The 55,704-nt window shown below is 39.2% G+C and overlaps 1 protein-coding gene across 2 annotated transcripts; it reads right to left on the bottom strand.

Moving 5' to 3' along the window:
- Positions 1 to 23,912: 23,912 nt before the first annotated feature.
- SELENOT (selenoprotein T) lies at positions 23,913 to 53,900 on the bottom strand. Of its 2 annotated transcripts, XM_086390321.1 has the most exons (7): positions 53,650 to 53,900; positions 34,828 to 34,926; positions 32,008 to 32,118; positions 31,257 to 31,383; positions 28,990 to 29,077; positions 26,659 to 26,812; positions 23,913 to 26,110 (listed from the first exon to the last, which is right to left on the bottom strand). In XM_086390321.1, exons 3-6 carry the CDS (start codon positions 32,079 to 32,081, stop codon positions 26,688 to 26,690), a joined length of 414 nt encoding a protein of 137 aa, XP_086246447.1. In that variant the 5' UTR covers positions 32,082 to 32,118; positions 34,828 to 34,926; positions 53,650 to 53,900; the 3' UTR covers positions 23,913 to 26,110; positions 26,659 to 26,687. The 2 variants fall into 2 exon arrangements, with proteins under 2 accessions (XP_086246447.1, XP_086246437.1); XM_086390311.1 differs by lacking the exon at positions 34,828 to 34,926.
- Between the last annotated feature and the right edge of the window lie 1,804 nt (positions 53,901 to 55,704).

Genomic DNA, 55,704 nt, shown 5'->3' with positions numbered 1-55,704 from the left:
CTTTCTTTCACTTTTACAAAGAACTATAGTCAATATCTTATAATAACCTATAATGGAAAATAATTTTTAAAAAGAATATACATAAATGCATAGATTATATATAACCAAATCACTTTGTATCTGAAAATAATAAAATATTACAAATCAATTAGTTTGACATAAGAAAAAAATTAAACTCTTCTAGCCATAAAGTTGTCATATGGTAATGCTGCATAAATTGAGGGAGAAGAAAACACTTTAAATCTGTAGGTCTGCCCATTTGTAAATTTCAAAGAAATTATTAATATACTTAAAGCTTACAGTAGTACTACAAATCCTTGTATTTTTATTCCTGATCTCAGGATTATCATTTTATTTTGCTTATGCATATTTTAAATTTTATGTGTACAATTTTGAACAGAAAAAATTATCATCTTTGAGAAGATACACATATGCACATCAGTGTAACAGATGAGGAAAGAAATGAAAACTTTTGGACTTCCCTGGCAGTGCAGTGGATAAGAATCTGTCTGCCAGTGCAGGGGACATGAGTTCTATCCCACATGCCCAGAAGTAACTAAACCCATGTGCCACAACTACTGAGCCTGTGCTCTAGAGCCAGAGACCCACAACTGCTGAAGCTCCAGCATGCTAGAACCTGTGCTCTGCAACAGGGGAAGCCACCACAGTGAGAAGTGGATGCACCATAACTCCTGCTCACAGCAGCTAGAGAAAGCCGGCCTGCAACAGCGAAGACCTAGCCCAGCCAAAAGTAAATAATAAAATAAATAAAAATTATTTTTTTAAAAAAAGAAGAAGAAATGAAAACTTTTTGCTTCAGGTAAAGCTGGCAGCAACATCAGCAAAGCCCTAGGGGATTGAAACATAAGAGACATGTCCAGTGTATTGGCATCTATGCAGCTCTAATAGTGAGTGAGCAGTATGTTCCAGAGTGCATTTCCTTGCTAGGTTTTCCTGCTAATGAAAGTCATACCAGGGAATTTCGTAGCAGTCCAGTGGTTGGGAATCTGCACTTTCACTGTGGAGAGCGTGGATTCCGTACATCAGAAAACTTAAGATTCCATAAGCCACAAGGGGCGGGCAAAAAAAACAAAAAGTCATATCAACTCACTGTAGAAATGATGCAAGATTACAGGAAAAAAAATATAGCTGACCCCTGAACAGCTGGACTAAGGGGCACCAACCCTCCACATACTGGGGGGAAAAAAAAAAAAGGAGAGAGGGAGAGTATTATTTTTAGTCACCCCTCCCTACCTTCTGGAGAAGGCAATGGCAGCCCACTCCAGTACTCTCGCCTGGAAAATCCCATGGATGGAGGAGCCTGGTAGGCTGCAGTCCATGGGATCACTAAGAGTTGGACACGACTGGGTGATTTACTTTCACTTTTCACTTTCATGCATTGGAGAAGGAAATGGCAACCCACTCCAGGGTTCTTGCCTGGAGAATCCCAGGGACGGGGGAGCCTGGTGGGCTGCTGTCTATGGGGTTGCACAGAGTCGGACACGACTGAAGTGACTTAGCAGTAGCAGCCCTACCTTCAGTTTCTCTGCATCCAGCGTGCCTCAGGCGCCACAGTTCCTCTAGATCGGCAGTTCTGCATCTGTGGATTCGACACACTTGAGAACAGAGGAGTTTGTGGTGGTACTACTGAAAAAATTCCCCACACAAGTGGACCTGAGTAGTTTGAACACCTGTTGTTCAAGGGTCAACCGTATAAAGATTTTATGTGTTTTATTGACATATATTTGCCCTGCAATACTATGTTAGTTCCAGGAGCACAGCGTAGTGATTGGATGTTTCTGTACATTACAAAGTGATTACCACTAAAGCATAAAGATTTTGAAAGCAGTCTCACTAGATGGAGATATCCATCTCTAATGTTGTGCTTTCTTTCCAGTCCTTTTCCTGTATTTGTGTATGGGTGTGTTTTTGGAAAATGAAAACAGAAGCCTCTCAAACAAGGGAATTTAGTCATTCCCAATAAGAATTTTGAAAGAGGAAGAAAACTGGATTTCTACTCCCCAAGAAAAGCTGTAGAAAGTTAAACTCTATTAAATAGAGAGCCACAAAATAAGTCAAAAAACTAAATGCACACTATTTCTTAGTGAACTGGAAACAAATATCTCATGAAACTTTAGTATTTCCATTTTCACTGGTAAACGTACTACCACTTTATGAAAAATGCTGCTACTGCTAAGTCGCTTCAGTCATGTCCGACTCTGTGCGACCCCATAGAGGGCAGCCCATCTGGCTTCCCGTCCCTGGGATTCTCCAGGCAAGAACACTGGAGTGGGTTGCCATTTCCTTCTCCAATGCAGGAAAGTGAAAAGTGAAAGTGAAGTCGCTCAGTCGTGTCCGACTCTTAGTGATCCCATGGACTTCAGCCTACCAGGCTCCTCCATCCATGGGATTTTCCAGGCAAGAGTACTGGAGTAGGGTGCCATTGCCTTCGTGAATGAATAAAGCAAAAGCTTTCAGAGTTTAACTTGTTTCAATAGATGTATCTAAATAAAATTGGTAAAATTTTGGATGCCAATGTTATATTTTGAAGAAGCAAATATTATACTTTAATGATGCTATGCTATGCTAAGCCACTTCAGTCGTGTCCGACTCTGTGTGACCCCATAGACGGCAGCCCACCAGGCTTCCCCATCCCTGGGATTCTCCAGGCAAGAACACTGGAGTGGGTTGCCATTTCCTTCTCCAATGCATGAAAGTGAAAAGAGAAAGTGAAGTCGCTCAGTCATGTCCGACTCTTAGCGACCCCAAGGACTGCAGCCTACCAGGCTCCTCTGTCCATGGGATTTTCCAGGCAAGAATACTGGAGTGGGGTGCCATTGCCTTCTCCGACTTTAATGATAATTTTTTATAAACATAGAAACCGCACAGTCCTTTTTTAAAGCTATGTTAGAAAATACCGAAAGGGTAATTAAGACTTTACTTAATCCAAGTAATTTATCAGGATCATTCTCTCATTTTCCTGTGAGACAACAAAGATCATGTATGTATATTTTGTTTATACTCTACCTTATTCCAGAAACAATATAAGAAATATTTTCAGAATATAGTCAATATAGAAAAACAATTTTTAAATAGGTGAATATAATTCAGGTAATAAGAAAATAGTATGAGGAGTAAAGTTATTTCCAAAATGCATCCCTTTGGGACTTCTTGGTGGTCCAGTGGCTAAGACTCTGTGCTCCCAATGCAGGGGGCCCAGGTTCAATCCCTAATCAGGGAACTAGATCCCATATGCTGCAACTAAGACACAGGACAGCCAAATACATAAATACATAATAATTTATTTTAAATGCATCTCTTTGACAAAGCCTAAGTTAAAGGCTGGCCCAAGACTTTGTTAAAGTTGGCTCAAGACAACCTATAATGCAAAGATAGCCAGTGAGCTAGTGCTGCTGCTGCTGCTGCTAAGTCGCGTCAGTCGTGTCCAGCTCTTCGAAACCCCATGGACTGTAGCCCACCAGGCTCCTCCGTCCATGGGATTTTCCAGGCAAATGAGCTAGTGGGAACTCCTCAAATTATATGCTTCCTTGGAGGGAGTGTCTGTGTCAGTTTTTCCCCCATGACACACAGTAAAATCTAAGAATTAGGAAAACCTTGATTTGAGCCAAACTGGGAAATCAAACTCAGGTGATAAAAAGACTTACTTGTGTCCACAGCTAGGAAGAGAATCACGTACATTTCTCTGTCACACCTGTAGTGACCCAGCATTGACCAATGCATAGAGGAGTCAGTCCTGTGGGGGGCGGGGGGATGACTCTACTATCTGCATCCACTTTTTACATCCTTGTCTTGGAAGATGAAAATGACTATGTAACATCCATCCAGACTCCTCAGAGATGATGCCCCATTGAGTCATTTTCCAAATAACACAGGCTTTTTGTGGGGAAACTAGTAAGCAAAGTGACAACACACTAGGGGAAAAAATTAGCCACTTTCTCTCTTGTTTATGTGAAAACATATTTACACCTGATGAATGAATAAAGTCTCTACCTGGGATGGACATGGCCAGGGAGCAAAATTCTGGGTGTCTCTTCACTGCTCTATTTGTGCTTAATGGTGGAGTTTGAGAATACACTAAAATTGACTCTGCCCCAAGTGTAGTTCAATCTACCAGTCTGTGGAAAATCTGGTTTTCTCAAGAGTGAATAGCCACTGATTACAAATTTCTACCAGAAACATCTGGAACACACACTGTCTCTCTTCAGAGTCAATGTGCTAATAAACCAGGTTTTCATTCCAGATTTAGAGGTTATACCACGCATTCATTTCTTCACCTGTTTAATAAGCATTTATTACATGCCTACTTTGTGACATCCACTAGTGATACAAAGCTAAAAATCACATTTCTCTATCCTCAGGGGAAAAGAGCCCAGGACAAAACAATGAGTAAGTGCAGAGGTAGAATTATAGGGAGCACCGAAAACAGATCACCTGTCCCAGCCCAGGAACTAAATGTCATGTAGGGTTGAAGAGGGAGGCACAAAGGTGAGCGGGTCAGCTGACCAGTCTCAGAATAATCACAGAATTTCCCCCGCCTAAGGCAACTAGTAATCCTTAAGTAGGGTGACTGCAGAAATCACAGGTAATTCAAATGATGCCCATAGAGTCACTGTGTCCAGAAGATGAGTAAGTGAAATGTGCTCAGCGGCCTTTGAGGTATTTTCCACTCCATCAGGTTGGCAGGAAATGGCCAGAGATGACTTGAGCAAACCCTACCCTTGACCAAGCACTTACAGAAGCCACAATGATTTGCGGAAACATGCAGAGATGGGTGGAGGGTCACAGGTTTTACTCCAGGCATTGAGGGTAGAGGGGCTTCAATCCAAAGAGAAAAGTAGTCTGTAAGCTGGAAAAGGGCTCTCACCAAAGTGTGACCGTGCAGGAACCCTGATCTCACATTTCCAGTCTCCAGAGCTGTGAGAAATAAAATTGTGTTTGTAAGCTATCCAGTCTGTGGCACTTAGTTAAGCAACCTGAACTGACATATTCCATATAATGGAATTCCATACAGCAGTGAAATGAATGAACTAGACCTACCTAAATCAATATGAACAACCCTCAAAAACTCTTCACTTTGAATGAAAAGATCAAGAGGGCAGATGGATATGTTTGCTGCTGCTGCTGCTAAGTCGCTTCAGTCGTGTTGGACTCTGTGCAACCCCAGAGAAGGCAGCCCACTAAGCTCCCCCGTCCCTGGGATTCTCCAGGCAAGAACACTGGAGTGGGTTGCCATTTCCTTCTCCAATGCATGAAAGTGAAAAGTGAAAGTGAAGTCGCTCAGTTGTGTCTGACTTTTAGCGACCCCATGGACTGCAGCCTACCAGGCTTCTCTGTCCATGGGATTTTCCAGGCAAGAGTACTGGAGTGGGGTGCCATTGCCTTCTCTGTGGATATGTTTAGTATTGTTCTATTTATATAAAGTTTTAAAGCATGCAAAAGCAACCATTTATATCATTTAGCTAGACATATCCATGCAGGTAAAGTATAAAGAAAGGCATGGGAATTACAGATGTCAAATTTCAGGCTGGTGCTTGCCACTGGAGGTTTATATATGGGGAGAGGACTGCAGGGCCTTTAACTATTGCTTAAGCAAGGCGGTAAGTTTATGGACCCTCGTTAATTATTCTTTATGTTTTTAATATCTGAAATTGTTCTTAAAAAAAAAAAAAGACTAGCCAGAAGCAGGCAAACAAACATAGAAAAGACAGTTGAAGCAGTTATTGGGGAGAAACAACAATTCTATGAGTCAGCAAAAGCTTTAACTGAATTCTTGAAAGTAGAGTGGGGAACCAGGCTGGAACCTAGAAATTTCTTTTCTCCTTAAGGAACAAGTGATATTCCTTTAATACACACTGTATTCTTGTTTTGTAACTCTGCTGCTGCTGCTGCTAAGTCGCTTCAGTCGTGTCCAACTCTGTGCAACCCCATAGATGGCAGCCCACCAGGCTCCACCATCCCTGGGATTCTCCAGGCAAGAACACTGGAGTGGGTTGCCATTTCCTTCTCCAATGCATGAAAGTGAAAAGCGAAAGTGAAGTCGCTCAGTTGTGTCCGACTCTTGGCGACCCCATGGACTGCAGCCTACCAGGCTCCTGGATTTTCCAGGCAAGAGTACCCTTACATAATTCTAGAGACCAGATTCAGAGCTCAACATGAACAGCGTAGATGTTCTCTACCCAAGTTCATTCAATTCATGGATCATCTGTACAAAACGTTAAACAGAAACCTCAGTGGAATAAAACTGGGAGACCAGAAGGGGCAGCTCTCACGTCCTACAAGGTAGCGGAGCCCAACTAGAAGATTTGTTTCCTGGCAAAGACCCACTGAAAAGCCATGGACTCTTTTATTTCCTATACCCTCCCAGGATTCTTTCCCCATCTGTAAAACAGTTCTCTTTACCTTTTATTGGGTGGAAACCTGCACATGGCCCAACATGGCTGCAGACTCTATAATTCTTTGCTGTGATCCAAAATAAACCATTTTAGTTAGAGAAATATCTGGCAGTCTATTTATTTTAGATCAACATCTAGAATGCACACAGGTAATATTTATCTTAAAAAGATGTGCAAATATTTTCCTAATATCCATCCACTACCTGGGTTCTTTTCCCAATGCCAAAATCAGGGAGGAATACTCCACACTTCTACACACTTCCAAGCTTTGACAATACAAACACTGTAGGATTTAACAGAGGCAGGAAAACATAACCCAGTCCCCAATCCCAGAAAACTGAATGATGTTTTATGAACACTGTGACCAAAAGGTGATATGATGGTTTCCCATTAATTCTACAACAAAGTAAGAGCTAGGAGACAGTACGAAATAATGCTTCTACATACTCCTGTATTGCTTGCAGTTTAAATCTCATATAATCCTGCAAAGTTCCAATGAGAGTAAGACAGGAAGATGGTGACTTCTTATGATGTCACAACTAGTCAGGAAGTTGAGCCCAGGTCTGGAAAGTGAGTCCAGGTCTTCAGATTCCATCCAGTGTTCTTCCCTCTGTTCCTCACCTGAGTGCTCTTCTTTGCTCTTAGAGCCCAGAGGGCAGTATGCTGAAGTGGAAGTCATCCGATAGACCATCCCAGGGATACATCCTAGCTCTCCACCAACTAGCTGTGTGCCTTTGGGCTACTTACCTCCGTCAGCCTCAGTTCTCTCAGATGTAAACTGAAAAAGACAGAATCAACTTGCCATGGCTGCGGTGGCCATTAGAGAGGATAAACGTACAGGGCATAGCCTGGAGTAGGTTGTGCTCAGTTATGGGAACCCTCATCTGTTACAGGAACCTTGCAAAGCTTGTGCAGAGCCCCACATTCCCACAGTCCCTCTGACCAAACCAAAGAATGAACCCACCTTTCTTCTGAGAATTCATAGAAATAGTAATAAAGTTAGGTTAGGTAAATTGGACTAAAAATTGACAGGAAATGAAGGCTGATGTCAGAATGGAATGATTTCATTATTCCTATGAAATAAACTGTATTGATAAGTATTAATGACAGCAAAAGTAACTTGGTACTACACAGACATATTTGTTTCTCCTTTAAGGACACGGAATGGATAGAAAGTGAATATACAAAACACACCCACACAATTTCCCTAAACATACTTTTTTTTTTTTTTGCGGTGTTTATTAGTTATCAGTCCTAAAACAGGTGAAGGTGTAAAGTATGAATCAATTTCTGCTTCATTAACTATGAAGACAAAGTTTAAAATAAAAATACCTTGTAGCGAGTGGTCCTTGGCCCTCCAGAAGGAAACAGGAATCTAGACCAGTGATTTTCACTTTTCCCTTCTTGAGCCCTTAAAAAAATTTTTTTTAATGCACGGTCTCCCTTCTACATTTTTCAGTTGACATCTATAATGATTCATCATAAGTTTAAGCAGTTGTGAAGGACCTAATTTCCAATATACTATGAATCTTGACATTTTGAAATAAAACATTACTTTCGGAAATGAATCCAACTGAACCTAAAGGCCACAGCAATATGACCTGTCATTTTCCATTAAAAAATATATGAACTCACTCTTAACAACATTCTTTTTTTCCTTTTTGAACTTACACTGTTTTTTAAAAATTTGTTTGATTAGAGGGTAATTGCTTTATATTGTAGTTTTCTGCCATACATCAACATGAATCGACCATAGGTATACGTATGTCCCCTCCCTCTTGAACCTCCCTCCCACCTCCCACCTTGAACTTACACTTTCAGCCCTACTTCTTTCAAAGATGTTTATTGGACTGTGATACATTTTTATGCTTAAAGATCTATTACTGATCATCTCCTCATATTTCTTGACTAGCAAAGTATATATTTACTTTAAAAATGTTTAAACTTAACTTCCTATGATCTTAAGGCTCTAAGTGTTCAAAATAACATTTGACTGAGTTAACATTACAATTACTAGTAGCACATGGTTGATTAAAATGACAAATATTGATAATTGAAAGTAAAATTTTAGTGGACATTTATGACTTACCCTTTCAAAATTTTATTGAAAGCAAAGAACTGCAAACCCCTTGACATGATCTTCAAACTGGCAGTTGTCAATTAACACCCAGGCCCCAACCACTAGGACGTAAGGCAACGGGAAAATTTTTTCTCCCAACAGTGTTTATATGTGTGTGTATTTGTGTGTGTGTAACAGTATCTGTTTCATGACCAAGACTCACCTCAATTTTGCACCTCATATGATAGGGAAACTGGACAAAGTATACTTGGGATGTCAACTCTACCCTGGATATTCAGCTAAAGCTGATTCCCTGGAGAAGTCTTCCACCCCCAGGGGTCTTCATACACCCAGTTTAAAGATCACTGTTCTCACCACTTCAGAATATATTTTTAAATTTTCAAATAATAGTGAAAAAAACACAACATGCATATATACATACATATACAATACACATAGTTTACATTTATATATATACACATGCACACATACATATATATTTACACACATACACACACACACTGACAAGCAGGAGACGTGGGTTTGGTCCCTGGGTCGGGAAGATCCCCTGGAGAAGGAAATGGCAACCCACCCCAGTATTCTTGCCTGGAGGATCCCATGGACAGAGGAGCCTGGTGGGCTATGGTCCACGGGGTCACAAAGAGTTGGACATGACTTGGCGACTAAACAGCAACAGCAGCAGGCTAGAAATGGGCTTCAGTGGTTTTCTAAAAACTCCCCAGCTGATTCTAAAGCACAGTTGAGGTTGATAATGACTGGATTAAGGCTAAAAGGAAGGAGGAAAAAAATTCCATAAAAGCGTCATAATCAGTGCAGATTCCTGCTTACACTGGGACCACAGCGCACTATGCTTTGCTTCGTTTTTTTCCTTTTTTGCTGGAAGGAAAAACCATCACCTCTACCATGAACTCTGGGACATGGTATTATCTGAGAATTTGGGGACGGGGAAAGTGTACTGTCTCATGCAAAGGTCAAACGTAGTATTTAGACTCAAAGGAAACATGCTTTTTTTTTAAAAAAACAAATTTTTTAAAAGAAATTCAATGCAGCCATTTTAAGTGTAGTACCCTTAGGTTCTGTATTAGTAGGTGTTCTTCCTCTATAAGCAAGCAAGTCTTCCGCTGAAAGCAAGCAAGTCTTGTTTTCCTCTGGCTGCTTTTTCAGCAGATAGAAAAACAACAGAAAAAAAAAAAAAATCAATAAACCAGAAGTTGTTTCCTTGAGAAAATCAACAAAATTGGCAAGTCTTTAGCCGGACAGGCCAAGGGAAAGAAAAGAGACTCAAATTATCTAAAAAAGAAACAAAAGAGACATTTACAAAACTTAAAGAAATGAAAAGGTTTATAAGGGAATACTATGAACAACTGTATGCTAACAAAACAGATAAATGAAATGGACAGATTACCAGGCAACACAAAATACTAAACTGATAGACAAAGAAATGGAAAATATAAGCAAAGAGATCATCAGCAATAGAAGATGAGAACAAGCTGGCATAAGGCTAAACAGAATAGAATTGAAAATCCAGGGAATTCCCTAGCTGTCTGGTGGTTAGCACTTGGCACTTTCACTGCTGGAGTGTGGGTTTGATCCGTGGTTAGGGAACTAAGATACCACAAGCCGTGTGACATGGCAAAAAAAACAAAAATGAGAATACAGATATAAGCCCTTACACTTATCGTCAGTAGACCTTTGACAAGGTGACAACACAATTCAGTGAGGGAAAAAACAGTCTTTTTAACAGTGTTGAGGCAACTGAACTCCACATGCAAAAAATGAACTTGGAAGCCTCCTTAAGCCATTTACAAGAATTAATGCAAAATGGATCAAAGACCCAATTGTAAGAACTATAAAACTCTTATAAGAAAACATAGGCATAAATCTTGATGACCCTGAATCAGGCAATGTCTTTTCAGATATGATACCAATAGGAAAAGTAACAACAACAAAAAATAAAAATTGGATTTCACCAATAGTAAAAAAAAAATTTCTGCTTTGAAGCACATTATTAAGAGTCAAAGCAACCTTGAGGGAAAAAAATGAAGCTGGAGGAATCAGGGTCCCTGACTACAGTCTATACTACAAAGATTCAGTAATCAAAACAGTATGATACTGACACAAAAACAGAAATATAGATCAATGAAGCTGGATACAAAGTCCAGAGATAAATCTAAACACCCATCTATGACACCTAATCTATGTCAAAGGAGGCAAGAATATAAAATGGAGAAAATACCATCTCTTCAATAAGCGGTGCTGGGAAAACTGGACAGCTACATGTAAAAGAACACTTTTACATGAACACTTACAAGCACACTTCTCACACTACACACAGAAATAAACTCAAAATGGATTAAAGATCTAAATGTAAGGTCAGATACTATAAAACTCCTGGAGGAAAACACGGCAGAACACTCTGATATAAATTGCAGCACAATCTTTTTTGATCCACCCCCGAGAGTAATGAAAATAAAAACAAAAATAAACAAACGGAACCTAATTAAACTTAAAAGATAATGAACAGCAAAGGAAACCATAAACACAACAAAAAGACAACCCCAAAGAATGGGAGAAAACTTTTGCAAATGAAGTGGCCAACCAGGGATTCTCCAAAATAAACAAACAGCTCATTTAGCTCAATATGAAAAAAAAAAAAAAAAACAAACACACAATTCAAAATGAATAGACATTTCTCCAAAGACATCTGTTCATTTCAGTTGCTCAGTCATCTCCGACTCTTTGCGACCCCATGAATTGCAGCACGCCAGGCCTCCCTATCCATCACCAACTCCCGGAGTTCACTCAGACTCATGTCCGAGTCAGTGATGCCATCCAGCCATCTCATCCTCTGTCGTCCCCTTCTCCTCCTGCCCCCAATCCCTCCCAGCATCAGAGTCTTTTCCAATGAGTCAACTCTTCCCATGAGGTGGCCAAAGTATCGGAGTTTCAGCTTTGGCATCATTCCTTCCAAAGAACACCCAGGACTGATCTCCTTTAGGATGGACTGGTTGGATCTCCTTGCAGTCCAAGGGACTCTCAAGAGTCTTCTCCAACACCTCAGTTCAAAAGCATTGATTCTTCAGCGCTCAGCTTTCTTCACAGTCCAACTCTCACATCCATACATGACCACAGGAAAAACCATAGCCTTGACTAGATAGACCTTTGTTGGCAAAGTAATGTCTCTGCTTTTGAATATGCTCTCTAGGTTGGTCATAACTTTCCTTCCAAGAAGGAAGCATCTTTTAATTTCATGGCTGCAGTCACCATCTGCAGTGATTTTGGAGCCCAAAAAAATAAAATCTGACACTGTTTCCACTGTTTCCCCATCTATTTCCCATGAAGTGATGGGACCAGATGCCATGATCTTCATTTTCTGAATGTTGACCTTTAAGCCAACTTTTTCACTCTCCTCTTTCACTTTCACCAAGAGGCTTTTGAGTTCCTCTTCACTTTCTGCCATAAGGGTGGTGTCATCTGCATATCTGAGGTTATTAATATTTCTCCTGGCAATCTTGATTCCAGCTTGTGCTTCTTCCAGCCCAGCGTTTCTCATGATGTACTCTGCATATAAGTTAAATAAGCAGGGTCACAATATACAGCCTTCACGTACTCCTTTTGATCAAAAAAGCACATGAAAAGGTTATCAACATCACTGATTATTAGAGAAGTGCAAACCAAAACTACAATGAGGTATCACCTCACAGTGGTCAGAGTGGCCACCATCAAAAAAACCTACAAACAAGGAATTCTCTGGCAGCCAGTGGTTAGGACTCTACGCTTTAAATGCTGAGGGTTCGGGTTCGATCCCTGGTCAGGGAATTAAGATCCCACAAGCTGCCTAGTGCAGCCAACAACAACAAAAAGTCTACAAGCAATAAGTGCTGGAGAGGGTGTGGAGAAAAGGGAACCCTCCTCACTTGCTAGTGGAAATGTAAATTGGCACAGCCACTATGAAGAACAGTATGGAGGTTCCTTAAAAAACTAAACATAGAGTTAAAATATGATACAGCACTTTCATTCCTAGGCATATATCCAGAAAAAGTGTAATTTGAAATGCTATATGCATCCCAATGTTCATTGCAGTGCTATTTATAACAGTCAGGACATGGAAGCAACCTAAACGTCCACTGACGGAGAAATGGGTAAAGAGGATGTGGCACATACATACAATGGAATATTAAGATATAAAAAGAATGAAATAATGCCATTTGCAGCAACATGGATGGGCCTAGAGATTGTCATACTGATTGAAGTAAGCTAGAGAGAGATAAAATATCATGATATCACTTATACATGGAATCTAAAACCTAGTACAAAAAAACTTATTTACAAGACAGAAACAGACTCACAGATATAGAAAATAAATTTGTTTACTAAAGGAGAAGCAGGGATGGACAACTATGGAGATTGAGATTGACATATACACATTACTATATACAAAACAGAAAACTAATAAGGATCTACAGTGTAGCACAGGGAACTCTTCTCAATACCCTGAAATGACCTATATCGGAAAAGAATCTAAAAAAGAGTTGATATATGTAATATGTAAATGATTCACTTTGCTATACACCTGCAATGTAATATATAAATAATTCACTTTGCTGTACACTTGAAACTAACACAACATTGTAAATCAACTATACTCCAATAAAATTTTAAGTTGCCTAAAAAAAGAAAAAAGAATGTAAAAAGATAACCCACAAAATGAGACATTTGCAAATCATATATCTGATAAAATTTAATATGCAGGATATATGAAGACATATATATAAGACATATATATATATGTCTTATAACTTATAGACATTTCTTCAAAGAAGATATACAAATGGCAAATAAGCACATGACAATATGCTCAGTACCATTAGCTATCAAAATTTCAGATAAAACCACCATGAAATACCACTTCACAAACCACTAGGATGGCTATAATCAAAAAGTCAAATAATAGGTGTTGGTGAAGATGTTGACAAGCTGGAGCAATGTTGTTGAGAATGCAAAATGGTGTAGCCACTTTGGATTTTTCTTTCTTTCGTTTCTTTTGCAATGTCCTTAAGTTCATAGATCTTTTAATCAGTGTCCAATCTTTTAAGCCCCTCCAGTGAACTATTCATCTAAGATATTGTATTGTTTCACTGCTACAATTTCCATTTGGTTCTTTGTTTGTTATCTCCAAATCCTCTCATCACCATATGCATGTTTTTCCTTAAGTATTTGAATAGATGGATAAAAACTATTTAAAAATCTTTGCTAATCCTATTGTCAGTCATTTCTGATTGCTGTCTATTTATCAGTGTTTCTGCTATGATTCATATTTTCCTAATTCCTTCAATGAGTAGTAAGTTTTTTAATGGATTGACATTGCAAACTCTACATTGTGAAGGATTTAATTTTGTTAGTTCCTTCAGGGTGTAAGACTGTTCAATGTGACAGGTTACTTCTGGATCGTGCTGCTTTCAAGGCTTGTTATTAAGCTTATGGGTGGGAGTTTAAGGTAATCTTTACTCTGGGCTAGTTTAGCTCTCCTGCCAAGATGCGACCCGTCTGCGGTGTCTACTGAATGCCCTAAATTTCTCTCTCCATTCTGGCAGCTCAGAACATGAATGTTTCCCAGCCCTTTTGCGCTCTGGTAACTGTTCAGCTTGCAACTCCCCATTCTTTGCCCAGCATTAAAAGGTTTCAGCAGTACACTCAAGAAAATACCTGTGGAGACTTTTGTGGCTGTTCCTTTGCATAAGTCTTTCTTCAATTTTCTGCCCTACAAATTCTAGCCCCCTCCATGAACTCCCACCTCAACTTAGGACTGTGCTTTGACTGGGACTCCCCCCTTCTCTGCATCTTAGCACAGAAAGTGCCCATTATGAACTGTGTTCCCCCAAATTCATATGTTGAAGCCCTAACCCTCAATGTGACTATATATCAGAGACAGGGCCTTTACCAAGATAAAGCTAAATAAGGTCATAATGGTACAGCTCTAATCCTATAAGGTTGGTGTCCTTTAAAGAAGAGATACCAAAGATCTCTCTCCCCCTCCACATGGGCACAGAAGAAATGTCACGTGAGGACATAGTAAGAAGACAGTCGTCTACAAGCCAGGAAGAGAGGCCTCCCCAGAAACCAACCCTGATAGCACCTTGATTACTTTAGTCTCCAGAATTGTGAGAACCTAAATTCCTGTTGCTCAAGCCACCCAGTCTGAGGGTTTTTGTCAGGGCAGCCTGAGCTGACTAAGATACACTCCCAGGATAAAGTCTGAATGTGGTGGTTAATTGCTATGTTCTTTCTCTTGGGGATCAGTCCTGTACTGCCTGTTGTCCAGTTTCTCAAAGTAGTTGTTTCACAAATTTCATCTACTTTTAATTATCTATTCAGGAAGTTTAGTTAGGTCTGTTACTCCATCATGGCCAGAAGCATGAATTCCCTTGTAACATGGTTTTTTGTCTTCTAACCAAATGATCTTCAGAAATTTCTGGGATAGTAAGAGATGGAGAGGTACAACCCCATCGTGAGGGACCACTGAGAAGCCTTTAGTCACTGCCCATTATTCTCCTGAGAAAAGCAAGTGTATTATGCCACCTTGACTGCTATGGAAGAGGGGAATCTATACGTCAATATATCTGGCAGCTTAGTATAGGCTAATCAAGATTTCAGGAGGACAAGGCTTTTAGGTCCTACTCATACTTCACTTTCACGCACTGGAGAAGGAAATGGCAACCCACTCCAGTGTTCTTGCCTGGAGAATCCCAGGACGGTGGAGCCTGGTGGGCTGCCGTCTATGGGGTCACACAGAGTTGGACACGACTGAAGCGATTTAGCAGCAGCAGCAGCAGCATACTTGTACTGAGTTCTCTTGTACTGAGTTCTCGTTCAGTCCAAGAGAGTAATCAGTTTAATATCCATCATATGATTTTCCTTAGAGTTAAGAAAAATTAATTCCCTACACAAGTATCTAGCTGTATCATTCCTGAAATCAAAATTCATAAGATACAGAGTATTGTCCCTAGAGACCAAAGTCACGATTATGTCCTTAACTGGGTCACAAAGGGCAAGGATGGATTCTTAAAAACAGAAAACAAGAGGGACTTACTTCCCTGGCAGTCCAGTGGTTGGGACTCCACCATTCCACTGCAAAAGGAATGGTTTTGATCCCTGATTGCGGAACTCAGATCTAGCAAGCTGCATGGTGCAGCTAAAAAACCCCACAAGAATAATTACTCTAAAACTCCAGACACTTTTAATTACAATGAATTTCATGCACTCTGGGCAAGGCAGGCAGGCTCCTTAGCCAATGAGCATAAAATAGATACAAAAAGAAACTTAAATGATACCAAAGGGTTAAAAATTACGTTGTAAACATGAGACTTTCTATTTAAGGAGGATAATTCTAAGGGAATGTAAATTTTAGCATGACTCTAAACCCTGAAGTAAAAGAAAACTCCAGAATATAAAGGGACTATGCCCACAGAAACTGACAATGAGTTGTAACTGCATAAATCACTGTGTGTTTGTCTCTGAGGTCAAAAATATCTGAAAAGATGCTATGAGGATACCAGAATATTTTTGTTAGAACCTCTGCCTCCCCTCTGCTCCAGCCCCCCACACCCTCGCCTAGAGCCAAATCACCTCAAAACCAGATCTGATCCTACTACTCACCTGTACAAAACCCCTCCTTGGCTATTAATCCATAGAATGCAGACCAATTATTCCTCAGCTCTCAATGCCCTCTACCATCTTCCCCCCAACCTAGCGTTCCAGCCCATTTCCCATCACATCACTCACCCCTCATCCTCCCACCCTCTCCCAGACACCTCCCCTCAATGATCCTTCCCTGCAGGAATTATCAGAGATTCTATTCCTCTGCACTTTCCCATCTCCAAAATCCTTGTTCCTCTTGCCTCCCCAATCTCCCTCCCCCATTTACCAAAAATTCTATATTCAAGGGTTTAGAGCCAATGCCCCACCCTCTACTTCTGTAGCCCCCTTTGTTAGGCTTCTTTCACCAGGACTTACTATTTTGTGCTGTGTTTAACTTGAACTATAAGCTCCCTGAATGCAGGAACTGCACTATACATCTTCACAATTGTTAGCCTCCACATTTCCTGACACAAAGAAACCTCAAAACATGCTTTAAGAAGCTAAACAGAAACACTGTTCTGCAGTTGGAATATTAAAAGAACACAGTTGCCTTTCAAGTGTGGATTTGCTTGTTCTTCCTACAGACTCCAGAGCTATTCCCCACCACACTCTCAGTCAGCCTAAGAAAAGGTGGAAACCTGGAGGATTTAAACACAAGTTATTTTAATTGTTAGACGTTTCTGGACTCTTATTAATCTGAAATATTAATCATCTTTTACCATCCAACTCATAAATACAAATCTCTCCAGAGGAAAAAATATTCCTGCCGGGAGCCAGCGAGAGGCACTCCACTCATGACAAAGGTCATGAGGAAGGAGGCTTGGCATACGCAAAGGCGGGATCGAGCCTCAGGAGTCCCCCTGGATATTCTCGAGCATCTACCCCCAAAAAACCAGAGTCTGCCTGCTTTATTGCTTTGTGCTCTCACCTCTGACTTGGGGGCTGTCCCCCACCACCATCTCGCTCTCTCTGACAAAGAGTTAACTTACAGCTCCAATTAATAAAGTTCCTGGGCATTAGGAGTGTTTAAATCCAAACCACTCAGATCGCTCTCTAACTCGCCTGACAAGTTTACCCGGACTCCTACAGCTATGCAAACGATTGTTTACAGTCTCCCAGCCTCAAGAGGCACCGGAAGCTTAAGATATTCAAATAGCTTAGAGCCTCTCAGAGTTAGAAACTGTCAGAATAAAACTAGTAAAAGATTTCATTGATGAGCCAATGCTTGCTGCCAAGTTTCCACATCCCCTGTATTGTATCCTTGAATGTGTATTAATTAATATAGTTGGTATGTAGAAAAAATAAGTAGTGGCCTCGGTGTTAGCAACTTTAGACCCTTAAGGTAATAAACTCTTTCCTTTGTTGTAAACCCACTGCACCTCTGCCCTATAGGAATGCAACTTTATCTAATGCCTTCGGAGGATGGCGCCAAACCTTAAAATAATTACTCTTAGAGAAAATAAGTCTTACGGTTGACAAACCTTTGTCAAGAGTCATAAAATGTTAATAGGCCTTCTGGCCAGAAGATGATGTAAATCACCTAAACCATTTTTTTGTATAAGATAAATTTGCAGGAAAGAAACCCTGGTTTTGATAAGGATCAAAGACTGCTGACTTTGCATGATTTCACATCCCCTATTATCCTTTATGTGCAACTTAGGGTATAAAAGCCCCTGTTGAAAATAAAGCTACGGGCCTTGTTCACCAAAGCTTGGTCTCCCCATGTCATTTTTTTCCTCAATTTCCAGCTGAGTCTCCATCTGGAGCACGGAGGTCCTCTGTGACCATTTATTTGCCTGGGCTTCTAAGACCCACTCGAGGTGTCTAAGGTGGGGCACCTTCCGTTATTCGAGAGGGCGCCTGTGGCCTCTGTGGTCAGAGCTAACCTGGTGTCACAGGTTATATTGATTTTCCGCGTAAACCAAGCTACTCAGCCTCTTTTCTCTACTGAATTTTCCTACTGAGCTATCCTCATTCTATTACTCTTTATATCTTTGATGAATATTTAAATAAGTCGCCGACGCCGTCTCCCCTTCGAATACCCTGGATCAGCCAGGGCTCAACCCCGGCATATTCCTACACCAATGCTAGGCTATTTTTAAACTTATTTACCTCAAAGCTGCTTCTGATCATGGTTCACTTGCTCACACAAGTTCCAAGGAAATAGGGACTTCCCCAGGAAACAATGTGAAGCCTCTTTCTGTGTCCCCTTCCGTGCTCTGCAGTGGCCCACTACCAACCTCAAGCCCTCAAAGTCCTTCTCCTCTGTTCCTAATCAAAACCAGACATTATTTACTAACAGCCATTTCTCTTTGTTGGCTTGACAGTCTTTTCCCACAAAAATGTTTGTCACCTTCAATTTAGCTCTTTATTTTTGGAATGAAAGTCTTCCTCTGTCGAAGCAATTTTAAATACGCAAAAACTACAGGGAAGCAAAGGAGACTCTTGAAACTATACCAGGCCTCCTTAATAGGAAATCCTTTCAGTCTTGGCTAGAAAATAACTGCCCTCCTCACTCTACCCCACCACCAACCCCAGGTCCCAGGTAAAGGATATGGTTCCCAGGATCCATTCCAGTATCCTCTAAGCAAGCATATGCTGGTCCACTGGTCTCTGTCTCTCAATCTTTTTCTTCGCCTTTCCCAGCACCCTCCTCCAACACTCCTAACAGCTGCCCTACTAACATTTTGATCCAAGATTATTCTTTGTTGTGGGAATGTGTCTTGGCCACTGTAGGATGTTTCATAACATTTCTGGCTCTACCAGCTATAGACCATGAGTTACACACCGCACCCTCCCAAGAGTGACAATCAAAAATGTCTCATCACCAGTGTCTCCTGGACAAAACCTCCAGCTGAGAACCACTGCCTTAACCAAATCCATTCCTCCATCCAGCCATTCATTCACAGGCAACATTTATAAAACCAGCATTTTAGCCTTCCTCAAGACTTTCAGAGGCTTAGGTTTCCAGCATGTTTGTCATTACTTTACTCTGGACAGTATTTAATTGGTTTCTTGGCACTGTAACTCTCTCTAACATTTTCAAACTCACAGCTACACTTCTCACATTATCTTTCACATGCCTCTTCTGGATGCAAATTTCCTGGAACACATCCTCTTCAGTTACTGTAATAATCTTTAAGTATAATGCTATAGTGCAGATTATGCATAAACTTTATGTACATTTAAAGCAAATGACTCTATGTTTCCTAAGATAATGGGTACAAACAGGTGCACACACACACCCCACCCCAAGAAAAATAAGCAGTGCAGCAGGGGTTACATACATGTCTCAGGAGAAATGGCTTCCTAGAATGCAAATTTTAAGACTTAGGGAGTTATTAAAAACAATAAAAAGTTTTGTTAAAAGCAACATGAACAATTTGGAGTGCATTTCTTGCACGGATTTTGAAATAGGTCTTTGGCAAAATTGTTTTGCAAAGTCACATCAAGCCAATCCCAGGCAGACATGTGCTTCAGCACAAAGGTTGAGAGGCCCTACTTTAATGGGTTGGAGGACCTTCTTTGAATTAAAATTACAAGAACTTCAAGAAAACCTATGATCCAAACTCCAGTTCAGACACAGGTGCAGTATTTTCAAATCCATCTTACAGATGAGCTTTGCCTTCCCTAGGACTGGTACCCTCCTTCTTTCGCAATTCTCATCATGTAAAGCAAGGAGGGAAAGTGGTCAAGAAAACTATGATTCCTAAATCCCTTCTGGGGGAAGGGTCCTTCCAGGTCTGAGTCCATCTGTAGCCTGACTTCAGTTATGTCAGGACAAGAAAACTGTCATGTAAACTTGCCTTCTCTTCTGGTGTATCCTGCCTTTTCAGTTTAGTTGAAAAATTCCACATCATAGCTAAAGCAAATAAACAGTTGTGAAGTGAAACAGATTAAAATTTTAAGTTGGCTTTGTTAGTGGTCTCTTCTCTTCCCACAAGCGGTAATTCCTTATTTGCTCTCTTTACTTTTCTCCTCCTTCCTCAAGCCTCACCAAGCGTATACGATTTTGTTTTCCTTTCGGTTTGGCATTCCCACAAGCTAAACAATCAGGGCAAGATTCTTAACTCTTAGTCTTTTCTCCAGAATTCTGAAGCAAATCTCAAAATCTTTCATATCACCAAATTTCCACATATGTTTATTATAAATTTTATTGGCACAATCACACTAATAATCAACCTATTATTTCAGTTCAGATTCAGTCGCTCAGTCATGTCCAACTCTTTGTGACCCCATGAACAGCAGCACACCAGGCCTCCCTATCCATCACCAACTCCCAGGGTTTACCCAAACTCATGTCCATTGAGTCAGTGATGCCATCCAACCATCTCATCCTCTGTTGTCCCCTTCTCCTCCTGCCTTCAATCTTTCCCAACATCAGGGTCTTTTAAATTAGTCAGCTCTTCTCATGAGGTGGCCAAAATATTGGAGTTTCAACTTCAACATCAGTCCTTCCAATGAACACCCAGGACTGATCTCCTCTAGGATGGACTGGTTGGATCTCCTTGCAGTCCAAGGGACTCTCAAGAGTCTTCTCCAACACCACAGTTTAAAAGCATCAATTCTTCGGTGCTCAGCCTTCCTTATAGTCCAACTCTCACATCCATACATGACTACTTGAAAAACCATAGCCTTGACTAGATGGACCTTTGTTGACAAAGTAATGTCTCTGCTTTTTAATATGCTGTCTAGGTTGGTCATAACTTTCCTGCCAAGGAGTAAGCATCTTTTAATTTCATGGCTGCAATCACCATCTGCAGTGATTTTGGAGCCCAAAAATATAAAGTCAGCCACAGTTTTCCCATCTACTTGCCATAGAAGTGATGGGACTGGATGCCATGATCTTCGTTTTCTGAGTGTTGAGCTTTAAGCCAACTTTTTCACTCTCCTCTTTCACTTTCAAGAGGCTCTTCAGTTCTTCTTCACTTTCTGCCATAAGGGTGGTGTCATCTGCTATCTGAGGTTATTGATATTTCTCCTGGCAATTTTGCTTCCAGCTTTTGCTTCCTCCAGCCCAACGTTTCTCATGATGTACTCTGCATATAAGTTAAATAAGCAGGGTGACAATATACAGCCTTGACATACTCCTTTTCCTATTTGGAACCAGTCTGATTTTCCATATCCTGTTCTAACTGTTGCTTCCTTACCTGCATACAGGTTTCTCAAGAGGCAGGTCAAGTGGTCTGGTATTCCCATCTCTTTCAGAATTTTCCAGTTTATTGTGATCCACACAGTCAAAGGCTTTGGCATAGTCAATAAAGCAGAAATAGATGTTTTTCTGGAACTCTTACTTTTTTGATGATCCAGCAAATACTGGCAATTTGATCTGGTTCCTCTGCCTTATCTAAAACCAGCTTGAACATCTGGAAGTTCATGGTTCATGTATTATTTAAATACACTATATGTATTAATACCTTAAAAACAGTGTCTGATTTCTAGATCATTTGGACTATTAAGAGATGAAATGCAGTAGCATTTTCTAATACATTAAAAAAGTATTTAGGTGGAAATGTCATCAGCATACTTCCCTGCAAACAGACCTGTTCTTAGCAACTCAAGAATAGGCATAAACAAGAGTGGTAATTGTTTTTTTCTCTAGTAAGAGTTGCTAGTACACAAAGTAAATGAGTATAGCCAGTGGCCCCAGGGAATACTGGCAGCAACCTGCCAGCCAGGTTCTAACACTTTACTAGCCAAGCCAAGCGATCCAACACTGGCTCCATATATTCCAGATAATTCCCAGGCACCTAAGCACTTGATCTCAGCAGCTTATAACCACAAAGCCATAAACCTGTCTTACACAGTTATGATCCTGAATAGGAAGAAGGTTGTGTGCAGGGAATAAAGTCAATAACTAGAGAAAAGTAGACTTAACATGTCAGAATTATTAGAGTGGATATTATTTGAGAAAAAGAATCCAAAGAATGTAACTCAAGTTTCAACGAAGTGATTTGAGACTTTATCAACATTTCATATTCCTTTCCCATTCTCCCCAGGCCCCCACAAAATCTCCCAAATTACGGTGGAGGCGCATAGAAAATGAGACTAACTTTACGTTGGATTTTTCTATTACATGAAAATTAATCTTTTCCTTTTGGGAGGCTTAAGTTTAGAGTGGGTTTCCCTAGTGATTTAAGAACTCTACTGTGGTTACTACAATAAAACTAAAAGTATACATTTTGCCTACTCAGAATGGTAAAAATTTAAATACTCTGCCTTGAGAAAATCTGACAATTCAAATGTGTTATTTTATACTCAAAGATTTAACATTTCATTTTAAAATACCCACCCCCAAAAGTCTTATTAACCCCAAGGATAACAAATATACTGTATTGATAAAACAGATTAATTGGGACAATTAAACCCTCAATTTATTTCCTTTAAAACAATCTCATCTCGTTCCATTTCTTCTTCAAGGTTCTCATTTTACTGACTGTCTTGTTCTTAGTAAGTCATTCTACAAATGTGAAGTGAATGTGGAAAATCTGTTCCACAAGCTACATCTGTCCTGAGCTCTCCGCACTCTGACCTCTGGTACCTCTGCGACTGTGCTCTTCAGTGTGGACCTCAAACTGAGGGCATTAGCATTATCTGGAAGCTGGGCTAAAGTACAAATTACTGGAACCTCTCTCAGACCAAATGAATCAGAATCTCTAGGGACAGGATCCAGGAATTTGCCTTAATTGTTCTCTCAAGTTGTAAAACCACTGCTGTTACACGTTTGCCTAGATATCATGTTTCCTTTTATTTTGCTCATGCTTAACAAAGGCAACAAAAGACATTCCACAAGCCTCGACAGAGAATGGGTGATTTAACACTCTTCCCACTGTTCCTGAGACCAACTTCTATTTTTCTCAACTTCTATTTTTCTTCAGTTCAGATCTGTATCTGCTTCTATTTGTTTTTAAGCCTAGAGGAAAGGAGCCAGGGACTTTGAAGGAAAAGGCTCAGCTGGATTTAAGGAAAAACAACTTTGCTTTCTCTTCTGAGACTGTTAAACGGTCTGTATCAGTCAAGACAGAAACCCTCATTTTATTTCTCTCCAGATTTGGGGATGTTAGCATGACTTTCACAGGGATTCTGGAAGTTAGGGGTGAAGGACAATAATCTAAACTGCTGCTCTTTGCTCCACCTCAGCACAGAACATACCACAGAGCTGCTGAAAAGCACACACTGAAGTACACACAACTGGCCCATCAGGTTCAGGAAGCAGTTTAAGGTCCAAGAGTATTAAGACTAGAGTGCCAAACCGCGGGCGGGGCTGCTGCGTGGGAACGGGGGTGCGTTAGCACTAGGTGGGTTAGGAAGCCATTAGAAAACATCACTTGATAACAACTTTTACAACGATGTAAAATTTCCTAAATACAGTTATCAAGTGTTCTAACCACAGCTTCAGAAAGGAGGGATTCCTTTCACATCAGCTTAATAAAAGTTTATTTTCACAATGCTATAGAGGTAAGCCCCTGAACTTCAATTCCTCATGTTTCTCTCAAAAAAGATTTTAAGTCTTAGTATTAAATATCAAATCATGCTTTAAGGTTCTGTAGGCTATTTTTAAAAATCAAAATTAATTAAAATTGTGACAATGATAAAATGCCAACCAATCAAAGTCCCAAACTAATAAAATTCAAAATAAGAATGATTAGGATCCTGTTATATTTTGATAGTCATGTTTGATCAACTGCTATCATTAATCTCAGTGCCATGAGTTAATAATGCATATATATCCTGAAAGCCTATGTTTTTTGTACATTTTGTTGCTGAGGTATAAAGCCAGGTTTTACCAACTTTTCTTTATTAATCTAATATATAATCTCTTCCACAAAGCAACTACGTAAAGACCCCAATAACATTAACCAAACTGGTGTCACGTTCTATGGTCTCCTAATTAACACAGTACATAAACATTTATAAACTATACAGCCACAGCAATTTATAAGCAACTATGTAATAAATTTTGAACTGTTAGGAATATAATAAAGCCACATTTTAAATAGCTTTCTCTTTTTTTGTATTTTTTTATATTCACACATTCCACTAATTTCTTCACTAGACTCTATTAAATCTTAAATTTAAATATGGCCAAACATAAAATAATATTGAAGGGTGTCAACAAAATAGTTGAGTTTTATCAGTGACCAAGTCACTTAAAGCTATTCTTCAAAAGACGAGTCATTCACCCAAGGCAAACATGGAAAAAGTTAGAATTAAATCTTAAATTCTTCATGGCTGGCCTGTCAGACACATGGGACTATCTAAGATTCAAGTTTGGAAGTTCTAAATGTCAAAAGGCTAACCATCACTAGTGGAATGTCTGGTGCTGAAGAAAGACCCTGCACAAACTCAACAGTGTGTTCAACTTGTAAGAGGGAAAAAGTCTGGGCTGGTACAAACCAAGTTAACAGGGCTTTAAACCCTAGTCAAAGACAGCGAAATGTTATTACACCTGAGTAATAACCTCCAAGTAACCTCTAGCTTAAATTATATTGACTCTTGCCACAGTGTGATCTTAGGTTAACAGTTCTGCAGCCTTAATTAAAAGGATAAGGCATTTAATCAATTTTCTGTCATGAATTATTAGGCTAACTTCTGTTCAGCTAGGGACTGCAGTGTGTTCTACCTTGAGGCTGTCACAATCATGATAACCAGACATACATTTTAACAAATATTCACTGACAAATGAAGTATAACATTGTGCAAAGTGTTTGGTGGACTCAATACTGAAACATCTCATAACTTTTCCATAAATCCCTTTTCTTCCACTAACAAAACTGGACCTACCACTTCTATTCCTACATGGAAGCTGAAGTATGGTATGACTGTAGCTATATGACTATTTTTCTACTTTATGGCCCTATTTCTGCTAAATTATAGTCTTTATCAATTTAAATTAAAAAAAAAAAAAAAAACCTATCTTTTTAGAACTCTGGAAAGACATTAAATTCACCAAATAAAAAAACTTCAATTTTGTTCTTCAAATATAATACAATTCTGATATGATGTCAAGTTAAATTATTAGACAAGTGATCTCCATGTACCTAACATTAATGTTGTAAAGAGGTTTAACTAAACTTTCTTTAGTGAAGCAAGTTTCAATTATCCTAACAATGGTGAGTGACCTATTACTAACGTGTGAATCTAAAGTGTGTCGCCTAGGAAATTATCAGTGAATCAAAGGACAAAAATTTAGGTAGACAATTGTTAAATATAATGTTAATAGGTACGCTGGGCAATGAACTTGAACTTTTTATTTAACTTATATCTGTTTAGTTTTTTATTGAGTTAAGTATAAAGGCCCAGTTAATCAACTCATTAAATTGGTCAAGGCAGAACACTTGAACTACATAACAGGATTTAAAAAGCAGTTGGTCTTTTAGTAGTTCTCTGGTAATCACACACGCACACACACACACATACACAATTGGTAGAGTACTCTGGATATAGGATTTCCCCCCGATAATCTTATATAATATGCTGTTCACAATCTGCAGTATTTTGAAAACTATATAAATTGGACACGACCAAATTAGAGATGTCTGATAAACTCTTATAAAGTATTTGGGAACTTCAGCTCTAGTCCCCAAAAGATCAATTTTAAACTATAAAAAAGGAAAATTTATATAAAATCACAACAGATTTAACAGAAATCTTTGAAAAAAAAATAAAATTGTAACGCAATTTTCTACTTTTGAAAATATGACCAAGAAAAAAAAAGTACAAGGAGTATGTCTGCATTTTTTAAAACTATTAACTGAGTGGATCTGGGGAACAAAAAAAGCTATACAGTATTATTGCACTCCACGAATGTGCAGAATTCCAAAATGTGCCAGCACTGAAAAACTGCCTTGCATTGAGGTTTTCCAAGAGGTACAACGAGCCTGCCAAGAAAGCATCTGGTCTGTACTAACAGCTTGCTGTCTTCAGTACAGGCCTTCATAATGTCAGTCACGCTGCTCTTGCAAAAATCCCTTAATGTCTGAAAGATACAAAGAAAAAAAAAAAGAGAATTTTATTTTAAAAATTCACTCTTATAAAATTAACTTGCTGATCAGAAAAGAACTGAGAACAGCTCTGCTAAACAAAATTAACTTTCACCCCTCCATGTTCATGCACATTTGCTTCTAAATTTTCTATCGTGATCATGTGAAAAGAAATTGCATAGTCCTAAGAACTAGTTATTTGACGGTAAAGAGAGGGTTTATATGTACAATACAGGTATAGTACATGAATTCTAGTCATTAGGAGTTCATAGTCAAAAAAATGCTATTACCCGGCCCAGTTATTAAGCTTTAAACATAAAACTAATAGCACAACCTTACTTTATGGTCCAAACTCTCTTGGACACTTATAAGTTTAATGAAAAAGACATTCATTTGTTAAATCTTAAGTTGGAAACTCAACTGACAATAAATGTAATATCTATTATTATATATGTATATCTAGTATACTAATATATATGTAATATCTTACCGATTCATGAGAATTAACTGATACCTATAGTTATTGCATTTTTAAACTACTTACAAAAGAGTTTTCAGTGCTGATAGTTGGGGCTATGATCGATGGTGTGGGATTGAATCCATATGCACGTTGAGCTTCATTTCATTGTCAAGAATTTGAACCAGCTGTTGCATGGATGGAAGGTGACCAGATTCCAACTTAGACCACACAGGTACATCTACAAAAATAAATGGTACCGCCCTCTCCAAATTAAAGATGATTCTATAATAGACATTCATTCTACAAATATGTACTGACTCTATGCACACAGCTGGAGACAGAATTAAGCTTTTTGCTTTTATGAAATTTACATTCTAGTAGAGGAAATATAAAAAGAACTATACAAATAGCTACAAAGTTACCCTTGTACACTAAAAATTAAAACCAGAAGATGCTACAAGAGGGATATATGAGGCTGGGAAGGAGCCTTTGTACTTACTGTTATTAAAACAGAGATACTATTAAAATTGAGAGATATTATTATTAAACATAAAAGCTAAAATATAGAAGAATGGTACAAAGGAGGCTGGAGAGGTAAGCAGGGATTACATCAGGGATCAAAAAACTATAAAGGGTGAGAGAGCAAGCATGTTTAGTTCAAGAAGATATATAGTCTGTCCCAGCTACTTAAGATCCATTATAGCCCCAAAGCAGTACCAGGCAACAGATAAATGAATGGGCATGGCTGTGTTCCAATAAAACTTTATTTACAAAGCAGGAAGCAGAAGATATGGTACACAGGGCCATGGTTTGTCCGTGCCTATGTTACATCATGCACGGCCTTTTGTCCATGTTAAATGTTCTGGTCTTTATCTTGAGAACAAAATAAAGCCATTTAATACATTTGAGGCAGTGAAGCAACAAGATGAAAGGTGCATTTAAAAAAATCTTCTTTTAAATAACTCAACTGTTTGGAGCAGGTGTCAGCAAATTTTTCTGTATAAAGCCAGACAGTAAATATTTTAGACTTTACAAACCAAGAGGCAAAATCAAGGATATTATATAGGTACTTATATAAATTTTTCATTGATGAAACACAAGACTCTAGGTATGAGTACTGAAATTTGAATTTCATATAATTTCTATGTCACAAAATATTCTTTTGATTATTTATCCATTAAAAAATGTAAAAAGAAATTCTCTAGTGGTACAGTGGTTAGGATTTAGCATTATCACTGCAAAGGCCTGGATTCAATCCCTGCTCAGGGAACTAAGACCCTGCAAACCACATTAAAAAAACCAACAAAATCACATAAAAAAAAGTAAGCCCAAAAATCCCCAACAAAACCACATAAAAAAAACCAAGCCAAAAAAACCCAACAAAACGTAAGCACCACCTAGCAACAATGGATGGACCTAGAGATTATCAAACTAAGTGAAGCAAGCCAGACAAAGACAAATATATGATATCACTTATATGTGGAATCTTAAAAAAAAAAAAAAAAGATACAAATGAGCTTATTCACAAAACAGAAAGACTCACAGACACAGAAAACAAACTTACGGCTACGAAAGAGGAAAAGGATTAGGGAGAAGGATAACTTAGGAGGCTGGGATTAACATATATATGTTGCTTCCCATAAAATAAATAAATAAGGACCTACTGTATAGCACAGGAAAATGTACTCAATGTTAATAACCCATAAGGGAAAAGAATTCAAAAAAGAATATATATATACATAGAGAGAGAGGAATCACTGTACTGTATATTTGAAAACTACATGCCATCGTAAATCAACTATACTTCAATAAAAAAAAAACTTTTAATAAAAATAAGTAAATAAATTTTAAAACTGTAAAAGCCATTGTTAGCTCATAGGCCATACTATACTTGCCAACCTCTGGTTCAGACAATATGTTAAAGGGTAACAAGATAAATGTGGCTTGGATTAGGGTGGCTAGCAAAGAAGATAAACAGAAGCTGATCTTTGAAAATTGTAAAAAGTAGAATTGAGAAAAATTGGTAATCCATTAGATATGGAGAGCAAGTGATGTTATCCTAGGTTTCTGACATGAGCAACTGGGTAGAATGATAACGATGCCATTAAATAAGTGAGAAATGCCAGGAAAGGAGCAAATGGAGTATAAAAGAACTGCAGGAAGCTGAGGCAATCAACCATTTAGGAGTAAGCAATGTTTAGGATTCCTGGCTACATACAGAACATAGAAGAGCAGTCTAGAACTCTCCAGACTATACATTCAAGGGTCATCACACAGATGTTATTCTAAAGCCATGGGAGTAGCTGAGGACCATACAAGGATATAATTTAGCATAGTATGAAAAATAGAAAAGCCTAATGCTTAGTATAAATCATTTAAAATTTATTACAAAATGCAAACTGAATCAGAACCTACCATTCAAAGTTATCTCAAATGCACCTGTTGACATACACTGGTTTTCAATCATGTTGCTCAAGAAGAATACCATCATACATGCATAGACCTAAAAGAAAATACAATAAAACACAACAGGTTAAGTCAGTCTCAAATCAAAACAACATGACAAGTAATCTTTTAAATACAGTCTCATTTTTATTTGGTAACTGTTCTTTTTAAATCTACCTGAAGATTATATACAACTACTCCCTTTCCATATATTCAGATAATGTACACAGCAAACTGCAATACTAATTTGCAGCTCTATATATTCTGAAGAATTTATATATGTTATTCCTAATGTAAAGATAAAATTTCTGGGGACTTCCCTGGTGGTCCAGTGGTTAAGACTCCACACTCCCACTTCAGGGGGCATGGGTTTGATCCCTGGTTGGGGAACTAAGATTCCACATGTGGCCAAAAAATTGAAAAAAAAAAAAAAAGATAAAATTTCTAAAAATCTCATAATAGCCTTAATAAGTTAAACATAAGAACACCAGCTTAAGATGGATTCATTTTAGCATTTTTATGATCTAATGTATGAATTCCCAGGAGACTAGTGATGCAATCATCAGCAATTCCATGTATTCAATACAACCTGTCCATGTTCCAAATAAATCATGTGAAGTCAAACTGGAAAAAAGTAGGTTAGAAAGCACTAGCATATTAAGTTACATTCATTCACTTTCTGAAGGCAAATCCATACCCTCCCAAGAAATTAAAAGCTCCTGCTGGACAGAAAGGTTTTAATTTAACAAAATCACCCAATCAAAAGTAGGAAGTAGTAAGGATGTCAATTCACAGCAAGCTGCTTCAGAAAAATAAATTAAAATGCCTACAGCAGATGAGAAGGAGCTTTCCCCTAGTCCCACTTGAGCTAGCTGGGCTCTGATTTCATAGAAGTTATCCAGGCATTTAGGGACAAAGTTTGCTTTCATGAGAACAATACACAAGGAAGTGTCACGAAAGCTACAGCTTTCAGGTATTCTCTTCCACAGTAGATAAACAATGTGTTAAGTCTATACAAGTAAACTGCACTAAAGATAATGTAGAATCAACAGAATTAACAAACATGGCACAAAACACTGTCGTAAGTACTCTTAATCCTACATAAAAAAACATTTTGTTAATAAGAGTAGATACACATCTCAATTAGAAGTAGCACCTGAGGATGTTTATGTTAAGAAGTCTTGCCTGCTACTGGAAATTAAGTGATTCTGTAAGAAAAAGAACAGCTTTGTTATGAGCTGGCTAAAGGTTGTCTCAGCACAGAACTAATGGATAAGACAGAGAACTCCAAAAGACAGTAATTCTTAGAAGGAAATCTAAGCAATATCATTCAAGAGAGAAACAAAAATTAGTCCTATGTCTCATAGAAGAAAGGTAGACCCTGCAGAAAAATGATTTTAAATAAAACAGATGAGAGCTCTAGAAAACAGTAGGCTGCAACAAGACCCTACAAAGAAGAAAGCAGCACAAGATCCTTAAGTATATTTATACTGATTTTTTCCAGTTAATTTGCTTTAGATTCCTCATGGACAGAAACATCAAAGAACAAATAATAAAAACAGAGAGTTGGATAAGAGTAAATTGGTGGAAATCTCATTTTTAATGTGAATAAACCTATTAATACTCATTGCTGCTACTGCTAAGTCGCTTCAGTTGTGTCCAACTCTGTGCGACCCCATAGACAGCAGCCCACTAGGCTCCTCTGTCCCTGGGATTCTCCAGGCAAGAATACTGGAGTGGGTTGCCATTTCCTTCTCCAATGCATGAAAGTGAAAAGTGAAAGTGAAATCGCTCAGTCGTGCCCGACTCTTAGCGACCCTATGGACTGCAGCCCACCAGGCTCCTCCGTCCATGGGATTTTCCAGGCAAGAGTACTGGAGTGGGTCGCCATTGATAAAAGGCCTACATTGTATATACATTGTTTTGCTGTATGACCTGGCCCAAGTTATACAATCAAAATCAGGTATGAAATTATTTTGTGCCCAGGTTCTACTAAAGTAACACTTCTCTATCTTTCAAACAATAAAACATAAGACCTAATCATTCTTAATACATAAATATGGAGACTACAGCCAAAGGAAGTTAAGTGCTTTGCCAAGAGGGAAAAAAAAACCAAACTGGTTTAAGTTGAAATAGCACATGTAAATGGCAAAAAGTACTTAAAAAAAGAAAAACCCAGTAGACTATTTCATTGACAACCTAAAAACCTAAAGGTATCAAACCTATTATATACATACCTTATTTTCTTGGCCCCACTGCCAGATGCTAGGAGCTTGCATGCCAAAGAAAGCAAAAGGATCCTTGCCAACAATTATTAAGCCTATTAACACTAGCTTGAAGACTGACAGGAAAGATGCTATGTGTCTATCAAAAGAAAAGAAATAAATTAATCAGAAGCTGCAATTTCTCATCTATTTCAAAATTTCATAAATCAAGTCTATGTGTATAGACAACACTAAATCTAAAAATTGCTAAATATACCAGGAAAAAGCTAGTAACTAATTTTTTTCTCTTCAGGAAGTTCTTGTTGTTTATCCATTTTAAATATAGCAGTGTGTACCTGTCCATCCCAAACTCCCGTAACTAAATTTTACTGTGCAGCATAAAACAAAAATGTTTAAGATCCTGGAATCAATCAAAACTTAATTTATAAAATTATATATAGCACTGATCGGTAAAGATACTATTATTTTAACAGTACACAACTTTGTACCATTGACTTGATTTATTGCCACAATAAAAATTAAGAAAACACATCTTTAGAAGGGTTGCCATCTCTGAAATGATCTTCTTTTCCTTCTTACAGAAAAATTCTTTGGTATTTGGCTCAAATAAACTTGCTATTTACAAAACTGTTCTCTGTAAAGTATAACCAACTAAGAAATTATAATAATGAAGGATAGTTAATTCAACCAATTCATAAAAGTTTATTGACAAATGAGAAAAAAATTCATTTAAAAACTCCTTAATAAGCCAACATTTACTTACCTATATATTGGTTGAGGGAGGTAATTCTCTCCTTCTATGCGGATGTCAGGGTACCGCTGGCTAATAACCCGCATGTACTCCTCAAACACCCGCCTGTAACCTCAGGAAACACTGCAAAAAATAAAAGTGTTTTCATTAAGTGGTTTAGAATATGACTAGATTTATTTTGTAGTTACAGGACTTCCTTGGTGACTTAGTGGTAAAAAAAAAAAAAAAATCTGCCTGCCAATGCAGGAGACACAGATTAGATCCCTGGGTCAGGAAGATCCCCTGGAGAAGCCAATGGCAATCCACTCCAGTATTCTTGCCTGGAAAATCCCGTGGACAGAGGAGCCTGGCAGGCTACAGTCCATGGGATCACAAAAGAGTCAGATATGACTTACTGACTAAACAACAACATTTTGTAATTATATAAAACTTAAAAATTATTACCAAGATTAAAAATCTTTCTCAAAACAGTCATATATTAGTAATGACTGACGGTGTATAAATGGACTTTTCTCACAAATGAGTTATCTTACCTTCAAGTAAATCCTTCTATTAGAACATTAATCTTTACAGATGTGGGTTATTGTTGAAGAAGCAAATGCCTATTTACAGAAGTCACCTTATCCTCAACTTCCAAATACCGTTTTTCTGTTTTTTTGTTTATCAACAACTGTATAAACAATGAAATGAAAACAACTCATTTATCTGAATTAGAGACATTCAAAATCTGGACACAGGGGACTTTCCTGGTGGTCCAGTGGTTAAGAATCCGCCTGCCAATACAGGGGACATGGGTCTGATCCTTAGTCCAGGAAGATTCCACGTACCACAGAGCAAATAAGTCCATGCACCGCAACTATGGAGCTCTAGAGCCCATGCCCTGCAGCAAGAGAAGCCACCACAACGAGGCCCACGAACAGCAATGAAGAGCAGTCCTCCCTTGCCGTAACTAGAGAAAGCACGCGCACAGAAATGAAGACCCAGTGAAGCCAATAATAAATAAATATAATTTTTTTAAAAGTCTGGGCACAGGAATCTTAAAAAAATGCTAAGGCGTTAGACACAACATATTGTTTCTTATTCCAACTCTACCCTTAACTGCCTGCTCAATCACAATAAAAGAAACTTTAAAATTTCTTAGATCCCTTCTGACTCTCTACCTTACAAATAAAAACAGACTGAGAAGATACTTTTCAGCAATGACAGTAATCCATGTCATTACTCCAGAAATTAAGTCAACAGCATCCAATCATCTCCATTAAAATCTCTGAATAACTAAACTGTGGATCTATATGTCGCTCCAGGAAGAAAAGGAAGATATGCCACCAGAATGCATATACAGGGGGAAAAAAGTGCATTGAAAACTTACTAGTAAGACACTGACTAAATAAACTGAAGACACAAATAAATGAAAACATTTCATGTCCATGGATTAGAAAAATTTAAATTGTTAAAATGTCCATACTTTCCAAAGCAATTTATAGATTTAATGCAATGCCTAACAAAACTCCAATGACATTTTTCACAGAAATAGAACAAACAATTCTAGTACTTGTATAAAACCAGAAAAGACCCCAAGTAGCCAAAGAAATCTTTAGAAAGAAGAATAAAGCTGGAGGCACCATGCTTCCTTACTTCAAACTATGTTACAAAGCTACAGTATGTATGGCAGGTGTATAAAGGCACAGAGATCAAGGAGACAGAATCCAGAAATAAACCCACACATACATATGCTCAAGTAATTTATAACACAGGAGCCAGGAATATAAAATGGGAAAAGGATAGTCTCTTTAATAAATGGTGTTGGGAAAAGTGGACATGCAAAGAATGAAAGGAGACCACTGTCTTACATCATACACAAAAATCAACTCAAAACGGAAGTTGAACAGAAGATCTGAAATCATTAAACTCCTAGAAGAAAACACAGGGCTAAGCTCTTTGACATTGGTCTTCATGATGAATTTTTTGAACTTGACATCAAAAGCAAAAATTAGTAAGTGGAGCTACAACAAACTAAAAAGCTTCTGCACAGCAAAGAAACCCATCAATAAACAAAATGAAAGGGCAATCTACAGAATGGGACAAAATACTTGCATATATAACTTCCAATAAGGGGTTAATATCCAAAATATATAAGAAATTCATATAATTCAATAGCCAAAAAATCAATAATCCACTTCAAAAATGGGCAACAGGGGAATTCTCTAGTGATCCAGTGGTTAGAACTCAGTGATTTCACTGTGGGAGACTGGGTTCAATCCCTGGTCCAGAAACTAAGAGCCTACAAGCTGCAATGTGGCCAAAAAAAGAAGAAAACATGGGCAAAGGAACCTGAATAGACATTTTCCCAAAAAAGACATAAATATGGCCCACAAACACTTGAAAAAATGCTCAACATCATTAATCAACAGGGAAATGCAAATCAAAACCACAATGAGTTATCACCTCATACCTGTTAGGATGTCTATCATCAAAAATACAATATAAAGCAATGAAGGTTCCACTTGGTAGGAAGAAATAGGATCAGTAATTGATAGCAGGACGAAACCTGAGATGCAAGCTTTGTCAAATCATACAATCATCCAAGAAAAAAAAAATATCAACCACCACCATCACCAGCCCAAACTGCTGCTGCTACTAAGTCACTTCAGTTGTGTCCGACTCTGTGCAACCCCATAGACAGCAGCCAACCAGGCTCCCCCGTCCCTGGGATTCTCCAGGCAAGAACACTGGAGTGGGTTGCCATTTCCTTCTCCAATGCGTGAAAGTGAAAAGTGAAAGTGAAGTCGCTCAGTCATGTCTGACTCTGTGACCCCATGGACTGTAACCTACCAGGCTCCTCCATCCAAGAGATTTTCCAGGCAAGAGTACTGGAGTGGGTTGCCATTGCCTTCTCCGCACCAGCCCAAACTAACAGCATCAAATTTATATCTGACAGGGAGAATAAGTCCAAATGTTAGTAGATCTCAATATAAGAAAACTCACTAAAAAAAAAAGAGAGAAATTCACCACTCTTTCTTTACAAATAATACTTCTTCTACACTGAGAATGAAAATTTCACAAAAGATAAGTACGAAATTTTTGCAAAAGGAGACATGTCTCTATTAACTAAACAAAAGAACTTAAGAATCTCCAGATACTTTATGTTTACCAATAAACATTTACTTTATCCAACATTTTATTATTACTATTGTTAGATTCACCAAGTATTGGTCTTTTTGCCACAACTGCTTTCTATATAAGAGAATTTTAACGTTGCTTTTGTTTTGAAGATATTACAAAAATAATGTAAAGCACTTATGTGCTTTACATTACCTTTTTATACTGCGCATGGGGTTCAAACCAGTCAATGTGGGAATCAAACCAGACAATCCTAAAGAAAATCAACCCTCAGTATTCATTGGAAGGACTGATGCGAAAGCTGAAGCTCCAATACTTTGGCCACCTGATGCGAAGAGCCAAATCATTGGAAAAGACCATGATGCTGGGAAAGATTGAAGGCAAAAGGCAAAGAGGGCAGCAGATGAGATGTTAGATAGCATCACCAACTCAACGGACATGAATTGGAGCAAACTCCAGGAGACAGTGAAGGACAGAGAAACCTGATCACAAAGAATCAGACATGACTGAATGACTGAACAGCAACAACTTACACACCTAACTACCTTGAAACCAAGAAATGCCACATAATTTCAATGCCTAAGTTTGCATCAGTATTTACAATGGAGTTGATGATCTAAAATGATAATATGTAACTTTTAATGCAGTATTTGAGAGCTGGAGACTTGAGCTGAAATTTCCTTTTTTATAGACAAAGAGGGAAAAACTGAATCCCAGAGAGATCAAGTGACTTCAGATATGGTCCCCCTTAGTCAGGGCTGAGACTGGAACACAGACTTTATGATTTCAGATCCTAGGCCCTTTCCATTAAACCTCAACAAGACAGTTAGATGATGTAAGAGCTAACTTTTCCTGTGTCCACAAATCTCTGCTACTTTAAGGCTACAATCAAGTATCCATAAAGTAGCAGAGAACTCTTGAGGTTCTTCTGATGAAAATACAGATTCTCCCTCTGGGAGAACTAAGCCTGTGGGTCCCACAATCCTCGTCTTTGCTCTAGGAGTTCCAACCCTTCTTCAAGGGAAGCCCCAAGAGGCCCAGCTAGAGAGGAATGTCTAAGTACAGGCAACACACAGGTTAGATTCCTCCCTGGCTACTGTGCTCAGAAACCAGTTCTCCTGGTCCCAACCCCTCAGTTAAATCTCAGATCTTTGTATCAAACTCCACACCATATTCTTGAATCAACCCATAATCTTGACATCTAAAAAGGACTTTAAATCTGTAACTTTCTTCAAATTTCCAGTTATAAAATGAATAAGTCAAGGGGATGTATAATGTACAACATGGTTGACTATAAACTAATAATACTGTATTTCATATATGAATGTAGCTCTTGAAATCAAGTTTTCATCACGGAAAAAAACCCCAACAATGTAACTATGTGCATAATGACAGATGTTAACTGGACTTATTGTGTGATTATTTTGCAATATATACAAATATCAAGTCACTACACTGTACACCTGAAACTGTTATATCTCAAAACAAACAACTGTATATTTCTGAAAAATGAAGCAATTTACAAGACTGACAACATATTCTTAGACAAGTTTTCTCATACATAAGTAAACATTCCTCCCTATATTTGCCTTCAGATGTGTGAAGAAAAAACAAGTAACTTTTTTCCTATATAATGATTTCCCCAAAATGTTAAAATTGTTTTGAAATAGCAACCATTATTGCTGACAGATGTTTTCCAAAATAAAACATACCTAGTGTTTATCGAGGTATGAAAGATGTTAAATTAAAGGCACACATGGTAAGGAATCAGTAATCATTTCACATCTACCACTACACCCAGCTCTTTCGACTTTTCCACTCTTTCTGGGTCAGTGAGTAAAACTATATAACTCATAGAATATCTTCAACAAAATAAGTATGTGAACATACTAAAAACATGTTGTAGCTGCTGCCTATTCCTTCGGCCCCTGAACCAAAGTTCTTAAGAAGTAAATTAATCCACCTGCAGTGCAGGAAGGGAATATTAATCCACCTGCAGTGCAGGAAGCACAGGAGACAAAGGTTTGATTCCTAGGTTGGGAAGATCCCCTGGAGAAGGAAATAACAACCCACTCCAGTATTCTTGCCTGGAAAATCCCATGGACAGAGGAGCCCGGAAGACTACAATCCATGGGGTCGTAAAAGAGTTGGACACGACTTAGCAACTAAACATATAATCACTTTGAAATCTCTTCCTTGTGATACAAAAATACCTTACAATAAGAAGCAACTTTTGTAACTGCTAAATTTAAAATATTTCACATAGTACTTCTCAAAGATTAATTTTGTAAAAGAAAGAACCTTCATACAAACTAGATGAACCTTTCTGTAATGAACAGAAAGGAAATTTAGGAATGGTCATGCTCCAGGCAAGAACACTGGAGTGGGTTGCCATTTCCTTCTCCAAAGCATGAAAGTGAAAAGTGAAAGTGAAGTCTCTGGGTCGTGTCCGACTCTTCGCAACCCCATAGACTGCAGCCTACCAGGCTCCTCCGTCCATGGGATTTTCCAGGCAAGAGTACTGGAGTCGGATGCCAGGGACGGGGGAGCCTGGTGGGCTGCCACCTATGGGGTCGCACAGAGTCAGACACGACTGAAGCGACTTAGCAGCAGCAGCAGCAGCATGCTGTTTCAAATACATTCTGTGCTTTTTTCAGTCCATCGTGTTTCAGTCTAATTCATGGTACCAATCATCCCACTTTTCCTTTTCTATACCAACATCTGCCCATAACTGTAGTCAAATGCCTGCTTACATCAAAACCTACCCCTCCTATTTCCTTACTAAAGGAAAACAGGGCAAAATCTCAGCTATTTGTTGTTATAAAATAAAACCTTGTGAGTTCTTTCTCTTTTTTGCATCTCTTGAACTTACCACCCTCCCCCTCTTTTATTCAGAATAATCTCCCCTCCAATCATCAACTACCCACACATAGGATTGGCTCCTGTTTCTACAATAAAACTCAACTTCCTCCCAGTATCTGATGTTCCAGAAATGCAAACCTGTCCCAGGAAGACCTGAGTGCCCTCTCTAAAAATGAAGAACCAGGATTTTAAAAAGTAACTATCAGGACTTCCCTAGTGGTTCAGTGGCTGAGAATCTGTGCTCCCAACGGAGGGGGGCCCAGGTTTGACCCCTGCTCAGGGAACTAAATGCCACTAGCTAAGAGTTCACAGGCACCAATGAAGACTGAAGACCCAAAACAGCCAAATAAATAAAAAATATTTTTTTAAAAGGGAACTCTCTCCAGACAGGTGAACATTTAATCAGAGCTGTTGTGGGTAGAGAGGGGTAATCTTTTAAAAGGACTAGGGAGAGGAGATAAATCAATCTTCAAAGAGAAAAAAAATAAAATCTTTTACTGAGAAAAGTACAAGTGTGAGCCAGGGGAAGCGTGAACAAAGTCCTCTCAGACGGTTCAGCCTTATATTTAGGTCCATCCTGAGGCACAGTTGCATTCCTGCCTTTGGATTCTGTACTGTTCTTTTAGTAATTTTAAATGGATTTCCAAATATGTTGTTTAAACCAGTTTAAATTAGGTTTCTCTTCTTGCATTCTAGGAATTCCAACTAATATTTCCCCTGTGCTGAACCCAGAAAATCAGGAAAGTATTTGGTAAATACCACGTCTTATAACTATCAACAGCACTGACCAGTCCAACAGTTCACTGATCATTGAAAACTGCATTTTTACAAGTAATCTTTATTTCTCCTTGTTCTGTTTTAGTAGACAAACTAGTAATAGACATTTGTCTAGTGCATCCCCTGCTATGCTCTAAGTGCTTTAAGCAATGAAATCTGAACAAGGGGTTCTATAAACCATATAAGAAACAAGATATTTGGGGTGAATAGACAAACCTGATAAATGCTTTTTAAGAAAAACTACAAACAAGAATGCTTACACAGTGTTCATAGCAGCACTATTTATAATAGTGAGGACATGAAAGCAACCTAAATGTCCACTGACAGATGAATGGATAAAGAAAATGTAGTACCTGTATACAATGGAATATTACTCAACCAGGAAAACGAATAAAACAATTTCATTTGCAGCAACATGAATGTACCCAGTAATTATCATACTAAGTGAAGTTAACTCAGACAAAGACAAGTATATGATACCACTTACAGGAAGAATCTAAAAAAAGATGCAAATTAATGATGCAAAAAACAAAAGTAAGACTCACAGACATACAAAACAAACCTATGGCTACCAAAGACAAAAAGCAGGAGAGAGATAAATTAGGAATTTGAGATTAACAGATAAACACTACTACGTATAAAACAGATAAAACAACAAGGACTTACTGTATAGTACAGGGAATTATATTCATTATCTTGTAATACCTCTAATGGAAAAGAATCTAAAAAAAAAATTGAACCACTATGCTGTACACCCAAAATACTATAAATTAACTACACTGTATTTCAATTAAAAAAAAAAGAGTGCATACACACTCTGACTGAAGATCAAAATAGAGACCAGAATTTGCTCAGCATTTTTAAAAGTTGCAAAACTTTTAAACAGGTATGAGCTTACCAGGTTTTAAGAACGGTATTATATGAAACCAAATGATATCCATTCCACTTGCCTAACTCTCAGAACACTGCAATGGCCACCACAGTAAAAACACCTAGGATTACAAAATACACCTAACAAAGCTTCTAAGATTCCAGGTTTCTTGAGTTTATTCCAAAGATTTGACAAACATAAAATTCAATAAAAGATCTGTTTTTATTCTCTCTAGTCTTTGTGTCTTATTCTTGAGGTGACTAGTTTCTAGTTTCCCTATACCTTTGGCATAACATTTCAGGAAATCTTTTGCTGCAGACTATTCCATAAAGAACTAATAAATTGTATAAGTTCCTCAGCTCTTTGTGGGGAAGGGATTTTATCTCTTTAATCTGGAAAGCATTTCTCATCAACAGATTTATAAGATATATAGCCATTCAGTAAAAGGGATTAGATGAAAGCATTCAATAAATGGCAACTCACCTGCATTTTGCAAGAATTTTTGTCTCAACTTAAAATATTTCACATAATTTCATGCTTTTATTCTTTTCAATACATTGTTTTAAACTGAGGTATAATTCACATGCCATAAAGTTCATCCTCAATGCATTTTTATAAGTTGTCAGAATGATTAGGAAAAAAACAACACTGTGTTCTATGCTAATTCATTGGCCAAACTAGAGATGTCTCCAGTCTGCTTTACTGCTTTCCTGTTACTCCTATGCTTTTACCAGCATGCTGTAGACTGATTTCAGATATTAGAATCAGATCAGATCAGATCAGATCAGTCGCTCAGTTGTGTCCGATTCTTTTCGACCCCATGAATTGCAGCACGCCAGGCCTCCCTGTCCATCACCAACTCCCGGAGTTCACTCAGACTCACGTCCATCGAGTCAGTGATGCCATCCAGCCATCTCATCCTCTGTCGTCCCCTTCTCCTGCCCCCAATCCCTCCCAGCATCAGAGTCTTTTCCAATGAGTCAACTCTTCGCATGAGGTGGCCAAAGTACTGGAGTTTCAGCTTTAGCACCATTCCTTCCAAAGAAATCCCAGGGCTGATCTCCTTTAGAATGGACTGGTTGGATCTCCTTGCAGTCCAAGGGACTCTCAAGAGTCTTCTCCAACACCACGGTTCAAAAGCATCAATTCTTCGGCCCTCAGCCTTCTTCACAGTCCAACTCTCACATCCATACATGACCACAGGAAAAGCCAGAGCCTTGACTAGACGAACCTTTGTTGGCAAAGTAATGTCTCTGCTTTTGAATATGCTATCTAGGTTGGTCATAACTTCCTTCCAAGGAGTAAGCGTCTTTTAATTTCATGGCTGCAGTCACCATCTGTAGTGATTTTGGAGCCCAGAAAAATAAAGTCTGACACTGTTTCCACTGTTTCCCCATCTATTTACCATAAGGCCAGGAACCTTAGAAAGAAAACCACAAACAGGAACCTTAGAAAGAAAACCACCAACAGGATAAGTAGTAGGGGTATCTCAGAAATGAGAGCAGCAGAAAGATGACAGACAATAACACAATGAATTTTGGAAGGTTAGCCCCACCCGTAAAGATGGCAGCCAGGTAAAAAAGGTTACTGAGTATGGAGTACATTCAAAACTGATGTTTTACATGTATCACATTCTACGCCTAAAAGCTACCAAACTGAAGTAGAGGCCAACCAGGTAAAAATCCAACTGAAAGGAACAATATTAGCACTGTTCAACACTCCAGTTAGAAATTTTTAAATGGGGGTCAGGGGGAGAAGACAGATTATGTCATGACCTGAGTGGCCTACCACGGGATTGTATTCATTTTTTCGATAAATATTGCCTGATGGCAGGTACTGTTTTAGGTTCTAGATATTCAGCAGCAAGCAAAATAGACAAAGATCTATGCTGTTGTGATGCTGGCAACATTCTAATGAAGAAAAGAGAGTAAGCTGGTAACAGTCTAATGGAGAGGATACAATTCATCAATTGATAATATCTGAAGCTGTTTTCCTTGTCTTGCTTGAGAAACAGGAATGAAAAAAATGAAACACCTGAGGGACTATGCAAAAACTGTCACAACTTCAGAGTAGAAACAGCAAAAAAAAAAAAAAAAGATTCAAAATAAAAGCCTACATCCAAAAACATTCTGCAAGAAGAAAAAAAGAATGATAAAAAGAGATAAGGAAGGACTGTAAGAAACCGTGAAACCAAAAAGCAGAAGAAAAATATATATATATTTGAGGCCCTAAAAGAAGTAAACTGATGGGTGAAAAACTGAATCAGTAATAGGTGAATAATACACAAAAATTACAGATCTGAGTAGTATCATCAATAGAGGGGGTTTATTGATAAACCAGGTCTCTTTCCTATAGAAAACACCCTGAGAGACCACAGAATATTTACAACAATTGATCACAATTGGTCACAAAGAAAGCCCAATAAGTATGTGGATGAAGAATGTCATCAGCTATCTCAGTCAGCAAAGCATGCTGCAACCATTAAGCCATCAGCCACAGAAGACACCCCCAGCTGCGCGCCCTGAGGGGATTAGGGACGGAGAAAAACAGGATACTGGACCTAGACAGTTAAAGTACATATCAAAGAAATTTCAGTAAGCCCAGACTCTTGCAACTTCCCACATATAGAAAAGCGCTAAATTCATTAACCTGAGAGGTTTTTCTTTCGTTCATTCTTTCATTTCTTCCAGTAATCTGACACTCTGATAACCAATTTTTTTTTCCTGCAGAAACTCCTGGTTCCTCCCCTACCTCTTCGTAATAGTCCCTTGTTGATGAGAGGCTGTCTCCAAGGGCTAAGTCCTCAGTACGTCCGTGGAATAAAACATGACAGCAAATGTCACGTTCTCTGATTACAGAGAAATAAACTAGAGAATTCTAAAAAACCCAACCCACTGTAAGATCTTCTAGTAAGAGAATTACCTAGTTTAACTATGTCAAAATTTTAAATGTGATACCCATTAATGTAATCATAATATTTTACTTATATGGATTTAGTTTATGGAAATGATTGGACAAGTACACTAGATAACTGACAGTCACCTTAACAAAGTAATTTTATGAAAAATTAGGACCAACATAGGACTTCTCTGGTGGACCGGTGGTTAAGAATCCACTTGCCAATGCAGGGGACACAGGTTCAATTCCTGGTCTAAGAAGATTCCAAAGCCCAGGCACCACAACTACTGAAGCCCACGTGCCCTAGAGCCCATGCTCCGCAACAAGAGAAGCCAGTGCAACCAGAAGCCTGTGCACCGAAACTAGAGAAAGCCTGTGGCAGCAATGAAGACCCAGTACAGCCAAAAATAAATACATTCTAAAACAAGAATAATTAGGTCAAACATAAATGTTAAACAAAAGACTGAGTAGCTTAAATAAATTAAAGAATAGCTGTGGACTTCCCTATAGCTCAGATGGTAAAGAATCTGCCTGCAATGCAGGAGATCCAGGTTTCATCCTTGGGTCAGGAAGATCCCCTGGAGAAGGAAATGGCAACCCACTCCAGTATTCTTGCCTGGAGAATTCCATGGACGGAGGGGCCTGGCTGGCTACAGTCCATAGGGTCACAAAGAGTCTGACACGACTACGTGAGTAACACAAAAAGAATACCTATCTTATGGAATACTATGCCTGTTGATACTCTTGCCTGGAAAATCCCATGGATGGAGGAGCCTGGTAGGCTGCAGTCCATGGGGTTGCTAAGAGTCGGACACGACTGAGAGACTTCACTTTCACTTTTCACTTTCCTGCATTGGAGAAGGAAATGGCAACCCACTCCAGTGTTCTTGCCTGGAGAATCCCAGGGACGGGGGAGCCTGGTGGTTGCCGTCTATGGGGTCACACAGAGTCGGACATGACTGAAGCGACTTAGTATAGCATAGCATGCCTGTTGATACAGAACAGTATTTACTGATATGAACAGATAAGTGATGGAGGGGAAGGCAAATTTCATAAAACCATACAACTATGAACTATGAACTCATTAATATAAAATATAGCATGTGTCTGTGAAGAGTCAGCTTGAAGGAAGATTCTTCAAAATGTTATCAAAGAGCTACAAGTGTTTTTCATTTTCTTCTATATACTTTCTTTTTTTATTATTTTTACAACAAACAAGTTATTTTCATAGTGAAACTGAGAAGGAACCTGTGGGGCTTCTGGGCACAGAAGCCTTTTTGTCCCTTGTTTCTTGTAGCCAAGACTCCAACCTCCAGGACACTCCCTGAGTTCCAAAGGGCACCAGTTCCAAAGCAAGCACTCTGGTGCTTGCTTATAAGGAAAGGAAACCACCCGAGGTGAGATTTAAGAGACCACAGAAGCTCAACAAGACCACCTGGAGCCCTGCACACACCCTAATCCTGTCAGCAACTCCATCCAGAACTACTGTATAAAACTCATGAAATCCCCCTGGGTTGGGACACAAAGCAGGAGTCTGCTCTGCCTTCCTTTGCCTGGCAAACCAATAAAACTGATGTGTTCAGTTGCCAAGCTGTGTCTGACTCTATTTCGACCCCATGCACTCTAGCCCATCAGGCTCCTCTTCCATGGGATTTCCCACCAAGAATACTGGAGAAGGTTGCCATTTCCTTCTCCAGGGGGTCTTCCTGACCCAGGGATCGAACCCACATTTCCTATTTGGTAGGCAGATCCTTTTCTACTTCACCCAAAACTCTGTCTTTGAAATTCAATTCAGCAGCAGTGTACAGAGAAGCTAAGCTTTCAGCATCAACTGTCAGTAATCTATCTTAATTTTTTTAAAGGTGAAAGCCAGTAAGTAAAGCTTTCAAAGGTTTATTTACTGAAGTTACCATTATAACATTAACAAGAATACAAACAATAAATTACATAATGAGCACTTGATAAACGGCAGTAGCAGATATACTGTGCTGGGTGTTTTTAACAGATTATCTGACCCCAGCTCTCCTTATTTCCTGTGTACTCTGCCTGCATGCTGAGTCAGGCTTTATTTGCATGTGTTCTTCCTCTAGCTAGTAAAGCTCATCTTCTGTATCTCCTGATAGAGTTCCGCATACCCTTCAAGATTTCATTTCCTTCTCTGCAAAGCCTTCCAACCTCCTGAATAGGTAACCTTTCTTCCCTCTGGGTTTTTAAGACTTCTTTTAGAACACTCAGAACAGAATATTTGACTGTAATATTGTTTATATGTCTGTCTCTCCTACCAGACAACTGGTTTTTAAATGTTGCAGTTTAAAAAAAAAAATCATGTCTTCCTAAAAACTGAACAGAAAGAGAAAACAAGTGGTATGAAAAAGGGGGCATTAAAAACCAAGGACTTTGTTGAGGTTTGACAGAAAACAACAAAATTCTGTAAAGCAATTGTCCTCCAATCAAAAAACAAATTAAAAAAAACTAAGGGATTGATTATCAGTTCTTGCTAAAATCTACGTGGCCACGATTTCTGATCAATTTCAGGCTGCATCTCAATCAAGATAAAGTATTTGAAAACATGATTTTCCTTTTTGGAAAGCAGGGAATATCAATGAGATGAACTAGAGGACTCCAACTACACTCTTACATGACAAAGATGTAAAGGAGACATACATACATGCTTTCACTTTTTTCCTTTAAGTTTCTTAACAGTACTTAATAGAATATTAGAAGTAACAGTGTAGAGATTCCTTAAAAAACTGGAAATAGAACTGCCATACGACCCAGCAATCCCACTGCTGGGCATACACACCAAGGAAACCAGAATTGAAAGAGACACATGTACCCCAATGTTCATCACAGCACTGCTTACAATAGCCAGGACATGGAAGCAACCTAGATGTCTATTGGCAGATGAATGAATAAGCAAGTTGTGGTACATATAGATGCCCATCAGCAGATGAATGGATAAGGAAGTTGTGGTACATACACACAATGGAGTATTACTCAGCTACTAAAAAGAATGCATTTGAATCAGTTCTAATGTGGTGGATGAAACTGGAGCCTATTATACAAAGTGAAGTAAGTCAGAAAGAGAAACACCAATACAGTATATTAATGCATATATATGGAATTTAGAAAGATGGTAATGATGACCCTATATGTGAGACAGCAAAAGAGGCACAGATGTAAAGAACAGACTTTTGGACTCTGTGGGAGAAGGCGAGGGTGGGATGATTTGAGAGAATAGCATTGAAGTATATTATCACATGTGAAATAGATCGCCAGTCCAGATTCGATGCATGAGACAGGGTGCTCAGGGCTGGTGCACTGGGATGACCCTGAGGGATGGGATGGGAGGGAGGTGGGAAGGGGGTTCAGGATGTGTTCAGGACACAGGTACACCCGTGGCTGATTCATGTCAATGTATGACAAAAACCACTACAGTATTGTAAAGTAATTAGCCTCCAATGAAAATAAATTAATTTTAAAAAATAAAAATAAATAAAAAAGAAGTAACTAGAATACAACCAACATCCTTATTGTACAGAAGAAAAAGTTGAGAGCTAAAGAGATATATAATTTCCCCTAAGTGATGCAGAAGATAAAAAGGCAGACCTTTTTAGACCTCCAAACTGCTGGTCCAGTAAATGCTCAGTTTCCCAGTAACTACACCATTCAAAATTTATGAGGTTTCTAAATGATATATTAAATTTGATTTTGGCTACCACTTACCTTAATGGCAAACTGTAAGGAAACAATGTTCTAATTTTCTGTAAGGAGATAAAATCTTAAAACCATTCATATTTTACTTACATTTAAATGCTTTGAACTAAAGTACTTCATTCATTATTAAGAAGAAACAACTATTATACGCGCAGCACTCAGTTAGCTCCTGCTATTTATTTTCAAAATGGTCAAAACAAAATGATGACTAAATTCTATACAACTTTAAACATATACCACAGTGGCAGGTGCAACCGCTACCATTTTACTTCCCTCTGTAGCACTCTACCACTACTCTACTATCTGGATCAACTTCCTATTACTCCTTTATTTCACTGTTTCCAAGTAGTTCATTCTTCCCTTTCAGCATCTTTCTAAAAACCAAAATTTATCTCATAATCATTAGTGTGTCACAGTTTAAATGGCCATATTTTTTCCCTTCTGAGTGCTGCATAAAATAATGGTGTATCTTACAATCTATCGTATCTTAGCTTTGGAGAAATATAATCCCTGCTATTTTAAGTTTTTAGTTTCAGTTACTGTGACTGTTTGGGAGAAGTGAAACTTTCTTTGTAGGATTTTGCCCTGGCGACTCTGTTTTTAGTTTTAAAACTGAACAAACAAAACAAACTTGTGGTTACCAAAGGGGATGGGGAGGTGGTAAATTAAGAGTTTAGGATTAACATATATGTACCACTAAATATAAAACAGGTATAGCACAGGAAACTACACTCAATATCTTGTAACAACCTATAATGGGGAAGAATCTGAAAAAGAAAATATATATAATATATATATATATCTATCACTTTACTGTACACTTTAAACACAACATTGTAACCTAACACTTCAGTTAAAAAAAAAATTCAGGATTCCTCCCCTTTCATTCTCCCACTACACACACACAAATCTGCAAAAAACTATTATTTCCTTATACCATTTATCATTAGACATTGCTCCAGAACTGAGAAGCCACCTTTGACACCTCTCATTCCATGCCACCTCTCCAGCCCCTCAAATATATAATCACTAGGAACTAACTTAATCTCAGAAAGATCTCTTAGACCTGTCCCTTTACTTCTGCCACTACCTTTCTATTCCAAGCTCCACTGTCTCTTGCCTGGGCAATTTCAAGAGTCCCCCTAAATGGTCTCCCTGTATCTGTTTTTTGTCCCCTGTAAGGGGCTTCCCTAGTAGCTCAGACGGTAAAGCGTCCGCCTGCAATGCAGGAGACCCAGGTTCGATTCCTGGGTCAGGAAGATCCCCTGGAGAAGGAAACGGCAACCCACTCCAGTATTCTTGCCTGGAGAATCCCTGGACAGAGCAGCCTGGTAGGCTACAGTTCATGGGGTCTCAAAGAGTCAGATCTGACTGAGCGACTAACACACACAATGTCTTTCCCACAGTGATACCTACTGATTTTTCCTTAACATGGCCCTCCAGACCTTCCAAGGTCTGTGCCACCTTCTATCTAGTCTTTGAGGTCAGGAGCCTTGGCCTCAAGAAATTATGTTCTCTCCTATCATAAGGCCACCGAACATGTTATTGCTCAAAAGTGCTCTCTAAATATATTTTAACCTTCAAATCTCTGTTCAAAGTACATTTTCTCATGGAAACCTTCCCTGATCCTGTGACTAGGTCTCTCTCATACTACATTACTTTCCTATTGCAATTAACTTCCGTGAACTTCCTGATGTTCAAGTTGGTTTTAGAAAAGGCAGAGGAACCAGAGATCAAATTGTCAACATCCACAGGATCATGGAAAAAGCAATAGAGTTCCAGAAAAACATCTATTTCTGCTTTATTGACTATGCCACAATAAACTGTGGAAAATTCTGAAAGAGATGGGAATACCAGACCACCTGATCTGCCTCTTGAGAAATCTGTATGCAGATCAGGAAGCAACAGTTAGAACTGGACATGGAACAACAGACTGGTTCCAAATAGGAAAAGGAGTTCGTCAAGACTGTATATTGTCACCCTGTTTATTTAACTTCTATGCAGAGTACATCATGAGAAACGCTGGGCTGGAAGAAACACAAGCTGGAATCAAGATTGCCAAGAGAAATATCAATAACCTCAGATATGCAGATGACACCACCCTTATGGCAGACAGTGAAGAGAAACTAAAAAGCCTCTTGATGAAAGTGAAAGAGGAGAGTGAAAAAGTTGGCTTAAAGCTCAACACTCAGAAAACGAAGATCATGGCATCCGGTCCCATCACTTCATGGGAAATAGATGGGGAAACAGTGGAAACAGTGTCAGACTTTATTTTTGGGGGCTCCAAAATCACTGCAGATGGTGACTGCAGCCATGAAATTAAAAGACGCTTGCTCCTTGGAAGGAAAGTTATGACCAACCTAGATAGCATATTCAAAAGCAGAGACATTACTTTGCCAACAAAGGTCCGTCTAGTCAAGGCTATGGTTTTTCCAGTGGTCATGTATGGATGTGAGAGTTGGACTGTGAAGAAGGCTGGGCGCCGAAGAATTGATGCTTTTGAACTGTGGTGTTGGAGAAGACTCTTGAGAGTCCCTTGGACTGCAAGGAGATCCAACCAGTCCATTCTAAAGGAAATCAGCCCTGGGATTTCTTTGGAAGGAATGATGCTAAAGCTGAAACTCCAGTACTTTGGCCACCTCATGCGAAGAGTTGACTCACTGGAAAAGACTCTGACGCTGGGAGGGATTAGGGGCAAGAGCAGAAGGGGACAACAGAGGATGAGATGGCTGGATGGCATCACTGACTCTATGGACGGGAGTCTGAGTGAACTCCGGGAGTTGGTGATGGACAGGGAGGCCTGGCGTGCTGTGATTCATGGGGTCAAAAAGAGTCAGACACGACTGAGTGACTGATCTGATCTGATTGCAATTAACACAACGATAATTTTATGTGTTGTCATGGATTAATGACTGCCTTCTATTCTTGCCTTTAACATCTATGAGAGCACTGAACTGAACTCCCAGCACCAAACAAAGCACCTGCATAGACCTGGGGCTCAACTATTTGTTAAACATACAAATATCTGTCTAAAAAACTATAACTCAGAATTTCTCAGATTTCCTCCATTCAGCATTTTACTAATCTTGATCAATATTAACATCCAAATCAGTGTTTGGTCTTTACTTTCTTGCCTCTATACTATGAAAGCAAAGGCTAAAAATTGGCATAAATTTCATTTAAAATGTCTTCTAGTAATTGTTCCATTTACTTCTTAAAACTCCATTTAGAAATTGGTTGTCCTAAAATTATAGCAGTGTGTTCTTTAACAAAAATTGGAAAATTCTGATGCATTCTGCTTATGTTTTGAAATCTTAACTTTAATCTACTATTCTTAGAAAATCAATTGTCAAATGTTGACTAAGTATTAACCACGAAGAGCTGCAGATAGTAATCTCTTTAAACTGCAACAACTGATACTATGCTGGAAGTATGATTACATGTTAATTCACATATATGGGAGGAAAAAAGCATGCATACGAACATGCCAAACAGTACCTGTCAGAATACATTTACACAAAAATCACAGGAAAAAAAAATGTGATAAGGGAATCTTAAGGTTGGATCAGAAAACTTCCTTTTCTATGCTTAATGCCTAAACGTCCAAGTAAACAGTATAAACTTTCCTCCGAATATGCAACATCCTTACATGCATCTTCTTCAACTGCTTGATCAACTGATGTAATAAACCAAACATTCAGTTATATTGTGCTTCTCAGTAGGCTTTGAGAGGAGCCACATCTGCCCTGTTCACCAAGTTATCTTTAGCCTTTGGCACAAGCGGGTCTTGAATGAAGATTTACTGAAAAAATACATGAAAACAGAATAGGAAGTTTGTTGAAGCTACTCTGAATGCTTGATCTCTCTCTCTCTTCAATTCCATTATGCATTATCTTGTTCTATTAGCAATTACAAAAGTGCCACAATTAACAGATGATATATTGAGTTAAAGAAAGAGTACTCATAAGGAATATAAAATACTAAAAGGCAAAAGAAATGGAAAGGAAGGGGAAAACAGCTCATGTGCACACTGCTATATTTAAAATGGATAACCAACAAGGACCTACTGTATAGCCATGGAACTCTGCTCAATGTTATGTGCCAGCCTGGGCGGTTTGGGGGAGAATGGATACATGTATATGCATGACGGAGTCCCTTTGCTGTTCACCTGAAACTACCACAGCGTTGTTAATCGGTTACACACCAATACAAAATAAAAGTTTAAAGTTTGAAAAAACAAAAGTTTAAAGTTTTGGAAAAAAGAGTTCTCTGTTAAAACTGGTAATTAATGAAAAGTTGCACTTTACAGCACTTTGATTTTAAATGGAATTAAAAGAGTCTTCACAGATTTATCCTCGTCTTAGCTTCCTTCTTTTCCCAAACAAACTTGCAAATAAATGCCCAAGAGATTCTATCAAAATCAGAAACCAAAGATTCACTTTACTATATACAGATTAGTCTCAGGGGGAAAAAGTAACAAACAAGCTAAATTTACCTGTATTTGGTAGGGCATAGGGCATATTTTAATTTATTTATTTATTTGGAGGATAATTACTTTACAATATCGTGGTGGTTTTTGCCATACATCGCCATGAATCAGCCACAGGTGCATGTGTCCCCCCATCCTGAACCGTCCCCTCCCCCTCTCTCCCACCCCATCCCTCTGGGTTGTCCCAGTGCACTGGCCTGAGTGCCCTGCTTCATGCATCGAACTTGCACTGGTCCTCTATTTCACATATGGTAACATACATGTTTCAATGCTATTCTCTCAAATCACCCCATCCTCACCTTCTCCCGCATAGTCCAAAAGTCTGCTCTTTACATCTGTGTGTCTTTTGCTGTCCTGCATATAGGATCATCATTACCGTCTTTCTAAATTCCATGTATATGCATTAATATACTATTGGTGCTTCTCTTTCTGACTTACTTCACTCTGTATAATAGGCTCCAGTTTTCACCCACCTCATTAGAACTGATTCAAATGTGTTCTGGTTTTTTTTAATAGCTGAGTAATTCCATTGTGTATATGTACCACAACTTCCTTATTCATTTGTCTGCCGATGGACATCTAGGTTGCTTCCGTGTCTTAGATATTGTAAACAATGCTGAAATGAACATTGAGGTATATACGTCTCTTTCAATTCTGGTTTCCTCGGTGTGTATGCCCAGCAGCGGGATTGCTGGGTCACAAAAGGGCACAGGGCATATTGACAGGCATATATGGCATATCTGCCATATACAGATTTTTTTAGAGTGAAGCATTTTTGTATGTAACATGCTTAGGATCACTGCAAAAGAATTTAGGACAAGTCTGTACTTCTCTACTTAAAGAACAAAAGGAAACAAAAACTAAGTAACAAAGTTCAACTGAGGGCTTTTCCTGGTGGCTTAGTGGTAAAGAAGCTGCTTCCCAATTCAGGAGACACTGGTTCCATCCCTGATCCAGGAAGATCCCACAGGCCAAGGAGCAACGAAGCCCGCCACAACTACCGAGCCTGTGCTCTAGAGCCTGGGAGCTGCAACTATGGAAGGCCCAGTGCTCTTCTCTTGTTGTGCTCTGCAACAGGAAAAGCCACCGCAACGAGACACCCATACGCTGCAAGTAGACAGCAGCCACTACTCATCACAACTAAGGAAAAGCCCGTGCAGCAATTAAGAACCAGCACAGCCAAATATAATTAAATAAATAATCTTTTAAAAAGAAGTTCAACTGAAGTACTTATGACTTTTTTGAAGCTTAATTTTAAGAACGGAATGTCTTTCCCTACATTTACTTATACATTTTCAAAATTTTGCTGTGTACCTAAGAGGAAGGTACATTTGTTAAATTACTGTGACAAGTAAACCAATATAAGCAACTGTAAAAGAATATTTTTGAAGAGCACAAATGAAACCCAGAGATAACAAATAGAAAAATTACTTAACTTGGAAAATGCAGTCTTTTTTTTAACTACTTAAATCCAAAAGTATCACACTTAATCCTTAATAATATTTATAAGTGAGTAAGAAGACTGCCACTTTCAAATGAAAAAAAAAAGGGACGGGGAAGGGGGGAGTCAAGCCAAAATTCCCATTTACAGTATCACATATGAAAGATGAAATACAATGATATATGCCAGGCACACAGTAAACACTACAGGAAGCTTTTTTTCAATCAGAAAGAGGAAGCAAGGTTTTAGTTTTCACTTCAAAAATCTTATTTTCTGACTTTCTTTAAATGTCACTTAAATTGATTTAATTTTAAAGATTTGCTTAGTCTTTAAGATTGAGCAAAAAGCTAATTGGATAAGCAGAAAATCTAAATTTTAGTACACTTATATTAATACATGAAGCTTGAAAAAACTGATTTTAAATGTATTAAGGCCAACACCAGTATTCAAAAATAACAGGATTCTTCAGATTTACTAATCTGACCACCCTATTCTGAGGGAAGAAAAAAAAAAACATCTTTTGAGATACAGGATTCTAATTTTACAATTTTGGTTTTTGTTTTTCATCCGAGCCTTTCAAACGTTTCCCAACACCACTTACCTTATCACATGCATTGCTATTCTGCTTCTAACACTTAACTAGGTAACAACAAACTTACAGAAAACTGTCAAAAACTGCCGGGTTTGGGGGGATGAGGGATTGTTTTTACTACTTCTGTTAAGGCCGAAGAGATCTGAAAGGTGGAGAGAGATGCCAGAGCAAGAAACTCCAGGGAGTAAGGGGATTGGAGAAGATGCAGTTGTCTGGAAGTGAACGTTTGTCAGAAGGGCAACGTGCTCCTTTTCAAAAACATTTTGGAAATTGCAAACAGAGATCAGCTTCCCTATCCAAGCCCATCAGCTATCAGAATCCCTACTCCCTCATCCAACAGTCACGTTGGCGGATGCTGGAGAAAAAGACGTCTGTCCCTCGCGGGATCCCTCCAATGACTCAAGTTAACCTTCGTCTAGCCGGGCAGCGAGGCCGCCAGGCGTAACCCACGAAAGGCGAGAGGAAAAGTGAACCCAGTGGCAAACGCTGGAGCTCCCGCGCTGACACAGCGCCGACTCATACATAACCCACCTCCGCAAGGCAGCCGGATGGCCGTGGCGTGACGCCGCCGACCGGTTCTCCGTACTGACAAGTGTCCCCAAGCCTTCGCCTTTCAGTATTTACCATTCCCCGACCCTCCATCTCCATCCCATTCATTCGAGGAACAAAAATAAATAAATAAATAAAGTGAGCGGCTGTGCTTGGAGGCAAGGAGGGCGGACAGGCCATCCCCGGGAAGAGACCGGGAGGAGACAGGCGGCGGAAGGCTGCTGGCGCCGTTCTTTCGGGCCGGGGAAGGTTCAGCCCTCTAGGCCGCGGATCCGGGGCCTCGCGTAGTCCAGAGGGGCCGAGCAGAGGTGCGGCCGGGAGCCGGCGTTCCTACTCACCAAATCTGGAACTTGAGCAGAGGCCCCGTGGCGTACTGCATCTTTAATCTCTTGCCAGGCACGCCGCCCAAGTTGGCCGAGGCATCGCTCCGGACCACGGCCGACGCCGCCACCAGCAGAAGTAGCAGAAGCCTCATCTTAAACGAGCCAGCCCCTTCGGCCGCCCTCACACTGAGACCGCAGGCAGCCCGAAACCGAGCCGGTGCTGGGAACTGATCCCCACCGCGCAAACGCGATCCGCCAAGGTCGACGAGGGAAGCAGCAATGCGCATGCGCATCCCGGCGCCCGCGCAGGCTGTGAGAGGGAGAGCTGACCCATTTTACTGTCCTGACCCACCATGTTGGGTGCGCGGGAGACTCTGGGATGGAATGAGAGGAGTAGGGAGGGACCTACTGCCGGTGGGACGTCAGAGGAGCCTGTTAATGAAAGCTCGTGACACAACTGAATTCTGCATACAATTTAATTCAGACATTTATCTCCCCGAGACGTTTAAAAACACGTGTTTAACAGTCTTGATTCAGGTGTGGGAGCTAAAAGAGAAAGCCCCTGCCTTCCGAACGGAGAAGGAAATGGCAACTCTGTCCAGTATTCTTGCCTGGAGAATCCTGTGGACGGAGGAGCCTGGTGGGCTTCCATCTATGGGGTCGCACAGAGTCGGACACTGCTGAAGCAACTTAGCAGTAGCAGCTGCCTTCCGAACAAGAATGCTTCACTCCTTCTGGCCGCGTGCTATGGCCTTTTGTTTGAATTTCCTTGCAATATTGCTCTTTCCTAAAGGAATCTTTCAAAAAGAAAAAAAAAGACCTTTGGAAAACTTAAATCATATAGTGGTTTTAGTTGCTAAGTCGTGTCCCACTCTTGTGATCCCATGGACTGTAGCTCAACAGGCTTCTCTGTCCATGCGATTTCCTAGGCAAGAATACTGGAGTGGGTTGCCATTTTCTTCTCCAGGTGATCTTCCCAATCCAGGGATTGAACCCTGGTCTCTTGCAGGCAGGGGTTCTTTACCAAGTGAGCTACCAGGGAATTCCCAAAATCATATAGAAGAACAGAATAATTACCTTACTCATTAACGACCGTTAACAATTACTGGCATTTTGACAATCTTAATTGTCTGTAGTACAGCTCCAACTGCTTTTCCCAAAGGGAAGATAGTCGGAGACAAATAACTTCATCTATAGATTTTTAAGGGTGTATATCTAAAAAATAACCAGCTGGGGGAGAGGGGAGCAGGAACTGATCACGATACCATTATCCCACTGTAAAAAATGAATTATTGCTTAATACCAAAATATCCCAAGAGCTTCCCTGGTGGCTCACAGGTTAAAGCATCTGCCTGCAATGCAGGAGATCTGGGTTCGATCTCTGGGTCGGGAAGATCCCCTGGAGAAGGAAATGGCAACCCATTCCAGTATTCTTGCCTGGAGAATCCCATGGACAGAGGAGCTTGGTAAGGTAGTGTCCATGGGGTTGCAAAGAGTCAGCATGACTGAGCGACTTCACTTTCACTTTGACAAAATATCCACTGTTCACATTTCTCCTGTCTTAGTATTTATTTTTATTGTTAATTTTTCAAATTGTTACTGAACCAAATGGGTCTGCTCACTCCAAGCTACTAACAGTGGACTGTAGTGAAGGAAAACGCAGCATTTACTATAAACGGGCCAATACAAGGGGGATGAGTGCTTTGTGCCTAAAATCTTGAAATCTTCGATGGTTGTGGGGGATAGCTTTATAGGCAAAATTTGGGGTGAAACCCCAGGGTGGGTGGCTTTCTTTTGATTGGTTGGTGGTGAGGTAACAGGGTGGTGTACCAGGAATCTTGGGCTCAGGCTTAAATTGCCATCCTCCACCTGAGTAGGGGCCTTGTAGTCTCTGCCTATTTCCCAAGACCACACAGTTGTGGCTGCACAGATTCTTTTCTTTTTTTTTCTTGGCTGCGTCCAGTCTTAGTGCTGGCACTTGGGATCTTCACTGCGTCGTGTAGGATCTTTCAATGCATCTCAAGGACTCTCCAGTTGTCACACAACAGCTCAGCAATTGTGGCGTTCTAG

The sequence above is a fragment of the Bos grunniens genome, chromosome 1, assembly GCF_055505025.1.
Source record: "Bos grunniens cultivar Pamir isolate PY7600 chromosome 1, Bosgru_T2T1.0, whole genome shotgun sequence".
In the NCBI taxonomy this organism is placed as follows: domain Eukaryota; kingdom Metazoa; phylum Chordata; class Mammalia; order Artiodactyla; family Bovidae; genus Bos; species Bos grunniens.
This window is presented reverse-complemented; position numbering and strand designations above follow the sequence as displayed.

Coding starts and splice junctions, on each gene's coding strand:
- SELENOT (XM_086390321.1), bottom strand. CDS start 32,081: ATGCGGGTTATTAGCCAGCGGTACCCTGACATCCGCATAGAAGGAGAG. Junction 29,078..31,256: donor AGTGGGGCCAAGAAAATAAG/GTATGTATATAA, acceptor ATTTTCTTTTAG/GTCTATGCATGTATGATGGT. Junction 26,813..28,989: donor ATTTGAGATAACTTTGAATG/GTAGGTTCTGAT, acceptor TTATTTTTGTAG/ATGTACCTGTGTGGTCTAAG.